Here is a 72,089-nt window from a genome sequence, read left to right on the forward strand (position 1 = left end):
CAAAGATTCCACTTGGATGCTGGTAGGGCAGGGTAGGTCTCCCCCAAGGTGTCCTACCTGGCCTGAAGAATTCACTTCCCAGCTTTCTGGTCACCCCAATTCTTCATGAGGCATGCAAGTTCATGTCAGTGATTTTATTTTTCTTAATTGAAATGTAACTGTTAGTATAGTACATTTTGCTGACATTCATGTCACATTTCCTGGATACCAGATAAAAAAAATACTTCTAATTAGTTATAAATGTGAATGTATACACAACAATTCTGAAACTGTTTCTTCATCAAAGTTTGCTTCCAAGTATGATACATGTGACTTTAGTGCCAATTCTTATTAACTGTGTGCTGCAGTGTGCCAACACCCATGACACATTTCCCCAAATCCAATCACAAAAATATTTCTAATTAGCCATAAATGGGAATGTACACAAAACATTTTCAATAGCCACTCTGTTCCTATCAAAGTTCACATCAGAGAAAACTTAAACTGTTGCCGCTGAGCAGCCTTGCTCCGATTTCAACAACTCCTGATTCTGAAATGCTTAGAAAATTGACTCTTTAGATCTTGCTAGGTAACAGATCTGAGGCAGATTCATTTCAACCCAAGTCCTTTATTTAATATACATGTGCTTCTGAACCCACCTAAAATGCATACCGTAGCCCTTCAAAGGCAGTGATAAAATTACTTGGTTAAATATTTTGGCTGGATTTCCTGTTTTCAGAGGCCTGGGCTTTGCAATCTGCAACTTCTGCATCTGCACGTGGCCACTGGGGCAGTATTAAATGGCACTACAACTGCCAACCTCCAAAAGAACCAGGCCTCACAGGCAAGGCTCCAGGCACCCATCCACCACTATGAGCCACATTGAACAATGACTCTAGACCTCAGTAACTGCCTTCAAATCCTTGGACCTTTAGCTTTCTATAGCAACGCTTGGCTTTAAGCCTCTTAAGATGATCACAAATCATAAAGTACCCTCCTCAGTTCAAAGTGTCAAGTTTATAAAATCACATTAGTTATAATTCAGATATTCTCCATCCTCAAGGCTATGAAGCATTCTGATCTGCTCTTAGATTTCTGTATAATCTTTCATTCGTTTTATAACAGGCTTTGTCTTCTGTTGCTCAGTGCAAGTAGCACCCCTTGACAAGTCATAAGGCCATGATATGTGCACGGTACATCGCAGTGAAAGAGCGGCTTTATGCGAGGGGAGGAGAAACCATTCTGTGCAACTTTGCTTACTTTCACTACCTTTAAAAACTCATTAAATAGGATTCTGCCTTTTACTTGCTGAAGTGTTTAAAATCCATTTTAATGAAAAATTCTAATCCTATATAATCACACCATAAGTACTTTCTTTCTGTTCAAAGAGGAAACAGTGTTAAATTTTAATGCATACCTCTGGCAGGCTATAATAAAAGTGTTCAGTCAGTTTTAAATCCGATTAGTGTAACTGTTACAGATTAGAAAAAAAATCCCGAGTGATTGGAGCAAGTCCCCAACTCAAGAAAACTAACTTAGGGGGCCTTCATTTCAGACTCGAAGAGAACATCAAGACCCCAGAATTTGTTCAGAAGCTAATAAAAGCAAGGACTTGTGCCAGGGATTGCAGGGATGTAAAGACAAGCTTGCAAATAGGAAGCAGATAGGACAGAATGCAACCCGGAACAAAGTGGACTTACAGCCAGAGAGAGAAAAGTGGGAAATCCTGCGGGAATTCCGAAAGGACAAAATGACATCCCAGGGAGAGAAGCATTGAGAATTTTTAGAGAATGTAACTTCTAAAAGAAGCCTTAAAGGACAGACAGAACTCCATAGATGAGGGAATAAAGGCATTTCTGCTGAGGTGGGAAAGGTAGTTTTCATAGAATCAGGGAAAGTTCCTTTTTTTTTAGAACTTCTCATGGCTCCATGAGAAGCGGAGGGGAATTCCTCTTTGTTGAGTGCTGCAATTGTACAGGCACTAGACACACACATGTGTTTTCTAATTTAATCCCCACAGCATCCCAGCACGGTGCGCATTTTATCCCCATTTTATAGATGGGAAAACTGAAGCTCAGAAAGACTGTAAGACTTGCCTAAGGTCAAACAGCTAGCCACTGGTGGCACTCAGAAAAAAAACACAGATGAGCCCCTCTCAGTATTTAGTCTCAGGAACTCCTTGAATCACACCTTCCTCTTAGCCATCATTAAGGCCTAACCTGTTCTGAAAGAGTTTCCTGACCTCCTGAGTCAGAAATGACATTTCTGGTCCCGAATTCACAGCATTCTGATTTTCTATTACCCACATGACACCAACTGTGCCCTGCCTTAGGTTGTTATTTCTCATGGAAATGTCCACCTTAGTGCTTCCGAATTGGCAGAGTCAGCCGAGGATGGCAGGAATGTTTTTAAAACCTGAGAAAATGCACATACATGCACTTAAATATTTATATTATAAGACTGTCCTGTCACTCACTTCACCTCACTTTCTCCCACGGTCTAATACATATAGAGGGGGTGATAGCTGTCTAAACCCTGAAGGCACCAGCAATGAGCACTTAAACACAGTCAAAACCACCCCCACTCAGGTGAGAACCAGTAAGCTAGCTAGACTCAAAATCAGGTGACTTGATGTCGGGTCCTAATTATAACATTTACTAGCTGTGCCATCCTAAACAATTTACCCCCTCTGAGATCCAATTTTATCATCTATAAATTAAAAAACATTGTATCTGCTTTACCTGCACTTTAGGATTATTGTGCAGATAAGATGGACAAACCTGTAAAGTCATACATAACGTTATGATATTAACGTGTGTGGATTAGAAACACATTGAAAATAGAACCTTGCATCTTGCTTTTTTCTACATATCCGCAGTGATTGCCCATAGTAGATATTTAATAGTAGGTGTTGAATCGCAGATGGAACTCTTATAACGTTGGGTAAGTAACAGCATATCCAACCATGATGTCAGGAAAGGTACTAAGACGTCCTCCACCTGTGATAACATTTGCCACCCTTGCCTCCCCAACCTAGATACGTTTTGAAGGCAATGCCTGTTTGAAAGGCATGGCTGTGTGGGGCTTTGTGCCTTGAAATGAAAAGCTTTGGGCTCTAGATTATGATCATTTACCAACTTTATTCCATCATGCTCTCCATTTTTTACCTCCAAACCAAGATGCTCGCCTATACCTCTTCAAAGTCAAGATGCAACTTCTGCCTTAGAACAATTAGTGGCTGTTCAAGAGCAGAGGACACTTTTTACTTTTCAAACAACAAAAAAAATTCTAATGGGTGACTTAAAAGCTTAATTTCCTCATTAAAAAAGGACCAGGAAGGGGAAGTGAAAGCCAAATACAAACCCCCACAGTAAGAGAAAAAACTGTAAAAAATAAAAATAAAAACAGGGATTCATGAATGCAGGAAGAAGTTAAAACAAACCTGCAGGCCCTCATAAATACAGCAATCAGGCAGCTCCACACATGCATCCCACATTTGAATTTTTATTTTATGTGGAGTATTTTTGTATCTGCTTTGCCTAAATTTGGCCTGTTACCAAAGCCTAATGACTCTACTTTATGTTAAGCTTTTCGAATGAACTAAACTTAAAACTAGGAAAAAAAAACTGTTAATTTATTTGCAGGAAAAGGTGTTATAATTTGAATGAAAAACAGCAAGCAGACAGATAAAAAGGAGCTGGCACAACACTTGGGCAATCAGTGATGGTGTTTTGTACCTGCAGGCTGAGAAATTGTCTCCAGTGTTGTATGATGTTATTACCATTGCCTATTTTCACTTGTACATTAGGTTCAAGCATAATCATGTGAAAATTTGAATGTTCTCCACAGATTTACTATTTTAATAAGCTCATAATGTTAAAACACTATCTATGTTGACAGTGGTACCTACACTGTATTAAGAAAACAAATCAAATCATTTTCTTTAAAATGATAAGTAGCCTAATTTGACCTTTCTATAGGCACTGGTCAGTAGAAATGAACCTCGATAATAGTCTTCTCTCCTATCTTCCAGTCTTTTATCCCATCTATCAATAAGGATACTATTCTCACAGACCATGTGGACTTATCATTTTGGAAACTGCCCTTGTCCTGTTGAAGGCCATGGGGCAGAGTGAGACAACAACAAGCTATATTCATGAATATTCATGGCACCAAAAATATTTTCAGATATAAGAAAGCAGATGTGGTATCTAGTTCATAAATCTGGATTATGAAGTAAAATCTATGGCTAAGTGGGTGATATTCAAACAGCAGTAGACATAGAATCCATGCATGAGCAAGGGGGAGAATCATTGGCATAGGTAAAGTCAAGTTCAGAGGAAACTGGAGGCTGACATTGAATTCAACACGGAAACAGAGAGAGAGTAGTGTATACAATCTCAGTAGGTCCTTTTGAGTCTCTATTTTGAGAAATAATTTAATAGCATTTTTAAAGATATGGGTTCATTGTAAAAAAAATTGGAAAATATAAACAAGCATGAAGAAATCTATGGTTCTATTTCTCAGAAATAATCCTTGCTACTGATTTCAGATCTTATTATTCTAGGCTTCTTCCATGCATATTTTAATAGGTTCATCTGACACATACTGATTTTTAAATTGCCTTTTCCACTTAATGTCTTGTTAACGTCTTTTCATGAGATTAAATATTCTCCAACTACAGTAATACTTTAATAGCTATATAATATTCCATTAAGGAACACTATGCTGCCTATGGTTGGATATTTATGTGCCTCCGCAACCTAAGATGGTAATGAACTTACAGCGAGTTCTTTTTGAATACCAAAGTCTGACCATCCCCCACTCCTCACAAGACATTTTGCAGCTTTCTTAAAGCCTCTGACTCTTTCAAATTTAGTGACTCAGACTGTCCATCCAATTCTATTTAATTTTAAGGATGTATTACACACACACCGCTCAAAATAAAGCTCCTCGAAATAATTGCATCTACATCAATTAACATTTTTATTCTATAATTCCATAAGGGTATTTCATATATACCTCTATTTTCTTCTGCAACAACACCCTTAGAATAAATACGATATGAGAAAGTATACACACTTAAGGCGCACTGCACAATTACTTCCACCTAATCCAAAGACAATTTTCATTTATCTATTGATTCACTCAAGAAATATTTATTGAGCACCTATTGTATGACTGACTTGCAATGTGCCACATGCTGAGACAGAAATATTTCAGAACCTACATTGGGTATGTCTTGACTTCAAAGCCAAAGCCACAAGGAAATGTTTGTTTTTCCTATATTTTCCTCAGATATTAAGTACAGAACCAGTACTTAATTTATGTTATATAAAGATGTCACTCTATTTTTGAATGGTATGTGAACCTTTTTCAGCTTGTTGACTGATTGATTGATAACAAGAAAATCTAATGAGTCTCTCTGGAAGCAAATAATTGTGCCAGTCAGGGCCAAATACCCAAGGTTTTCAGCAGTTCTGTCCTTCTGTGACCCTTAGATATCGGTTATGCAAGACGCTCATCTTGATAATTGAGATGAGCAAATGAACAGTTATGCTAATAACCTTCCTATCACTTCCCTCATGACATTTTAGGCCCTGTCCATCAAAATTCATCCAATGCTTCCCTTGTGTCTCCTCATGCTAGCCTATGTCCTTTTATCCCATCATTTCACTTATACTACATCTGCCCTTATTTCTCAGTTTTTCACTGGTTCAGCTCTAAACTGAAGGCTCCACCCATTCCAGCCTTCAAACACCCTCCAAAACTCCGATCAGACTAAACAATGGCCTTCTCCTCCTAAGTACTTCAAAGAACACTCAAAGCTGGCCTCAAAAATCTTCCCTGACTGGTTGGAAGGAAAAGCAGCTTTCCAAAGAGTTCCATCTCAACAGCATGCCATTCCCCATGGAAAGTGTATTTGGATATAGATAGTGTTGTTACATATGTATGAGAATATGTCTTACTTATTCACCTGCCTTTTTTCAGCCTGATTGTGAGCCCCTGAAGACTGAGAACATGTTTTCTCTGTATTCTATAATGATCCCACCCCCACAGAGTCATACTGCTAAATGCTGGTGCCACCTTTCTTCAAGGCAGCTATCAGTAATTACAATAATTTTTAACTGGTCAAGTCTAACTGGGAATACAGATTTTTAGAGCTGAGAGGTGACATTGCAGGTTACCTAGTCCATCGCCCGCTCTTTTTTTAAGCTACATTTCTAATTTACCGTGTGTCATACACCATGCTAAGCTCTTTAAGTGAATTATCTCATGTGATCCTCACAAAAGCTCCGAGGGTAGGAACTCTAATCATCCACATTTTTGTGTGCATACCAAAACTCTCCTCGTGCTTTTTCACAATTAAGTATACACAAATGAATGAATATTAACAGCTCAGCCAGGATCAGGACTTGAGTAAGACAGGAGAAGCACCTGGGGAACAAAATCTAAGGAGACACTCTCAGGGTTGTGAAAGTGCCTCCTTCGGTTTTGCACTCTGGGTGCCTCCTTTGCTTCACCCCAGTCCCAGCCGCAGCCTAAACCTTGTCGCATATCAGGTACTGCTCTAAATATATTTATATATTTAATACAACAACCCCATGAGATAAGTAATGTTAGTATCTTCTTTTACGAATGAGGAAACAGATTAAGCACTACACTTAAAAATCTCAGAGTTAGCAGAGACAGGGACGGGATTCAAATCCAGTCATCCTGACTGGAGGTAGACATATAATTGAATGAATATCTGAATGAAGGAATAAATAAATAGAATGCTATAAAATGTTGGGAAATGCAGAAACCTTTAATTTTATATTTGCTTTTTATATTTTTACTTTTAGTCCACTTCACTGTTTCAGTTAATAAATAAAGCCAGTATAGTGAAATGGAACAAGTATAGATTTTGGAGCTAGACAAGACTGGTTTTGAACAGTGCTTCTGTGTGGACTTGGGAGATCACTTATCTATCTGCTTTAAATTGCATTATCTCATTTTGTAAATTTTTATGAGTATTCACCAAAAAGTACATAACCAGCATACAATGCCTAGAGCTGGGTGCAGTGGCTCATGCTTGTAATCCCAGCACTTTGGGAGGTTGAGACAGGGAGATTGCTTTAGGCCAAGAGTTCTAGGCTAGCCTGAGCAACACAGTGAGACCCCATCTCTACAAAAAAAAAAAAATTAGCAGGGCATGGTGGCATGTGCCTGCAGTCCTAACTACTCAGGAGGCTGAGGCAAGAGAATCACTTGAGTGCAGGACTTCAAGGCTGTAGGGAGCTATGATCATGCCACTGCACTTCAGTCTGCAAACACTTGTCAAGTACTCAATGTAAGGTAACTTTTATTATCTTATCACGTATATTTTGGGGACAAAAGATTCATACTGTAGAAACTATGGCAAATTGATATAACATTCACAACTCTAATGTAAAATATGGCTACCATGGACAAATCACATATTGAAGACTCATGTATCAGTCAGGATAGGCTAAATTATGCTGAAGTCACAAACTAAAAGCCCACTTCTCAGTGGCTTCACACAACAAAGGTTTGTTTCTTGTTAACTGTACATATCTGAAGCCAGCCATCAGGGGCTCGGCTTTAGTTACTCAGGGACTGGAGCTGACAGAGGCACTACCTTGTAATAGCTGCTCCTTCTGGAACATGCAGTAGCCACCGTCACCAGCAGACGGGGGTGCTAGAGGGCCTCACATTGGTAAGTACATATTAGTATTGGAAATGACGTATGTCACTTCCACCCACAACCAACTGCAAAAACTAGTCAACATACTCCCATCCAACTGTAAAGTGGTAGAGAAATGTAGTCCTCCCATGTGCTTGGAAGGAAAAAGCAATCAGACATGGCGAGAGCTAGATGATTTTCCCACAGACAGGTCCCTTAGCCCACAAAGCCATCAGAAAGTCTTAGATTATGCAAACAACTGAAGGACTGTTTCCCAAGTTGGTTTATTCTCATTGTTGAAGAAATGAAGCATAGAAGTGGGTTCATAATTTAGTTTTTTTTTTTTTGTTTTGGTAAGAAATGCATTTTATCCTCGTGCTGACTTAGCACAGTCTGATCTGGTCAGTTTGGGTTTAGGGAACAGCCTATATACAATCATTGCTGGAGTTGTCCTAAGTATGCCAAAATAAAAAATGCTGTCAGCTAGAAAGAAACTTTGCACAACAAAGTGTTAAATGAAATAGTACCAGGCAAAATAAGGTAATGCTCTTTTGCTGTCTAGCACCACATAAGATGCTAACTGAAAGAGTAAATAAAAACACTCAACGTGCATTTAGCTTTCATAATTTACCTTCTGCAAGGTTGATTTCTAGTATGCAGAATATGCCACATTATTTAGGCTGTAAAAAGGAGCTGCTTTACACTACCTGCCATGTACAATTATAATAATCTGTCAGACAAATATAATTAGGGAGTGTGATGTCTGTTTGAGTGTGAAGGCTTTGATTGTGTGGTATTGTCTGCTTTCCCCTGTGGCACAGCATAAACAATTGTACTCAGTGGTAACTCTCAGCCAGGACTAATGCTCAGAGTCAGGAACGCCCCATCAAATAGCACAGATGGTTGGGTTTAGGTTTGAGGTTGCTGGCTTGTTTGCATCCACCTCCCCACACACAACCCTTTCAAGTTTTGGTCAGCAAACTTGACTAAAATAAAGCCTTCTGCAATACAATCTGGTGGGTCTCCAAGATATTGTGAACAAATCATAAAAGTGAATGGGAGACTCAGGCAGAGTATCGTCAATTAACAAGTCCCAACCACTTCAATGATGAAAAACAGGCTGAGAAAAGAATGCGTGGGTCACTTTAATGATTAAAAAAAATTAGGTGACACTTCGTGGATTTAAAAGATAAAGTTGTTATTATGTAGAGTAAGTTGTGATTATAATTTGTTATGAGATTCTCACACCAGCTGGCAAAATAGAAAAGGTAACCATCATTACAGCCTTTCATAATAGTATTTAGTAAAATAGATTGGAAGCATGTTTCATTTTAAATTAGTCAGTAGTCTTCTTGCCATTCCATCTATACTAACATGAATCAGCCTATTTTACTTAATTTTATTTTATTATTACTTTTTGAGCAAGGTCTTGCTGTGTCACCCAGGCTGGAGTGCAATGATGCAATCTCAGCTCACAGCAACCTCCGCCTCCCAGGCTAAAGCAACCTTCCCACCTCAGCCTCCTGAGTAGCTGGGACCACAGGTGCATGCCATCACACCTGGCTACTTTTTTGTATATTTGGTAGAGATAGGGTTTCGTCATGTTACCCAGGCTGGTCTCAAGCTCCTGGACTCAAATGATCCTCCCACCTCAGCCTCCCAAATTGTTGGGTTACAGGTGTGAGCCATTGCTCCCAGCTGATCAGGCTATTTTAAATTGTATTGCCTAATTGATTATCTTTTCATCACTGTAACCTTCATAACCAGAGATTTTGCTGTGGGACTTCCCTATGGGAGATGCTTTTTGCTCTTTAAGAGGAGACTTACCTAGATGGGACTTAAGAGGTATCAACTTACCAAATTCTGCTGTGTTGTAATTCATGTGGTAGAGAAGTTTGGTATTATAATCCGAAACACAGAACCTAAACTAATGGTCAACCCAAAGGAACAATGAGGATTTGACACCTTGTTTTCTTTTAAATTACAAATATATAACATTCTAATGGTATCTGGACCAACTTAGAAAGATCAACAACTTTGCATTAACAACAGAGGTTTCTTGCATCTACAAGAGAGCATTAATATTCTCTCTCTCTCTGGACAAATGAGAAAAGAACCCCAGAGATGAATTCTTATACTTCTGGTACCTTTATGCTAGCTATATATGTGAAATAATTTTCTGGTTGAATCCACCATTGAGATGGAATATTATTTTTACAATATTTTGATGTTTGAGTCTGCCAATGTAGACTGTAAGGAATATAACAAACCAATAATAAAATAATGACAGATCATAAAACCTTTGCATTGGAAAGACCTCTTCCCAAGTTGAAATGATTACTTCCTCCCTTGGATCCCACTGCACCTTGTAGAGTTTTCTTTTCTGGCTGTTATAAGGATATGTCTAACTCTATTGGTCTACAAATTTCCTGATGCCAGAGGTTATGTTTTACTTCTCTTTGCCTCTCTAAGGCTTAAAATAGTGCCTAGGTTATCATGAATAGGTTACCATGAATAGCTGAATTGATAGATGGATAGATGAAGGAGACAAATTCTATATTGGATATAGAATATAATAGTAATAAATGTAATAGTGGATATTTGTTGGCCCCTCCCCAGAATCCATTTCCTGCCTTCCTATCCCCACTTTTCAACAGTTCCAACTCACATTCGAAGATGCAGGTGGTTCAAGGGAAGCATTATCATCTCCAACTCCAAGAGTCAAATATGCAACCTGTGTTAAACCAATCAGCACATTCCATCCAGCTAATCAGTGATTGGCTCTGCCTTCAGCACGTGACTTGAGTAAAGGCTTGCATTCAGAGTGAATCTCAGGATTGTTTCTGGAAAGGAAGAAACAAAGATGCCCTTTGCTGTTGGCTGTAAATGTGGAAACGTGTAGTCCTGGAAGCTGATGGCAGTTATCTCAGGACCATGAGGAGAACTAGTCTTAGGATGGAGCCAACAATAAGAAAAATATAGCAGAGGCAGAAAGAAATTGGAAATCTCACTTGAACCCAATCTTATCTTTGGACTCTTCAGTTACAAAAACAAAAAATGAAGAAGAAGAGAAAGAGGAAATTTTCTTATTTTTTCATATCAGCATGGGTCAGATGTTCTGTTCTTTGTAAAATGATGTATCCTGATACAATTGTGAATATCATCATTGAGCAGATGTGATTTGAACAAACACAATGTACTTCAAAAATGTTGACAAATCCTAATCCAAAAATATATATATCATTTCTGCCAACTAGAAGTGTTGAATACCCCTAATTCCCATTTTCCACTAAAAGGAACCACGGCTTCTTGAAGAAATGATTGATTCTAGGTTTGGTTAGGAAATGTACAAGTTCAGCATGGAACAGGTGATTATGCCAAAAGTCAGGAAAGTTCTCAAAAGCTGCTGTGTCAGAGATCTTAGAAGCCAACTTGAAAAGGCTCCCCAAAATGGGACAACTTGAGCATCAACAACATCATAATAATTTCCACGGCTTAAAATTAATCAAATATAAACATCCACACATTCATAATTGTATGAGGGGAAACAAATCTCATTGATCTTAGAGAATATTATGAGACCATCTAAATAAAGAGAAACAATCAAGCACATAACCTGCTTTCTTGTATGAACTGCATCCCAGGAAGATCTAATCATTATTGAGGAAAAGTTTCTCCCTGTAGACATGAAGAAAGCCCCATGTCACAAACGCTTAATGCAATAATGGATTGAGGCAATAAGCACCAGTGGCTGCTAAAATCCCTCAAAATAGAAACAACTAGACATGTATGCTTCTTGATGTAAGTACACCATATCACCAATGAAGTGTTCTTGTCAGGTAATCAAACCTGAATGAGATCAAGCCTCTAAATCTAACTACTATTTCACAGGAAATTTTAAAAGAATGCAATCAACAAAATCCAAAACGTGAAACTCTGTAGAGAAAATGACTCAATTTTCGTCAATAAATAAATTGCAAGAAACAAAAAGAAATGGAGGGAGAACTTACGGATTAAAAGATTTATAAGAGACATAACGACCAAAGGTAATATGAGGACCTTACTGAAATTTGGATTTGAACAAACCAACCATTTAAAAAATGAGATAATCAGAGATATTTGGAGGCTGACTAGCTATTTGATGATATTAAGGAATTAGTATTAATTTTGATTAATACTAATGATTATTTTTATTGGATGGTGATGATTTTTCAAGGATTCTTCATATTTTATAGACTCATACAAAAATAGTTATGCGTGCAAACGTATGGTGTCTTAGGTTTGCTTCAAAATAATACTTCAGGAATGGGGAAGAGGAGTAGTGAAGATTAAACAAGATTGGCCATGAGTTAATTGTGGAAGATGAATGATGGGTATATGAGAGTTTATTAGACTATTATCTCTACTCTTGTGCAATAGTTAAAATTTGCCATAATAAAAATTATTTAAGGATATCATTCTATTATCACTCAAAATCATACATATATGCCAATCTTCCTTGTTTTTACATAAGCAGGCTGCCATTCTTCAATCACATTCTAATTTAACCATGTTCTATTTCACCTGCGTACCTAGCCACCATCACTGCAATCGGCCTGCCTTCTTCCCAGTGAGCACTGTCCCGCACGTGCACACTCATCCCCATGGAGGTGGTCATAGCATATCCATCATTCTCCCAGACCACACACAAAATCCATTTTCATACACATGGTTTTCTTCCATTCATTCTCTGACACCTCTGCTCTACACCCATGGCACTGCTCTTTCCAATTCCTGTATCTCTTTTAAAACGGACATGCTTCCTAACTCATGCAGACAGAGATATAGAGCGAGTGCTAGTTTGAAGAGTTCCAACACCCACCTTCCTGTGGGCCTCTATACATGATCTGGCTCAGTCTAAACCTCTTAAGTGAAATGCTCTCCTGGAAATAAAATCTGCTTTCTATGTTCTATTTTATTTTAAACTCAATACAAAGCAATGGTCCCCAAAGAAAAGTTATGCTGGAGTTAGGTTCACACAATTTCCCTGAAATGTAATACGAGATTTAAACACAGATGATATGACTGGTTAATAAATGTCACCACTGAGCAGCTTTGTTCACCTAATAATATCATTCAGATCATTATAAACAAATTGAAGGGGTTCTTATGTGAAACAAACACGGCAGGACTTATTCCTGCGTAACACAAGACCAAGGCAGGGCAGCCAATCCTGATGGGCTGCAAGAAGGGGCAAGGCCGGCGTGCAGCTTTGTGGTATCCCGGGAGGATTTTATTTCCAAATATAAAATTCATGCCATGCTCACAGGCAGAACCTTAGAATAGTCATAATGATCTAATGACAGCATTACCATGGAAGGCTGCCACTAATACCTCGAACTACTGCCGTTCTATACAGATCCAGGGATATGATTTCAAAGCTCATGTGGAATGAAGACTGCCCCACCTGAAAGCAATCTACCCAAGTAAAAAGGAGAAGGAAGAAAAGAAAAGGGCAGAATGCAACTGAAGCCCACAATTTGGGATATCTAGGATGGGGAGGTCAGAGTTGGTTCTTTGTGGGGTTTCTTTTATTATTGTTGTAGTTTGGGGAGGGAGTGGTATTTTATGGCAAAGAAAGAGAAAGTGTCTCTAAATTGGACAGCATTGCCTGCCTCTGACTTTTTGAATTACCTCTAACTTAAAGATTATAAAGTGTTTATTTTTCTCTTCCAAGAAGGGAAGTCATAATAATTTCCTCCATTACCCTCATGCTCTCCTCCCTCTGCTGTTGAGGGGACAGTTCATTGATGATAGCTCCCTTGTGCTCAGTCAACACTGATGGCAAAAAGAAAGAAAATAAACAGCATATTACCTGTGAAAGAATGGGGAGCCCCTGTAAGTCCAACCTAATAAACATCCAAGGACTATTGGGCCTGTCACTTGACATTTTGATGGAAATGGCTGTTGTTGTATTTCTAGAAATCAAAGGAAACATCAGAACCTTTGCAAACAGGAAAGCTGCATAACATTTCAAATACCGGTTAAGTGCCTATATTTATAGGCAGTGTTCACTGTTTCAAATATAACCCTGCAATTCTTTTGGAGAGAGGTTCTGACAGGGCTAACAGACCTGTTATATATATATATATATATATATGCATATATGTATCATTTTTAAATGATGCTGAAATTTCCTTTTATTCCTTCAATAATTTGCAGTTGGAATTCATAATTTTAGCAGTATTTCTCACATATAATGCCAAATTCGGTAACACCTACTTAAAGTGCATTGTAGCATGTGTTTAAGATACATTGAGCTCTTTGCAGAAAAGGTGCTATAGAAATCTAATAAATAATAAGTAGATGATTGACAAAGGATAATATTAGGAGCTCATTTTTGAAACTTTATAGAAATACATGCATTTGGGTTAATTCTCAGCTAGACAATCTCCTTGGCAGGTAATGTGTAAGGGATCCTACATTTTAAAATCCCCAGATTTTAAGGTTCTGGAATATGGTGGAGAGGAAAAAAAGGTCATGGCCTACAGAAGATAGTTCTGAGGTTACAATAGTTCTCAACAAGAATCCAGGCAGGAATTCTCCCAATTTTGGCCTTGAAAATGCATTCACTGATGTTATTTGGAATGTGAAAGAAATCCAAAATATATAGAAGGTAGAGTTATAAAGGGCAGCTGGATTCAACCACATGGCCAAATTTGAATCAGCAAACTGACATTCTCTAAGATAACACACATTATGTCCTTTAAAATTAAAAAAGAAAAACAAGAGCCAAGTATCATTACTCATTTGTTATTTTGTGAGTTGGTTCAACTCAAGAATGCATAATTTTCTGGTTCTAATGCAAACTAAGGAAGGACGAGAGCCAGATATAAACAATTTCCTCCTTCTGGAGTAAAATATATAGCTATCCAGGGATTTGATGTGATTATGAAAAGAGACCAGATGCCTTGAATCTTGGCTGCTACAGGACCTGGCTTGGCAGCCTATAGGCTGATCTCAGAGAGGTAAAGATGAGTCTAAGAGGACTACTTTAAAAATGGAAATAAAATGCTTTATAAGTAAACAAAAGTAGGAACAAGCTTATCATAAGCAGAGTAAGCTGATGAAGGTGCAGATAAAACTTCGTCAGAAAACCTGTGTAGTATTGTTTATGCCAAAGCATGACATTTGAATCTTCACATAGGAGTATGAGTTTCCAATGCATTTGGTTTTGGGATTACATCTTGGACAAGTTCTTTCTCTCTTTTTTTAATTTTTCTTTGGTGATTTTGTTGACTACTATGTATTAGCAATATATACATGTAGCATACATAGCAGTTAATTAATATGTGCATTTGGTAGAGAAGTTTTATATATGACAGCTAAATAAAATCCTTCATACATGTCTCCAAATGTTGGACAAATGTAGATACATTGTTTATGTTAATGTCATTTGTTATACTGAAGTTGCCCTGATCATTTAATCTCCCTGTTTATTGTGGTTGGAAGTACTTTACATACTACCGTATCGTCTACAATTTGATCTTATACTATCTTATTTTCTTCTTCTAAAAGTGTAATATGATATATTATATGCCCCTCCCTAATGAGACTAGAGAAAGAGACAGGCAACCATCTTGAGACCATGAGAAAATAGTTTGCAAACCAAACCAATATACCAAGGGTGGAGCAGTGGAGAGAAGGAAAAAGCCTGAATCATAATTGACATTGCTGTGCTATAAACCAACCCAAGAATTCTCCTCTGTCCCCACCTCCTCTCATATAATATCATTAAATCTTTTTATTATGGAGGCTACATTTTAGTTAGGCATTCTGTTTCTTGCAGAAGAAAGCATCAGAATTAATAAAGTAGGGTTTGAGGTTTCAAAACCCTAATCCCTGAAATACTCAGAGCATAATATTTATGCCAACAGATTTGGAAGCTAAGGTCAAGCCAATTTGACCTAAAAGCTAATTCCTTGGGGCAAAGAAAGAGAGAGAGAGAAGAAACTAAGAAACCTAAGACATTAGTATGTCCTAAGAGGAAGTCCTGCTCCTTGCTAAACTCCTGTCCTAATCTCAGGAAGAAGAGCAAATAAGAGAAATTCCAATTACATGTGCACAGAGAGGAGACAGAAGGAGTCAAGAGAGAACAGGCCAGCATAGCTTGTGATCTGGATCAGGAAGGTGTAGCCACTTGAATGACCAGTAAATGGAGACCATGCAGGAGTGAGGAGGCTCAGGTATGCCAGAGTGGACAATTAGGGACCAAACATATCCCACCCCCCACCCTCATTCACATCAGTACTTCATAACCTGCCTGGAACCTACATCATCCTTAGGGAAGTAGGGGCTGGGGACAGCAGTGTAGGAAATCTGAATTGATTAAATTTGAGAACTTAAAATAGAAATTTTTTAAAAATAAGAAGTGTTCAGACCAGAGCTTATGGTTTGACATTTATACTCACTATTTAATTAATTAACTGCTGGTAATGATGATAGAATGCCAGTTCCTACACTCAAGAAGCTCACAGTTTAATAGAAAAGACAGGCAAGAAAACAGTCAACCATGATACATGAAGTGTTTGACAGATAAATATGCAAGATGGCAGGGTACAAAGTGGGGGTTTGGGGTTGCAACTTGAGCTAAGTTTTGAAGGGCAAAAGCAGTTAACCACAGATGGTGTGGGGAAATGCAGAGTTCTGTTTGGGTCTTGTTGCATCTTTGGAATGATTTTTGTTGTTTATAATCAGGGCATCTTGGGTGTGTCTACCTGTTAAGGGGAATGAGGCAGTAGAGAAGTGGATGATGAAAAGAGTGGCTGGAAATTATGTTCGGAGAGCTCTGAGGAGGCAGAGAGCAAAGGGACACAGATCACAGGCTGAGGTTGGCTTTGGCTGGAATAAGGAAGTTGAGAAAAGGCATAGATGGAATACTGCAAATACATTGTACACACCTTGAGAGTTGACAGGAAGGTAACAGAGTTCGTGCTAGATGGCCTCTATTTTATGTGAGGAGTGGAAGTACGCAGGATTTTAAGGAGGGGAGTTATGTGGATAGATTTGTATTTTAAACATCACACACTGGGGCCTGTCGTGGGGTGGGGGGATGGGGGAGGGATAGCATTAGGATACACACCTAATGTAAATGACGAGTTAATGGGTGCAGCAAACCAACATGGCACATGTATACATATGTAACAAACCTGCACGTTGTGCACATGTATCCTAGAACTTAAAGTATAATAAAAAATAAATAAAATAATAAATAATAAATAAAAAAAAACACTCTGGTAGAGAGTCAAGGAATGAATTTATGAGAGAAGCTAAGAAAAGACTAAAAGCTGACAGACTTATTAAGAGATTATTGGAGTCATTTGGTGAAAAAAATCATGAAGGCCTCAATTAAGACAGTGACAGTGGAAGGGAGTAAGAGGGAATCCACAGATATTTCTAAGCCAAAATCATTCTAAGAAGTGATTATTTAGTTATCAGGAATGAGAGAGAGAGAGAAAAGGAGGAGGATACCTGAGACATATTTGGTTTATCAGAAATTTGAGCAGGAACAGTGAGAAGTTTTAGGGAGAAAATAATGACCTTAACTTTGAACACATTGAGATTTAGATAAAGATATTGACAAATTATAGATTTAGACAGAAATTGATTTAGATGTAGATATAGGCAGTTGGATTTGTGGCTCCAGAGTTCAAGAGATAAGGTTTTAGCTGGAGAAAGTGTGGAGAAATCTGTTGCCTCCAGAATGGTGGTTGAAACAATGGAGATGTAGGTGAGATCAGCCTGTAGGAGTGTGTGAAGAAAGGGGTTTTACAGCCTTTGTTTTTAATCCATTCCTGTAATTCATCAGTTTGTTAACCTCCTCTGTATTCAACGATTCCTAAATATCTACTCCATTTTCACACTTGGAGTCAATATTATTTCCTCTCATTTGGTGCTCCTATTGGTCAAGGGAGCCTCCAAAAGCCCACACAAGCCATGGGAAGTAAGATCCACTATCAACATGTCCTATTATAATGAATTTATTTGTTATAGTTGTACTGTGAAGGCTTAAGATTACCAGATGACTATCTCCTTAGAAGTATAAAGCAAGCATAGTAAGCTAAGAGTCAGAATCCCCTTTTGTCACCTCCGACACTACTTATGACATATTGGACAAATTTATGCAGTATCTGGTTACTGAGGTTGATACTCTTATTAGGAATACAGTACAAGGTATTGTTCTGCTCTTTAAGCCATCTTATATACACAGACATGAAATTATCAAAAATGCTTTTAATCCATTTCAGTGCATGTATCATAATACATAGAATAAATATATTTCTGTTTTTCATCACAGAAAGTCAAAAGATCTGTTTTTCTTGTAGTATTCATAAATGACCTTAAAACTGACCCAAATATAACCTACTAATTACCCTCCATGTACCTTCCAGACCCTGACTAGTTGTATTTAGCGTTTATGTGAGACTGTGACTCTACTCTGGAAATCTTCTGTATAGCTTGTAATTCCCAGTGGAAAAAAAAATTGCTGTGACCTATACAGTTGGAGAAAAGAAAACACAGCTACACTTTTCCAAAAGCAGAACAAAGCAATGAAATAACATACCTTTCACTAGGGACTTGGTGTTATCTGAAACCCTATAATCCACATCCCATTCTGCTTTTTCAATAGGTTGGATGATTTCAGTGGGCGAGTCAGAGAACTAATCAATTTTGAAACAGCATCTGCAAAAAATAGATAATGTTCATATAAAGGGCAACCTAGTCATAAAGCTTCATTGATGTGAGTAAATAAACATACAGGCTTTGTATAGAGGGATTCCCCTAAACAGAACAGCAGTGCAGGATTGGCAATGTGATACTGCATCAATACCATCAAAAGAATTTACCAAGCACCAACATGTAGAATGAACTATGTGATTAAACTGACATGGTCCCTGAACTTCTATAATGTAATTTAACTTCTGTGCTCCTAATGGAACACTTAAGAATTTAAAACTCATTGGGTCCCAAACTAAACTTTTCTCCCAAATTGCCTTTTCTCCTGTGCTTTCTATGCTAGTGAAGGAATCCATGGCATCCAAGATTTCTTTCTCTCCCTTACCCGAGTTACCAATCCATCTTTAAAGTTTATTGGCTCGACCTCCTAATTATCCCCTGAACCATTGCCTTTTGCTTCATTTCTATAGCCATCACCCTTTTCACTAAGACTATTGTAATATTAATTGCTCTGAACTCCCCTCTTCCAATGGATCCCTCACACTGTTGCTAGAGTGATTTAACCTTCAAGTCTCAGTATATTGCTCATCTGCTCAAATGCCTCCCAGTCAAAACTCTCTACCTTTTCTTTTTTTTTTAATTTTATTATTATTATACTTTAAGTTTTAGGGTACATGTGCACAATGTGCAGGTTTGTTACATATGTATACATGTGCCATGTTGGTGTGCTGCAGTCATTAACTCGTCATTTAGCATTAGGTATATCTCCTAACGCTATCCCTCCCCCGTCCCCCCACCCCACAACCATCCCCAGTGTGTGATGTTCCTCTTCCTGTGCTGCTATAAAGACACATGCACACGTATGTTTATAGCGGCACTATTCACAATAGCAAAGACTTGGAACCAACCTAAATGTCCAACAACGATAGACTGGATTAAGAAAATGTGGCACATATACACCATGGAATACTATGCAGCCATAAAAAATGATGAGTTCATGTCCTTTGTAAGGACATGGATGAAACTGGAAACCATCATTCTCAGCAAACTATCGCAAGGACAAAAAACCAAACACCGCATGTTCTCACTCATAGGTGAGAATTAAACAATGAGAAAACTGTCTACCTTTTCTTTTGTGTCATTCCTACTCATCTTTTAAGGCTCTCAGATCATTCAACTATTCATTCACTCAATAAATATTTATTAATCACAAACTTCATGTTACACACAGTGCTAGGCACTGGAAAGACAGTGATGATATAGTCCTGGTCTCACAAAATTTGCAGTGGCAAGAAAGTAAATGAAATAACAAAATGTGGCTGGGCGCGGTAGCTCACGCCTGTAATCCCAGCACTTTGGGAGGCCGAGGCTGGCGGATCATGAGGTCAGGAGATGCAGACCATCCTGGCTAACACAGTGAAACCCCGTCTCTACTAAATATACAAAAAAAAAAAAAAATTAGCCAGGCATGGTGGTGGGCGCCTGTAGTCCCAGCTACTCGGGAGGCTGAGGCAGGAGAATGATGTGAACCCAGGAGGCAGAGGTTGCAGTGAGCCGAGATTGCGCCACTGCACTCCAGCCTGGGTGACAGAGTAAGACTCTGTCTCAAAAAAAAAAAAAAAAAAATAGAAAAAAGAAAAGAAAAAAAGAAATAACAAAGTGTGACAAATATTGTGAGGAACTAACTATGGTAGAAACAATTAAAAAAGAGCTCTGGGGACCCCAAATATTTAAGGTGTGGGTAGAGGAATAAAGGTCTCCAGAGGAATGGAAAGTAAGGTCAGAGAGAATATGCTGCCCTGGAATGTCAAAGAAAGAGAGTATTTCTGAAAACAGAAGAATAATTAAGAGTATCAAATCCTGCCAAAAGGTAAAGGAAATAAGGACTGAAGATTATCTTGGAATTTTGCAGAGACACTTGAAAACAATTTTGGTGGAGTGGTGTCGGCCAAAGCCAGCATGAAGTGAGTTGAGGAATGAATGAGAGATAAAGGAACAGGGATAGCAAATACAGAAATTCAGCTGTGATGGAGAGCGATTTGGTAGCTGGAAGGGAATTTAGAGTTGAGGGAGACTCCCCAGAAAGACCCATGCAATTTTTAGTGCCTTCTTAATAATATGATTATTGTCTTATATTATGTAATATTTGGCTTTCTGTTCCAGCACTGAAAGACAGGAAACACATTATTTCATCTTTATATCTGCAACTCTTAGCACAAGTTCAGGTACAAATAAGTACTCCATAAAAATCAGTTTAAAGGCTGAATAAATTAGTGATCTGCTGTAATCCAAATTTGAAATTCATTCTTCAATTGCCATCATCCTTGACTTGTCTCTATTTTTCCTGTTATCTGCCCTTCCTGACTAGTAGCCCCAAGGGTTACACAAGCTTTGGGTCCTTGAACTCCTGCTCTGACCTGTGTACACTCCTTCTGTACACCAACCCCTGGAACATAACACATGTGCAATTGCTCCCATCACTGTTCTCCCCCATAAGTCATCCAGTGTACTTTTCCAACTTCTCTAAGACTTTTTATACCCAGAGGTATTTGAAGACTGTTCTGAATGTTGTGTTCCAATCCTTGCTTGTTCAGATGTGGTCATGGATATGGCTACACGCGACCATAGATCTTTCCATGTTCCAAAAAGGCAGGCTTCTACTTTTCCCAAATAATAAGGTATTGCTTTATTATATATTCCATCAACACTGTATGCCAGATGTTTGCTTGACAAATTACAACTCTGAATTCTTGATCCAGTGTTTTACCTGATGAAGAGACATACTTTAGATATGATTATCTACCACGAAATAATTTACCAAGAACCAGATTTGATTATTTGTGTATTTACTCACTTTATATTCATTACTCGTATTTTTATTTACTTTCCCAGTCTTCATTACTCCAGACTGGTTAAGGTCTTAAGGTCATAGGCTAAAGTTAAACACTCTTAACATATAGACTCCCTGCATCATAATATTTCTGCAAAAAATTAAGACAGTAGGAATTTTCTCTGGACAAAGTACTTTTAAAAATCCAAGGGGAATATTTCCTTCTTACTTGTGTGACACCACTTGTTAATGAGCAAGGCATAAGCCTTCTATATTTGATAACACAAAGACAGACAATATTTCATACATAAAAATAAGATTATATCAGAATAACCTAAGACGATCTAGATTTGGCCATTTTGTGTTAGCTAAACATGACCTGAAAGAAGAATTTTAGCTGTAATAATGTAGTGATTCTAAAATTTAAGATATTCCTTTAAAAGTTTCCTCATTCAGCTGCCTCATTGTAAGTACATTTTGCAGACAGCTCATATTTAGAGGATGCCTCAGAAAATAATCAGTGTTCAATAGGGGCTTCATTGACATTTAGCTTAATTTAGTTTCACATCTTAACAATTTTTGGCCTCCTCCAACTAATTCCATTTAGAAAGCAAACTCTCCTGTTGTGCTGGTTAGTTCCTCTGGGAAGCAGACACCATGATGGAGTCTATCATGCAAGAGATATGCCTGAGAAAGGTAAAAGGGAAATGGGCTTAGGCTGTATTTGCATGTACTATACAAGAAGGTGGAGAACATGCCAATTATCCATGTCAAAGAATTTGGAGGCAGTGAGCCAGTGAAGATTATGCAGGGGCTAAATTCTCTCCTTGGCCACCTTTGACTTAAACACAGAGTGGTTGTTCAATCAATACTAGCTCATTTGAAACTTCATCAAGCAACAGCAAAGTTAAACATTTGCAAGGTCGCATGCAGTCTCCTCTGAATTATAAAGCACTTTTTGAACATCCTCAATGTAAAGAAGGCAAACAGAGCCAGGCAGATCCTGGAGCTCTTGCCCTCCAACGGGTGATCCTAACCCAGCAGATTCATTTCCTTCCCCTCCCCCTGCTCCAAAGCTTGATGTGTGTTGAATACACTCAGTAGTTCTCAACATGTTTTTTCCTTACAGTTCTTTATTAGCAACATTCATTTAGGTTTTGGACTCTTGTCAAATGTAATGTGAATGGAGACCAGATGCCTTTTCTGAACTCAACAGAACAAGAGGAGAGTCACAGAGCCCATCTTGCCACAATCAAAACTAGTGCTTACAACAACACCCACTGTTGGTGACAGGCTGTGTGGAACAGGGCCAGTGCTGATCTAGCAGTATATGCCAGCTCAATGAGTCAGAAAAATGTTTCAGATGTGCCAGGTTGCTCAGAAATCCCCATCAATTCCTGGGCAGAATAATTGTTGTGTTCCCCAAGAGCAAGGAACCAAGATGATCAGAAGCAACATCCCTGGGATGGTGTGTGTCATTCGTGTCCCTAGCTGGCAGCAGAGGGCCATTGCTCTGAAAAGGGTACCATAGACCCACGTGAAGGGCTGCAAAGGCTAGGGGTAGGGTATCTGGCAGCCATTCGAAAACACAGGATGGGGGAGAAGCAATTGTGGAAAGGAATTCAAGGCAGACAAAAGGATTAACAGCAAAAAGATGCAGGGTGTAGGGGGATGGATGATTATCGTTTGCTGTGGGTTTAGCAACACTAACATGTTTTTATGAATATTTACAAGAACATTTGGAAGCTGTGTCTTCTGCCCACACAGCCTCCGCCCCCAAGCCTCTTAGTAGGAACTGCATCATATTTAATGAGGCTGGGGGTGGAAGGGGGAACCAGGTCTTCTTTCCCTCCAGGTTGCCATTACCGAGCCTAGTTGCCAAGACTCCCGGGGCAAATATTAAGTGAAGGAACGTTCGAACAAGAGAAGCCAGGCCTAGGTTTCTCTGCTCGTAATATGAAGCCTGATGGGTGATGAAGGCAAATGAGAAGTGAAAGCAAAGGTATCAAAAAGACATGAAAGAGATGAAGTGAGAAAGTCACAGGAGAAAGGTCCATTTTGATGCCAGTGTTCTTGACTTCTTCAGTAGAGTGAAAGAGTTTATCAGTGTCTCTAAGTTAAATGAACTGTTAACAAAATCCCACCAATTCTCATTTCTTGTGAGCAGACTAACAGGTCAGCCTCCTGTCCCTCCTGACTCCTGCTTCCTGGCTTTAGTCCACTTCATTCTACCACTACTTCCACCACAAGAGGCTTCTATCCTCATTGATTTTCTAAGTTTTCAATCCCCTAAAGCATTTGTCTAATTATGTATTGAGGCAGAAGAGTAGCAGTCAGGACCACAAGTTCTGGAACTACACTGCCTCCAGTCTAACCCAAGCCCCATCACTCTGGGAAAGTTACCTAGCCTCTTTATATCTCAATGTTGTCATCTGTAAAAAGGAGTTGATAACAGATAAGGGTCAGTGGATGTAAACCAAGGAAAGCATTTGGCATGCAGTAAGAGCTCAATAAGTGTTAGCATTATTATTATGGACCATCCTCAACTTTCATACAACAAGCATCTTGCATATGACCCATGTTTTCATACATCCCACATTGATACCCCTAAAATACTGAATTGAGACTTTCAAATGTCAGCTGACTCACAGTAGTGTCTAATTAATCAAGGCACTTGACTACCAGCTACTGAGAGAGAACAGGAGGTTTCATGTGTGGGAATCTCTGGCAGTATTAACCTTGGGACTAATGCAAAGCAAATGTTCTGGCAGATTTGTGTTATCTCTTCATTCATGATCAGTTATACTGTAGAAAATCATAATTACTTTTGTTTGTTTGTTTGTTTGAGATGGAGTATCCCTCTGTCACCCAGGTTGAAGTGCAGTGGCACAATCTAGGCTCACTGCAACCTCCGCCTCCTGGGTTCAAGCAACTCTCTTGCCTCAGCCTCCCGAGTAGATGGGACTACAGGCACGCGACACCATGGCCAGCTAATTTTTGTATTTTTATTAGAAATGAGGTTTCACCATGTTGGCCAGGCTGGTCTCAAACTCCTGACTTTGTGATCCACCTGCCTTGGCCTCCCAAAGTGCTGGGATTACAGGTGTGAGCCACCATGCCTGGCCTAATTACATTTCTTTTCTAATAAAGTTGCAGTTTGTTTGTCCTGGAGTTAATGTTCACATCTTTTTATTGTTGTTTATCTGTTTGTTTCTTTGTTTGCTTGATTTTCTATGTTCCTTTTTCTAAACCTTTCCAAACTCTTTAAAAGAAACATAAAATCCCTTTTATCAAAATTTTCACATAATCAAGTGATCAAATTCATTTCATTTAACTGAAGACAGACTTGCTGGAACTTTCCATCCTCCTGCTCTGATCTGTACTAGTGGCTGTCAGCATTCATGCTGAAATTTGTTCCTAACTATCATCTAAGGGACTTCTTATCTCTCTCCCACATTGGATTCTTTATTTGTTCTATCACCTATATTTCTCTCTGGTTCATTTCTCTCCTTTACTTAAGCACAGTCACAAATAGCTTCTTAGGAAAGAATGCATTGAATGTAAGCTTTTTGAAAATTTGTATACCAAAAAAAATTCTTTATTCCCCTTTGGCACTACAATGATAGTATGGCTGCTGGGTGAATAATTTTAGGTTGAAATAGTAATTCCTCACAACTTTGAATTCATGTTTCCACAGTATTCCAGTCTACTGGAAGGTAGACTTCTAGTGTTGCTGTTCAAATCTCAGATGTCATTCTCACTCAATGCTTTGATATGATCTGGTTTTGTTCTTCTTGGAAGCATTTAGTGTTTATTCTTTATTCCCAGTGTTCTGAAATTTCAGGTTGATGTTCTATCATGTGAGTCTTTTTTTTCTTTTTTTCATTTTGCTGGATACTTAAAGACAATTTCCAATCTTTAGACTCATGATGTTCAATTTGAAAAAAAACTTTTTCTTTCGTAATTTCTGCCTTATTATTTTCAATGTTCTTTTTTTTTTTCAAACTTAGATGCTGACCTCTTGTATTGAACCTCCAGGGTGTTTTTTATTTATCTCCTACTTTACCTTTTTTTGTCTCGTTCTATTTTCCTGGGGATTTCTTAAATTTTGTCTTCTTAGCCTTTAATTAATTTAAAAAATATTTCTATCACATTTGTTTTGGTTTCTTTTCTTTTTTTTTTTTTTTTTTTTGAGATGGAGTCTTGCTCTGTCACTCAGGCTGGAGTGCAGTGGCACTATCTTGGCTCACTGCAACCTCTGCCTCCCAGATTCAAGCAATTCTTTTGCCTCAGCCTCCTGAGTAGATGGGATTACAGGTGCCTGCAAAAATGCCCAACTAGTTTTCTGTATTTTTAGTAGAGACGGAGTTTCGCCATGTTGGCCTGGCTTATCTCGAACTCCTGAACTCAAGTGATCCACCCACCTCAGCCTTCCAAAGTGCTGGGATTACAGGCATGAGCTACCACATGAAGCCATACTTTTTTTGTTGTTGTTGTTTGTTTGTTTGTTTTTAGTTTCTAAGATTTCTTACTTCTTTTCTGATTTTTTTAAAGTATCCTCTTCTGGTTCCATCAAAAGATATTACAAAGTGTTTTATTTTGTTGTTTACATTGTCTTAATCCTTGATTCTTTTTTATTCTGAATTCCTTAGTGAGTTAGCTAGTTAGTTCTGTTATTTTGGTCTCTGTTGGAGGCTTTCCTTAAATGTCTGGCAATCTGTCTGTCTGCAGACATTTAAGAGTGAGACAATAAAAAGCTGACTGGAAGCCCTTGTTGACCAATATACTTTTCTTATCGGCAATTAAGCAGAAATCCAGACTTTTCTTTAGGAAACTCCCCAGATGTCAATATCCATAGGTCTTTCCTAGGAGCTGGTCTCTAATCTTCTGTCAGCTAGCGTTAATGGAGCTTAGTAGCAGAAGGAGGCTGAGAGGAGCTACCCATTTTCCACTGTAAGAACTTTCATTCAACCTCTCTGTTTCTAGTGAGGCCCTTACTCCTGTCTTCCACTGTGCCTGGTGCACCAAAATCCAAAGGCTCTCTTATTCAACATATCTAATAAATAAATAAGATAGTCACATTACATATACATATAAACACACAAATGGGATTATACCATCCACATTACTCTTTATCTTGCTTCTTTCTTTTAACAACTTGTCAGAGATGCTTTTCTGTGTCAGTACACACAGCTCTACTTTTCACTAAGCATAACTGTTCCCCAGAGGCATCATCCTTAAAATGACAATTTGATCTGAAAATCATGTTACCTCTTTAAGAAAAAATGTCCAATCAGAAGAAAACTCATTTGCATAAAAATTAATACATGCTGTTTAACAGACCTATCACATCAAACATGATCTGAAACAGCAATGAAAATGTGTCAAAGTTTGTCATCATTTATGTTCATTTATTTTATTTATGTAATCATTAATATTATTTGTACTTCTATTCATATATCTCTACCACCTTCTCACCACTCCCCAAATCACTACACAGTAAGAACCCAAAATTCCAAAATCTTTTCATGGAAAATCCAGTGAGTGTTCTATCCATAGGCCTCCACTTTAATCCCAGTAAAGATTTTCATGTGAAGCAATAATGAAAAACTGGGGGCAAAGAGTGGGAAGATGCAGAATATATAAATGCATTTTAGGCCGCTGATCAATTGTTTAGCTAAGTAAGTTAAGAATCTCTCCACACTCCCTCCAAAAAAACTAAAAACAGAAAAGAAATTTAAATTTTTCTTTAAAATATGTTAATTTTTGTATTTTTCCCCTTAGGGATTATATTGGTCAAGTCATTTGGTTGCAATCGACAGAATCCACTCCCATATGTTAAGCAAGAAATGGATATATTAAAGTATGTTAAATAACTTAGAGAATTGTTGGGAAGGCTGAACAAACAGACCAGAGGCTAGTGGTCTAAAGTGAAATCGTGCCAGAAAAGTGGTCTGAGAAGAAAACTGCCACCACGCCATCAATAGCCCTTGTGCCACTTCCTTGTCAAGAGTTCATCCTTGCAACTACTCATGTCCCCCAAAAGCTGGATACCTCTAACACAGGCTAACAGACTGGAAGCTATTTTGTTTTGTTGCTCATTTCTGAATTGACGTCTTGCTCAGATGGCCTGTGTCCTAGATTAAAAGTGGCTGTTTTTTTAATAATTAAAATAATAACTATGTTTATTGAATGCTTTCTAAGTTAGACTATTGTAAGTACTTCCCAGGTATGAAATTATGAATGCAAACATCATCCTAGCTCTCATGTCTACCATAAAAGTTGAAATATTCTTCCAGTCCTTTTAAGATGTTTTTCCTTTTGGTCTTTGTAATTTTTCTTCAGCTTTATTAAAATTGATAATTCAATAAACTACACATATTTGAGGTGTACTGTTTGATAAGTTTTATTGTATAACTTACTGTTGATAAGAGTAGTCTCCTGTTATCTGCAAAGAACATGTTCCAAATCTCTCGGTGGATGGTTGAAATTGTGGAACGGTACCAAATCCTATAGGTATATTGTTTTTTCCTATATTAAACATATATGTATATATAATAAAGTTTAATATACAAATTAGGTACAATAAGAGATCAACAATAATGAATAATAAAATAGAGCAATTATAACACTATACTGTAATAAAAGTTATATAAATGTGGTTTCTCTCTCTCTCAAAATACTCTAACATTTTCAAACCGCAACTGAAACCATGGAAAGCAAAACCACAGATAAGGGGGGACTATTGTATACACCTATGACATCATTACCATAAAAAATCCATTTCATGGTAATGATTTATCCATTTACCTCCAAAATTTTCTTCACAACCTTTGTAATCCATTCCACCCGCTTCATACTCCCCTATCTATAGTCAATCACAGATCTGTTTATTGCTCCTATAGATTAATATGCATTTTCCAGAAATTTTAACAAATGGAATCATTTAGCATGTATTTTTTTGTCTGGCTTCTTTTATTCAGCATAATAATTTTGAGACTAACCCATGTTGCTGCATGTATCAATAGTTCCTTCATTTTTATATCTTGATAGCATTTCATTGTATAGATGTAGCATATTGCAGTTATCTATTTAATCTGTTGATGGATATTTGGATTGTTTCTAGTTTGGAGCTAAATTCAAATAAAGTTCCTATGGACATCCATGGGCAGGCATATGTTTTCATTTCTTTTGGGTAGATACCCAGAAGTAGAATGGCTAGGTCAAATGGTAGGTATATATTTTACTTTCTAAGTAATTGTCAAATTGTTTTCCTAAATGGCCATACCATTTCCAAATGGCCATAACATGAGCAGTCTATGAGAGTTCCGGTAACTCTAAATTCTCAGCACTGAATATGGTCAGTCTTATTAATTTTAGCCATTTTATTGGGTGCTTATTATAGTTTTAATTTGCATTTCCCTAAAGACTGTGATGTTGAGCATCTTTTGTGTGTTTAATTACCATTCATATCTCTTCTTTGATGAAGCATCTGTTAGAATCATGTGCCCACTTTTAATTGGATTGTTTGTCTTCCTATAATTAAGTTGTGAGATTTCTTTATACATCCTAGATACAAGTCCTTTGTCAGATGAGTGTTTTCAAATATTTTCTCCCATTGTCTCACTTGCCTTTTCAATTTCCTAAACATTGTATTTCAAAAGCAAAAGTTCTTGATTTTGATGAGGTCCCACTACTGATTTTGCAGTTTGTGCTTTTTGTTAGTACTTATAAAATCTTTGCCAAACCCAAAGACACTAATATTTTTTCCTATGTTTTAGTTTAGGATTTTAAAAATTTTAGCCATTATTTTTAAGACCGTGATTCATTTTGAGTCAAATTTTTATGTGGTGTGAGATCAGGGTGGCAGTTCATTCTTTTGCATAGGGTTATCCAATTGTTCTAGCACCATATGTTACAAAGATTATATTTTCTTCATTGAATTTCCTTAGCATATTTGTCAAAAATCACTTGACCAAACCTGTTCAGATCTATTTGTGGACTCCTGATTCATTGAGCTGTATTTCTAACTTTGTACCAATACCACACTGCCTTGATTATTATAGCTTTATAATAATTCTTGAATCCTACAGTTAGTACTTCTACTTTGTTCTTCTTTTTCAGTGTTATTCTGGGGTGTGTGTGTGTGTGTGTGTGTGTGTGTGTGTGTGTGTTATTCTAAATGCTTTGCATTTCCAAGTAAATTTTAGAATTGTGTATTCTAAGCTGGACAATTTGTACAAAAGCCAACTGGAATTATGACTATATTACATCTATGCATTAATTTAGGGATAAATGACATCATAATAATAAGATGTCTGATCCATGAAAACAATGCATCTCTCCATTGACTTTGGCTTTTTTTAGTTGCTTTCAATGTTTTGTAGTTTTCAGTGTATATGTCTTATGTAAATTTTGTCCAATTTATCCCTAAGTATTTCATATTTTCAGTTATAAATGGCATTGTTTTTATGTTAATTTCAATTTCTGCAAGGGAAAATGGCAGTGATTTTATATATATATATATATATATATAATTAATTCTCTTCATTCTTCATCTAGTTCATCCTTAGCTCAAGTTATTGTTATGTTTCATCAGCTGAATTCTCACTATAGGTCTCTATTTTCACTTACTTATTTAAAAAATTGATGTTAAGTTGTTACTTTCTAAATATGTTGATAACTAAGCCATCGGATGAGTCATTTAGTCTATTCTGATTTTGTTTGAATGTTCATTAATACATAAGTTATGATTAATTACACATTTTATGTATAAATGTATTTTATCAATTGATTGAGTTAATTGATAAACATACCATGCCAGTCCATTTACTTAAGTTAATCATTAGAGTTAGATGGATAGTAGTGTCAGAACTAATATATGTGATAACATGAAAAAAATGAAATGGGGAGAAATAAGTACTTATAAAATCTAATTTACTTCAAAATAATATTTTTAAAACTGTACCTGAGTAAATGGAACTACAACCTGAAACTGTGACTTCAAATAGAGTTCAGGGTCCAATCTCTTGACACTCAAACATGTTAAAGCATTGGAGAAAATTAGTGCTTCTCCAAGGAGATAAGCCATGACAGGTTGATCGTGACTGAGCTTCTCAATGAACCAAATGCACATACAACAACTAAATGGATTTCAACATTCTGAATTGAAATCTGTGTTGTTAATGGTTTTACTGCGTAATATCCACAGAGATGCCTTGATAGTGAGCAAGTGATCAAAATCAATGTCAATATGCAAAATAATTTAAGTCAAAATACACATGACCCAAGCCTTTTAGTAGGTAACAAGTTGTCTTAATCATTTCAAATTACACTTAAAGAAGTTATTCAAAATTCAGAGTGAATAAAACAACTTTTTTCTTTCAAAATCTTTTTTTTCAAATTAGCTTGTCAAGGCCAAAATGATATATCATTACAGACCTTCAATATGACTGCTTTTCAAACAAAAAATGTCTGTTACAAATTTCAGATTTGCCTGATTAAATTAATATGAGGCTTTTTGTAGAGAAAAATTCTTTAATAAAAGATATATTTTAAAATACAGTCACTTGCTTCATTCCAGATACCTTCTATAAAATCAACACATTTCAAACAAAAGTATTCAATTATTATGTTTCTAAGCTCAGCCAAAATGAATTTGGATTTTGATATTATAGCTGTGCTTCCAAATTATAGATATATGAACATTTGGCCAGTTTGAAAGGTGATCCTAGACAAAACATTCATCATAGTCACAGTGGTCCTAAAAATAGGAAAGCAATGTTCTTATCTACATTGAACCTTTCTCCAACTCAACAATCACCAGGGGAATTCTGAGAACTGCATTTCCTCAGGTGTGGGGAAGATAGGAAGTAGCCTGCCCTTGTCCTAATTGGCTTTGACCAAATCAAAGCCGTTACTTCTGTTGTTTCTACAACAGTGAAGTGCTTTAGGCAGTCACAGCCATTCATAAAGCAGACATTCCTATGGGATTTTTGTTGTCATTGTCAGAAGCTTCCTTACAAAATATACAAATAGTATAAGGAAAAGACACACAATACAGGAAATCAAGAAAGAGGTGTTATGAGGGGAAAGTTAAGTGGTGAAGAACATCATAACAAATAGGTTAGAAAAATATAAGCATGTCTTTCTTAATACAAATTTTACATTTAAAATTGTTTGTAATGATAGCTTGAGAGAGAGAAAATAATATGTAACCTATATGCCTTTTGTTATGCAACTTCTCATAGGCAAAGCGTGTTCACGCCAGGGCCAGGAGTTTTACAGGTTAGTAGATAAAAAGAAAATACTAAGCATTCACAATATTCCAGCCAGAGATAGTACTTGTGCTGGTTAATTTCTGTTTGGATTGCTAGATCCATTCACCATTCTTCTCTGCCCTGCTCTGTACACCAGAAGTCTGATCCCTAAGGACTGCATTACCCAGGCTTTTCATATCATGTCCTCAACCAGGAGCTCACGACATCAGAGTGTAGGAAAAGAGCTGGTTTAGAATCTTTCACAGCTTCAGCTTTTTCCAGTCTCTGGTAATCATCCCTGCTCTTGGCCCCTTCAAGACTGGGCGGGAGTGGTGAAGTCCCTGGATGTATCATCTTTGCCTTCTGATTCCCATAACTCTGCGCACATCTCTACAAATCATCCCTTCTTTAAACTTTCTTCAGCTAAACCTTACTGAGGATGTCAACTGTTACCTGCTAGGACCCTTACCTTCAGATCACTGCTAATATTCTGTTTTAATCCCATTTAGTCCTTTAAGAGTATACTTTCATTTTGAATAATGTATTATCCAGTAAGCCCCTGTATTAGTCAGGGTTCTCTAGAGGGATAGGACTAACAGGATAGATGTATATTCGAAAGGGAGTTTAAGGAGCGTTGACTCTCACAATCACAAGGTTAAGTCCCTTAATAGGCCGTCTGCAAGCTGAGGAGCAAGGAAGCCAGTCTGAGTCCCAAAAACTCAAAAGCAGGGAAGCCAACAGTGCAGCCGTCAGTCTGTGGCCAAAGACCCTAGCGCCCCTGGCAAACCACTGATGTAAGTCCAAGAGTCCAAAAAAGGAAGAACTTGGAGTACGATGTTTGAGGGCAGGAAGTATCAAGCATGGGAGACAGATGAAAGCCAGAGGACTCAGCAAGTCTGCTCTTTCCACCTTCTGCCTGCTTTATTCTAGTCAGGCTGGCAGCTGATTAGATGGTGCCCACCCAGATTGAGGGTGGGTCTGCCACTCCCAGTCCACTGACTCAAATGTTTATCTCTTTTGGTAACACCCTCACAGACATACCCAGGAACAATACTTTGCATCCTTCAATCCAATGAAGTTGACACTCAATATTAACCATCACAGCCCCCATGTTATTGAAAACTTTTTACTAACATCATGTGAAACTAATTTACTTAACTTCCTCCTGGACTATGAAAATTTGAAATAACATAAACAATGCTACAAAGAATGTTTTTATGTATAAACTGTTGTTTGGATTTTTGATTCTTTCCATAAGATGAATTTCTAGAATTTAATACTGGATCAAGAGTAAAAACACATTTAAAATTCTTTATATGTACTGCCAAATTGCTTTCCAGATTGTACAGATTCACAGTTACCACTATAAGTGCTCACCATGCTACATCATTGACAGCATTGAGTATTATCATTTTCCATCTTTGCTAATTCCATGAGTGAAAAGGCATGTATCTTTTTCATTCGCATTTTTGTGTTACTTGTAAGAATAAATTTTCTAACACTGGTTAGTATTTTTTCTTTGATTTTTTTGAATATCTTTCTTTGTTTACCTACTACAATTTTTATGAGCTCTTCATATTTACAACTTTAATTATATTCTTGTGTTATTTTTATTGCAAACATTTTCCTAGCCTACATTTTGTCTTTTAATTTTGTTAATGATTTTACTGCTTTTTAATGTGATCAAATCTATCAATAATTTGTTTCTTCCTTTTGCTAAGCTTGCAAAGTTCATCTTTACTTGAAGATCAAAAATATATCCACCTATATACTTTCTGTAGCATTTTGTTTCAACACATTTTCAAACTCACAGAAAAGTTGCAAGAATAGCTTGAATAACTCATCTATTCTTTAGCAAGATGCATTAACTTTTAACATTTTGCCACATTTGCTTTATCATCTCTTACTCCGTCTCATGTATGTGCATGTAATTTATTTTTCTAAACTATTTGAGAGTAGATTGCTACAACATGACCCTTTGCTCCTTGATAAATGAATGTTCATTTTCTAAGACCAAGAATATTTGGTTTACATACTACAGAACAGTTTTCAAATTCAGAGAATTTAATGTTGATACCATATTTTTACCTTATCTGCAGTCTATATTTCAATCTTTTCAAATATTCTCATAACATCCCTTATGCCATTTTTCCCCCTCAGGTACAGGATCCACTTAAGATCATGTATTGTATTTACTTGCCATGTCTCTTTGGTCTCCCTTCATCTGGAGGAATTTCTCAGCTTTTCTATATCTTTCATGATATTTTAATTTTCGAATAATGCAAGTGAGTTATATCATAGAATATCCTCAATTTGAGTTTATCTGTTTCCTCAAGAGTAGATTCAGGTTACACATCCCCAGTAATGTTTTTATCCTTCTCATGGTATCACATCTAGAAGCACACGATATTCATCTACCCTCACTGGTGATTTTAATTTTGATTACCCGGTCACGGTATTGTAAGGTCTTTCTTCTGTGTAATTAGGGATTTTTCTTTTGTAATTAGTAACAATCCATAGGAAGATACATTGAGAGCAAGCAAATATCATCTTCATCATACTTTCCCCATAGATTTAGCATCCGTGGGTGACTTGCTCCAACCAATCTCTACCATACAGTTACAAAATGCTGATTTTCCAACTCCACTTCTTCCTCTACACTTAGTGGACAGAAGAGTCCTCTAATCTTCCATTCATTCACTCATTTATCTATTTTTATCACTATGTATTCATAGATTTCTTTTTTATTCAATGTTTATTCTATTCTTAAAATTGATTTTAAATCTTTGGTCTGCTTTGTTAATTTTTAGCACAGTTGATTTTATTATTATGAAAAAGCTTTATTCTTTGAGAATTTGTGCTACTGTAATTTCAAAATATTTTCATAATTATTATTCATTTTATCTTCATTTGAACTGTCTACTGCTACATAACAAACCCTTCCACAAGTCTAGTGGCTTAACACAACAACAATTTATTATTTCTCACAATCTCACTCATGCAGCCTCAGTTAACTATAGGAAGATCCTGGAGGGTCTCACTCACATGCCAGGGTGGTTAGCTGGGTCTCTGTCACCACAAGCTCTTGCCTAGGCCTCTCTGCATGGTGATTTCAGGGTTCTACGAGGGCAAGAGTGGAAGCTGCCAGGCTACTTGAGGTCTTGCTTGGAAGTCAAATGTCACTTCAATTCATTAGAACAATTCACCAGGCCAGCCCAGATTCAAGAGGCAAGGAGATGTATTATTCCTCCTGATGGGAGGAGATGCAGAGTACTTGTAGCCATCTTTAATTCACCGCAGTCCCAATAGTAATCCCAAAAATGAAGACAGCTGGTTATTATCATTTGTCTTTAACAGATGAGGAAACTGAGGTACAGAGAGGTACATCAATATAGTATAAAGCAGTGTCACTTTGAAAATGGACTGCACTCCAACAACATTAATATGAAAATTCTCAGATCCCACCCCAGGCCTACTAAGCTAGTATAGAGATACTATCTCCATACTATGTTATTACTGTAATAATAGAGATACTATAGAAATAGATACTATAGTATCATTCCACAATAATACAGATGCTATGCCTAGGAATAGATACCAGGAATCTGAACGTTAATAAACTCTTTAGGTGACTCTTATGCACCCTAGGGTTAGCGAAGCAGTGATACCAGAACAAATGAATTGGAAGTGAGTGAAATCACACTCATGGTCCAGCCTTGCCACCTCCTAGCAGGGTGACCCTAAGTAGATCATGTACCCTTTCAGAAGTTCAGTTTTTCTTATTGGAAAAAAAACTGCTAATAATATCTGCTTTGCCTTCTCCAGCAGCCTAATATGAATATCAAGAGATGTTGCATGGAAAAGCAGGCAGTGCAATAATGATGAATACAGTAATATTGTCCAAGATTAAATAATGTATTAGTAAGAGAATTAAGACTAAAACAGCTGCTTTTCTGGTCTTAAATCTCTTTAGGAGCAAACACTAATTGGGCCAGAAGCTTTTTAGCCTTTCCTAGATCTTCAGAGCTACAGCAAACTGCAATACTAATTACAAAGAGCAGGCAAGGAGTCAAGTATGATGTGCTTTCAATGAAATAAAAAATCCCTTTTCTCTCCTCTCTTCTTCCTCAGTGGCACAGTCCACTTCATTCCCTAAACAAGCTCACAGACCATCACAGCAGGGCATGGCCATCTTCCTTTTCATGGGAAAGGATTATTGAGTGGGAAGTGCTCAAGATGAGTGAGTGTTACTGGGGAGTAGGAGGTGGAGTGACAATCCTGGCCTAGATTGTGTTTTTCAAGTTTGATGCATGTCAGTGAAATGGCATCTACAGCCTGCTGAAGCTTTTGGAGAGTCAGAATTTGAGAGCTTGTGGGTGAGAAATTGCAATCTCTCCCTGATTATTCACCTCCTCCAATCTATATGTTTAATGCACCCACTCTCAATCTAATCTTCCCTGCAAGCAATTTTCTAAATTTCAAAAAGCTGGTTGCTGTCTTCTCAACTGTCTCCATCTTCCTCAAACTCATCCTAATGTAGAAAGGAGGTAGGAAAGTTTAGATAATTCCCTCATCCTACTTAACCATAAACCTAATTTTCCAAGCGAGAAAAAAGGTGATGTATCCAGGCATTAAAAAGAAGTACCACCTATTAAAAAAAAAGGCAGCATGTATTTCCTGGGTTCAAAGCCCAGCTCCATCCATCCTTTAATGACCTTTGGCACTTACTCTGTTCCTTTCCTCTTCTGTAAATTGAGAATGATGATTATAACACAGAAATATTATGAGTTAAAACATGTGAAGCCCTTAGAGCAATGTCTGCCATATGAAATGACATGGAGCATTATAGATTTTTCTACACCGTACTAGATTACCACAGCAACTGCCTATCTGGTCTCCCACTTTTAATCTTTCTTTGCATCTCATCCATCCTCCTATGATGAACCTTTCTCAATCGCTGTTAAGTCCTCCTTCCCCCAATTTAAAGAATGTATTACCCATTGCATGCACTACAAACTCCCTGGCTTACCATTTAAGATACTCTTCTCATCAGGCCCTTTAACTCTATTCAACCACGTTACCCAATATCTCTACAACACAGTTTCTTACCCTCAATGCTATTGAAATTTGGGGCTAGATAATTCTTTGTAGTGGAGGGGCTGTTCTGTACATCTCATCAGCGATGTTTAGCAGCATCCCTACCTCTACCCACTAGATGCCAGGAGCAACCTTCAACTGTGACAACCAAATAAGTTTCCAGATATTGCACAATGTCCTCTAGGAAATAAAAATCTCCCCCTAGCTGAGAATCACTGCTCTAAAGACCCCTCTCTATTGCTATGCTTTCCTTATCATTTCTGAAATGTGCCTGAACTGATCTCATTTAGGTTCCTTTTCTCAAAGAATGTTACTTTTTTAAATTTGGCATAATATACATAACATAAAGTTTACCATTTTAAGTGTACAGCTCAGCGGCATTAAGTACATTCACATTGCTATGAAATCATCACCACCATCTATCTCCAGAACTTTTTGATCTTCCTAAACTAAACTCCTTACTCATTAAACAGTAACTCTCATTCCCCCTTCTTCCAGCCCCTGGCAACCACCATGCTACTTTTTGTCTCTGTGAATTTGACTACTTTAGGTATCTCTCAGAGATAAGCATCATAGAATAGTTGTCTTTTCATGTCTGCTTTATTTCACCTAGAATAATATCTGCAAGGCTTATCTGTATTACAGAAGGTGTCAAAGTTTCATTCTTTTTTGTTATTTATTTATATTGTATTATATTTTAAGTTCTGGGATACATGGGCAGAACGTGCAGGTTTGTTACATAGGTATACACGTTCCATGGTGGTTTGCTGCAGCCATCAACCTGTCATCCACATTAAGTATTTCTCCGAATGCTATCCCTCCCTTATCCCCCCACACCCCAACAGGCCCTGGTATGTGATGTTCCCTCCCTGTGTCCATGTGTTCTCACTGTTCAACTCCCATTTATGAGTGAGAACACACAGTGTTTGGTTTTCTGTTCCTGTGTTAGTTTGCTGAGAATGATGGTTTCCAGCTTCATCCATGTCCCTGCAAAGGACATGAGCTCATCCTTTTTTATGGCTGCATAATATTCCATGGTGTATATGTGCCACATTTTCTTAATCCAGTCTATCATTGATGGGCATTTGGGTTGGTTCCAAGTCTTTGTTATTGTGAACAGCGCTGCAATAAACATACATGTGCATGTGGCTTTATAGTAGAATGATTTATAATCCTTTGGGTATATACCTAGTAATGGGATGGCTGGGTCAAATGGTATTTCTGGTTCTAGATCCTTGAGGAATCACCACACTGTCTTCCCCAATGGTTGAACTAATTTATACTCCCACCAACAGTGTAAAAGCGTTTCGATTGCTTCACATCCTCTCCAGCATCTGTTGTTTCCTGACTTTTTAATGATGGCCATTCTAACTGGTGTGAGATGGTATCTCATTGTGGTTTTGATTTGCATTTCTCTAATGACCAGTGATGATGTGCTTTTTTTCATATGTTTTTTGGCTGCATAAATGTCTTCTTTTGAGAAGTGTCTGTTCATATCCTTTGCCCACTTTTTTCTTGTAAATTTCTTTAAGTTCTTTGTAGATTCTGGATAGTAGCCCTTTGTCAGATGGATAGATTGCAAAAATTTTCCCCCATTCTGTAGGTTGCTGTTTCACTCTGATGATAGTTACTTTTGCTGTGCAGAAGCTCTTTAGTTTAATTAGATCTCATTTGTCAATTTTGGCTTTTGTTACCATTGCTTTTGGTGTTTTAGTCATGAAGTTTTTGCCCATGCCTATGTCCTGAATGGTATTGCCTAGGTTTTCTTCTAGGGTTTTTATGGTTTTAGGACTTACGTTTAGTATTTAACCCATCTTGAGTTAATTTTTGTATAAGGTGTAAGGAAGGGACCCAATTTCAGTTTTCTGCATATGGCTAGCCAGTTTTCCCAACACCATTTATTAAATAGGGAATCTTTTCCTCATTGCTTGTTTTTGTCAGGTTTGTCAAAGATCAGATGGCTGTAGATGTGTGGCATTATTTTTGAGGCGTCTGTTCTCTTCCATTGGTTTATATGTCTGTTTTGGTACCAGTACCATGCTGTTTTGGTTACTGTAGACTTGTAGTATAGTTTGAAGTCAGGTAGCGTGATGCCTCCAGCTTTGTTCTTTTGCTTAGGATTGTCTTGGCTATATGGGCTCTTTTTTGGTTCCATATGAAATTTAAAGTAGTTTTTTCTAATTCTGTGAAAAAAGTCAATGGTAGCTTGATGGGAATAGCATTGAATCTATAAATTACTTTGGGCAGTATGGCCATTTTCACAATATTGATTCATCCTATCCATGAGCATGGAATGTTTTTCCATTTGTTTGTGTCCTCTCTTATTTCCTTGAGCAGTGGTTTTGTAGTTCTCATTGAAGAGGTCCTTCAGGTCCCTTGTAAGTTGTATTCCTAGGTATTTTATTCTCTTTGTAGGAATTGTGAATGGGAGTTCACTCAGGATTTGGCTCTCTGTTTGTCTATTATTGATGTATAGGAATGTTTGTGATTTTTGCACATCAATTTTGTAACCTGAGATTTTGCTGAAGTTGCTTATCAGCTTAAGGAGATTTGGGGCTGAGATGATGGGATTTTCGAAATATACAATTATGTCATCTGCAAACAGAGGCAATTTGACTTCCTCTCTTCCTATTTGGATACCCTTCATTTCTTTCTCTTGCCTGATTGCTCTGGCCAGAAGTTCTAATACTATGTTGAATAGGAGTGGTGAGAGAGGGCATCCTTGCCTTGTGCTAGTTTTCAAAGGGAATGCTTCCAGCTTTTGCCCATTCAGTATGATATAGGCTGTGGGTTTGTCATAAATAGTCTTATTATTTTGAGATATGTTCCATCAATACATAGTTTATTGAGAGTTTTTAGCATGAATAGGTGTTGAATTTTATCAAAGGCCTTTTCTGCATCTACTGAGATAATCATGTGGTTATTGTCTTTGGTTCTGTTTATGTGATTGATTGTGTTTATTTATTTGCATATGTTGAACCAGCCTTGTATCCCAGGGTTGAAGCCAACTTGATCGTGGTGGGTAAGCTTTTTGATGTGCTGCTGGATTCAGTTTGCCAGTATTTTTTTGAGGATTTTCACATAGAAGTTCATCAGAGATATTGGCCTGAAATTTTCTTTTTTTGTTGTGTCTCTGCCAGGTTTTGGTATCAGAATGATGCTGGCCTCAGGCCCTCTTTTTGTATTGTCTGGAATAGTTTCAGAAGGAATGGTACCAGATCCTCTTTGTATCTCTGGTAGAATTCGACTGTGAATCTGGTCCTGGGCTTTTTTGGTTGGTAGGCCATTAATTACTGCCTCAATTTCAGAACTTGTTATTGGTCTATTCAGAGATTCGACTTCTTCCTGGCTTAGTCTTGGGAGCATGTATGTGTCCAGGAATTTATCCATTTCTTCTAGATTTTCTAATTTATTTGTGTGGAGGTGTTTATAGTATTCTCTGATGGTAGTTTGTATTTCTGTGATCAGTGGTAATATCCCCTTTGTCATTTGTTATTGTGTCTATTTGATTCTTCTCTATTTTCTTCTTTATTAGTCTGGCTAGTGGTCTATTTATTTTGTTAATCTTTTCAAAAAACCAGCTCCTGGATTCATTGATTTTTTGAAGGGATTTTGTGTCTATCTCCTTCATTTCTGCTCTGATCCTAGTTATTTCTTGTCTTCTGCTAGCTTTTGCATTTGTTTGATCTTGCTTCTCTAGTTCTTTTAATTGTGATGTTAGGGTGTCGATTTTAGATCTTTCCTGCTTTCTCCTGTGGGCATTTAGTGCTATAAATTTCCCTCTAGCTGTGTCCCAGAGATTCTGGTATGTTGTGTCTTTGCTCTCATCGGTTGCAAAGAACTTATTTATTTCTGTCTTAATTTCGTTATTTATCCAGTAGTCATTCAGGAGCAGGTTGTTCAGTTTCCATGTAGTTGTGTGGTTTTGAGTGAGTTTCTTAATCCTGAGTTCTAATTTGATTGCACTGTGGTCTGAGAAACTGTTTGTTATTATTTCCATTCTTTTGCATTTGCTGAGGAGTGTTTTACTTCCAATTATGTGGTCAATTTTAGAATAAGTGCAATGTAGTGCTGAGAAGAATGTATATTCTCTTGATTTGGGGTGAAGAGTTCTGTAGATGTCTATTAGGTTTGCTTGGTCTCGAGCTGAGTTCAAGTCCTGAATATCCTTGTTAATTTTCTGTCTCATTGATCTAATATTGATAGTAGGGTGTTAAAGTCTCCCACTATTATTGTGTGGGAGTCTAAGTCTCTATGTAGGTCTCTAAGAACTTGCTTTATGAATCTGGGTGCTCCTATATTAGGTGCATATATATTTATGATAGTTAGCTGTTTTTGTTGCATTATTCCCTTTACCATTATGTAACACCCTTCTTTGTCTTTTTTATCTTTGTTGGTTTAAAGTCTGTTTTATCAAAGACTAGGATTGCAACTCCTCCTTTTTTAAATTTTTTGATTTCCATTTGCTTGGTAAATATTCCTCCATCCCTTTATTTCAAGCTTATGTGCGTCTTTGCACATGAGATGGGTCTCCTGAATACAGCACACTGATGGGTCTTGACTCTTTATCCAATTTGCCAGTCTGTGTCTTTTAATTGGGCATTTAGCCCATTTACATTTAAGGTTATTATTGCTATGTGTGAATTTGATCTTGTCATTATGATGCTAGCTGGTTATTTTGCCTGTTAGTTGATGCAGTTTCTTTATAGTGTTGGTGGTCTTTATTTGGTATGTTTTTGCAGTGGCTGGTACCAGTTTTTCCTTTCCATATTTAGTGCTTCCTTCGGGAGCTCTTGTAAGGCAGGCCTGGTGGTGAGACAAAAATCTCTCAGCATTTACTTGTCTGTAAAGGATTTTATTTCTCCTTCACTTACAAAGCTTAGTTTGGCTGGATGTGAAATTCTGGGTTGAAAATTCTTTTTTTTTTTTAAGAATGCTGAATATTGGCCCCTACTCTCTTCTGGCTTTTAGGGTTTCTGCAGAGAGATCTGCTGTTAGTCTGATGGGCTTCGCTTTGTTGGTAACCCAACCTTTCTCTCTGGGTGCCCTTAACATTTTTTCCTTCATTTCAGCCTTGGTGAATCTGATGATTATGTGTCTTGGGGTTGGGGTTGCTCTTCTCGAGAAGTATCTTTTTTTTTTATTATTATTATACTTTAGGTTTTAGGGTACTTGTGCACAATGTGCAGGTTTGTTACATATGAATCCATGTGCCATGTTGGTTTGCTGCACCCATTAACTCGTCATTTAGCATTAGGTATATCTCCTAATGCTGTCCCTCCCCCCTCCCCCCACCCCACAACAGTACCCAGAGTGTGATGTTCCCCTTCCTGTGTCCATGAGTTCTCATTGTTCAATTCCCACCTATGAGTGAGAACATGCGGTGTTTGGTTTTTGTCCTTGTGATAGTTTACTGAGAATGATGTTTCCCAGTTTCATCCATGTCCCTACAAAGGACATGAACTCATCATTTTTTATGGCTGCATAGTATTTCATGGTGTATACGTGCCACATTTTCTTAATCCAGTCTATCGTTGTTGGACATTTGGGTTGGTTCCAAGTCTTTGCTATTGTGAATAGTGCCGCAATAAACATACGTGTGCATGTGTCTTTATAGCAGCATGATTTATAGTCCTTTGGGTCTATACCCAGTAATGGGATGGCTGGGTCAAATGGTATTTCTAGTTCGAGATCCCTGAGGAATCGCCACACTGACTTCCACAATGGTTGAACTAGTTTACAGTCCCACCAACAGTGTAAAAGTGTTCCTATTTCTCCACATCCTCTCCAGCACCTGTTGTTTTTGTGGTGTTCCCTGTATTTCCTGAATTTGAATGTTGGCCTGTCTTGCTAGGTTGGGGAAGTTCTCCTGGATAATATCCTGAAGAGTGTTTTCCAAGTTGGTTACATTCTCCCCGTCACTTTCAGGTAACTAATCAAACATAGGTTTGGTCTTTTCACATAGTCCCATATTTCCTGGAGGCTCTGTCTTTTCCTTTTCATTCTTTTTTCTCTAATATTGTCTTCATGCTTTATGTCATTAAGTTGATCTTCAATCTCTGACATCCTTTCAAATTCTGCTTGATCGATTTGGCTACTGATACTTGTGTGTGCTTCACAAAGTTCTCATGCTGTGATTCGCAGCTCCATCAGGCCATTTATGTTCTTCTCTAAACTGGTTATTCTAGTTAGCAATTCTTCTAACCTTTTATCAAGGTTCTTAGCTTCCTTGCATTGGGTTAGAACATGCTCCTTTAGCTCAGAGGAATTTGTTATTACCCACCTTCTGAAGCCTACTTCTGTCAATTCATCAAGCTCATTTTCCATCCCTTGCTGGTGAGGAGTTGTGATCCTTTGGAGGAGAAGAGGCCTTCTGGTTTTTGGAGTTTTCAGCTTTTTTGCACTGGTTTTTCCTCATCTTTGTGGATTTATCTACCTTTGGTCTTTGATGTTGGTGACTTTTGGACGGGGTTTGTGTGGACATCCTGTTTGTTGATGTTGATGCTATTCCTTTCTGTTTGTTAGTTTTCCTTCTAACAGTCAGGTCCCTCTGCTGCAGGTCTGCTGGAGGTCCACTCCAGAACCTGTTTGCCTGGGGTATCACCAGTGGAGACTGCAGAATAGCAGACTGCTGCCTGTTCCTTCCTCTGGAAGTTTTGTCCCAGAGGGGCATTCACCAAATGCCAGCTGGAACTCTCCTGTGTGAGGTGTCTGTCGACCCTGGCTGGGAAGTGTCTCCCAGTCAGTAGGCACAGGGGTCAGGGACCCACTTGAGGATGCAGTCTGTCCCTTAGCAGAACTCGAGCTCTGTGCTGGGAGATCTGCTGCTCACTTCAGAGTCACCAGGGAGGAACTTTTAAGTCTGCTGAAGCTGCGTCCACAGCCACCCCTTCCCCCAGGTGCTCTATCCCAGGCAGATGAAAGTTTTATCTATAAGCCCCTGACTGGGGCTGCTGCCTTTCTTTCAGAGATGCCCTGCCCAGAGAGGAAGAATCTAGAGAGGCAGTCTGGCTACAGTGGCTTTGCCAAGCTGCAGTGGGCTCCGCCCAGTTCAAACTTTCAGGCAGCTTTGTCTACATGGTGAAGGGAAAACCACCTACTCAAGTCTCAGTAATGGCAGACACCCCTCCCCCAACCAAGCTCGAGTGTCCCAGGTCGACTTCAGACTACTGTGCTGGCAGTGAGAATTTCAAGCCAGCAGATCTTAGCTTGCTGGGCTCCATGGGCTTCAGCCCCCTTTCCAGTGGAGTGAACGGATCTGCCTCACTGGCATTCCAGGCGCCACTAGGGTATGAAAAAAAAAAAACTCCTGCAGCTAGCTCAGCGTCTGCCCAAACGGCCACCCAGTTTTGTGCTTGAAACCCAGAGCCCTGGTGGGGTAGGCACCCAAGGGAATCTCCTGGTCTGTGGGTTGCAAAGACAATGGGAAAAGCGTGGTATCTGTGCGACAGCTACGTCCCTCATGGCACAGTCCCTTACAGCTTCCCTTGGCTAGGGGAGGGAGTTCCCTGACCCCTTGCACTTCCTGGGTGAGATGATGCCCCACCCTGCTTTGGCTAGCCCTCCGTGAGCTGCACCCACTGTCTAACCAGTGCCAATGAGATGAGCTGTGTACCTCAGTTGGAAATGCAGAAACCACCCACCTTCTGCATTGATCTTGCTAGGAGCTGCAGACTGGAGCTGTTCCTACTTGGCCATCTTCAGTCTGAGATCCTCAGTTTCGTTCCTTTTTCTTTTTTTTTTTTTTTTTTTGTCACCCAGGCTGGAGTGTAGTGGTACGATCTCAGCTCATTGCAACCTCCACCTCCCAGGTTCAGGCAATTCTCTGCCTCAGCCTCCCAAGCAGCTGGGATTACAGGTGCCTGTCACCATGCCCAGCTAATTTTTTTATTTTTAGTAGAGACGAGGCTTCACCATTTTGGCCAGACTGGTCTTGAACTCCTGACCTTGTGATCCACCTGCCTTGGCCTCCCAAAGTGTGGGGATTACAGGCGTGAGCCACCATGCCTGGCCAATTTCATTCCTTTTTAAGGCCGAATAATATTCCATTGTATGTATAGAGCATGTATTGTTTACCATTCATCTGTCAAGGGATATTTGGTTCATCTCCAACTTTGGCTATTGTGATATGCTGCTATAAACATGAGTGTACAAATATCTGTTTGTGCCTCTGCTTTCAGTTCTCTTAGGTATATACCCAGAAGTGAAACTGCTAGATCATAAAGTAATTCTGTTTAATTTTTTGCTGAATCATCATACTGTTTTCCACAGCAGCTGCACGATTTTACATTCCCACTAACAATGCATTGGAATAACTTCAAGTAACTTCATACCCATTCTCACTGACAGTTTTAGCTTCTGTTTTTTTAATAATAGCCATCCTAATGCATATGAAGTGATTTTGATTTGCATTGAGATTTTGATTTGCCTTTCCCTAATGATTAGTGACTTTGAGCATTTTTTTATGTGTATATTGGCCATCTGTATATCTTCTTTAGAGAAATCTCTATTCAATTCTTTGCCTATTTTTTAATCAAGTTGCTTGGTTTTTTGTTGTTTATTTGTAGGAGTTCTTTATTTATTCGGGATATTAATCCCTTATAAGATATATAATCCACAAATATTTTCTCCCATGCCATCGATTACCTCTTCACACTGTTGGTAGGGTCTTTTGATGCACAGATGTTCAAAGTATATTGTTTTAATTTTAAAAAGCTAAATTAAAATTAAAATTAGATTTTAAATTAAAAACAGAAAGTCCTTGAAAGAGCTGTCCAGCCAGGTGTGGTGGCTTATACCTATAATCCTAGAACTTTGGCAGGGCCAATGCAGGAGGATTGCTTGAGCACAGGAGTTTGAGATCAGCTTGAGAAAAATAGTGAGAACCCATCTCTACAGGAAAAAAAAAAAAAAAGCCAAAAAAATTAGCCAGGTATGCTGGCACATGCATCTCGTCCTAGCTACGTGAGAGACATAGGTGGGAAGATGGATTAAGCCCAGGAATTCGAGGCTCCAGTGAGCCATCATCACACTGCTGCACTCCAGCCAGGTGACAGAGCAAGGTGCTATCTCTAAAAATAAAGAAAGAGCTGTCCTCAAACAAACATAAACCTGCAATATGTAATTTAGTACTACCTGCGTAAAGCATGTATTGATTTTTTGTTACTGCTCTAATAAATTACCACAAATGTAGTGGCTTAAAACACTATAAACTTACCATCTTACAGTTCTGTAGGTCAGAGTTCTGAAATGGGTCTTTCAGGGCTAAAATTAAGGTGTCAGTGAGGCTGCATTTCTTCTGGAGGGTCTAGAGGAGAATATGTCTTCTTGCCTCTTCCAGCTCCTAGAAACCAACCATATTTCTTGGCTCATGGCCCCTTCTTCCATCTTCAAAGCCAGCAACTTTGCTTTGCTCTCTGACCATTCTTCCATAGCCACGTCTCCCTCTGACTCTCATCTCAGAGGAAAGGTTCTTCTAAGAACTCATTTGATGAAGTTGGGCTTACTCAAACAATCCAGGATGATCTCCCCATCTCAAGGTCCTCAACCGTTCTCACACCTGCAAAGTTCCTTTTGCCATATAAAGTAACATATTCACAGGTTCCAGAGATTCAAATGTGGATGTCTTGGAGACTCCCTTTTTCTTCCTGCCACAAAGAGTAAAAAAAAATATGAAGCATAGGTAAACCTGGAATTGGTGTTGTTATATGACTTTCTGAACACATTTTCTCTCTCTCATCTCAACTGAGCAGCATGGTAACTGCATCCTCTGGACTTGTGGATGCTAAGTGAATTTCTATAGACTCTCATGACCATCTGCTTTACTGACCAAGATATTTTATGAATTCACACTCTCTTTTCTGATTTAGAATAATCAATATCAGAAACAGATGGGGTGAAATCTTCTGAAGTTTCTTCACAACTAAAGTTATCATAACTAAAGTTTGTCATACATGAAACAAAGGAAGTTAGAAAAATCTAGAAAACTTGAAATGCTACCTCCAGATTAAGTTTAGTATATACACTATAAATATATCCAGTACTCATAGAAAGTATGCTAATTACCTATATAAGTATATAATAGATGTTCAACCAAAAGTAGACAGTGGGATTCTCCCTTAAGTATTCATACCCCAGAGATGCCTGGCACTAGACAATGGAGACAGAACCATCATATGTAATTTTATAGGTTGTTTTCAGCACAAAGTTCCTAAAATCCCTCTTCTGCTCCATCCCTAATCCATGCCCCCAGAACCATAGAGAAGACAGCGTATTAGTCCGTTTTCATGCTGCTGATAGACATACCTGAGACTGGGCAATTAAAAAAAAAGGTTTAATTGGACTTGTATTTCCACATGGCTGGGGAATCCTCACAATCATGGCAGAAAGCAAGGAGCAGCAAGTCATGTCTTACATGGATGGCAGTAGGCAAAGAGAGAGCTTGTATAGGGAAACTCCACCTTATAATACTGTCAGATCTTGTGAGACTTATCTGCTATCATGAGAACAGCATGGGAAAGACCTGCCCCCATGATTCAGTTACCTCCCACTGGGTCCCTCCCACAACACATGAGAATTCTGGGAGCTACAAGAGGAGATTTGGGTGGGGACATGGAGCCAAACCGTATCAGATGGATAACCTTTTTCCCGGTTTTCACAAAGCTTTTGTATAAGCTTGGTGGCCTGACTTGGAGGACATTGGGTAAGAAAGGAGAAACACCCTTAGCAGCTCCTTACTGGGACACACAGTTAGATATCTTCAGGACCCTAAGAGAGGCTCAACATACACTTTCCAAAGTATTCTGCTTCATGGCCAGAAGAGTATGGAGTAGCCAACAGTGATATATAACTCCTATCCCTAGACATATAGCTGAAATATTCTGTGCAGAGTCAAGCTCACAGTCTCCATATGTAGACATCAGTCTTTCATGGCCTCCACCTTAGCTTCCATCATCCCATTCTATATCCATTTTGGCCAGGTCTACCATGAACTGTTCGTTTTAATTCAATGGTCCCTTTACCAACCAATACAGATAGAGCACCAAATATAGCTGCTTTCTGAGAGAAAACATCAGCTTATCTAAAATAGGCCCCAAAAGTGACAAGGGGATCCACCAAAGTAAACCCCACTTACATAAAGCCAATCCTTTTTAAGCTTCTCATTTTATCAAAACATATTTGACTAATCTCAACATCAGTCAGTTTAGAACTACAGGCTAGCCACTAAGTCAGGAGACATAGGTTAAGAAATGACTGGTTAATAGTAAAATACATATAAAATAACGTTATTATGTTTCCAGACTTTATTGTTACCCTGTACACAAGCAGAGAGGTAGTGAGGTGGGGTGGGGGAGGAAACAATGAGTCAGAGAGAGAGAAAGATGCATTAGAAACCACCCAGCATAACCTCATATACAAAGATAAAATTCATCATCATCAAAAGAATTCTCTGAGATGCTTTTTGTTAAGAGCCCACAATTTGCTTTTTCCCATGCAAAAATCCACTATTCAAACACTGACAAACAATATCTAAGAATCCCTAGTGGAGATAATGCTGTACCATTGGCCTGTCATTCATTTTAAGGACTTTTTATTGTAGAATAGGGAAGAGCTGATAGAAATGATATGGTTCTGTAGAAATAAATATTTTAGTAAAATCACACACATTTCTGCAGATCCATACACTGAATGTCTGTTTCTTTTAGAAAATCAAATACAAATGAATGTTGTTGGAAAGAAATGTATTGGAATTCCTTTTCAAAATCTTTCTTTTCCTTTTGTATACATCTTAGAAGAAATGAAATGCTATCCCTTACAGAGGCAGTGAAGTGAGAGCCTGTCTAATGAGTCTAGGATTTTGAGTAAAAGTACACTGTAGCACAATATTCACAATGAACAAATAAAGATGCAGTTTGCAATCTGCCTGGTTAAGATTACCAGGCTCGTGTGCAGCCTCTCCCCAGTGCATGTGGTCATATCTCTAAGCACAGCAGATTTCCTACCATGTCCTGAGTTTTCTGAACTTCAGTCCTTTGGACAGACTTCCCACTATCTGTAATCCCCTTTTCCCCTTATCAACCTGACAAACTCCCATTTATCAATTAAGGCCCAGCTGACATGCCATTTCTTATTAGTTTCCCTGACCTTTTTTCTGCCTTTTCCCCTACTGTGACTAAAGAATTATTAACGGCGTTTGTGTTTCCAAGCACTTATATTATGTGTGCTTCTATTACAGCAACTATCACAACACGTTCTTACTTGTGAACGTGTACATATGCCATCCACCTCTAGGCCTAGCTTCTTCAGGAAACTTTATTCCTCATTTTTCCAGTACCCAGAGGCTAGCACGTTACATGACATAGTTTGGTGAATAGAATTGAATAGAGGAAACGTACAATAAATGAACTTTCTTTTCCCTGAGATGATATCTGTCCCAGAGAATATAGAAATATCTTTACAAGACCAATAATGAGCTTAATGGTACTTAATATCAATTATGTTCAATCTTCAATTTCAGAAATAGCTTCAGTTAGGGTTTTTTTAAACCAATGGCAGTTAAACGAAGATATTAAAGGAAATCTTATTGCAGCAATTGCTCAAGTCGAAACAGGTTTGAGAACAAATCCAATTTAAATACATGCCATTTACTTCTATTTACCTATAGGATGTTTAAAATGGAATACTTTGGGGCAGAATTATAAAAGTCTCCATCTTCAATTGTGAATTGTGATGAAGTCTTTTTTACAGCTTTTCAAACATTATACTGTGGTTGGTTATTCAAAAGTTCAAATTATCACAGATTGTTCCACAGTCATAGATTGCTAACTATAACACTTATTTAAATGAACCTATCCTCTATGGAAAGCCCTGATTCCGAAGGATTAGCTGTTGACTTCCACAAAATGACACAAATTAGGACAATTTTCCTAGGCCTTCTCTGTACAATTTCATGCTCTTGTAATGATGGCCAGCAACTCAGGGCACCAGTTGATGAAAAGAGGTGTACCTTCTCCAACTGGGGTTTTTTAAACACCTGTGGCTGCAAAGATTTTTAAAATCTTAATACTCAGCTAGTGATGTTATGGAGAAATTAGCATTTTCATAACATTTTGATGAGTTTTGGTAGACCAAAAAAATAACTAGTTTGGAGAACCACGCCAAGAATATATATCAAGGCCGTTTTTTTTTTTGTTTGTTTTTTTTTTTTGAGATGGAGTCTCACTCTGTCGCCCAGGCTGGAGTGCAGTGGCGCGATCTCGACTCACTGCAAGTTCCGCCTCCCAGGTTCACGTCATTCTCCTGCCTCAGCCTCCCGAGTAGCTGGGACTACAGGTGCCCGCCACCACACCTGGCTAATTTTTTGTATTTTTAGTGGAGACAGGTTTCACCGTGTTAGCCAGGATGGTCTCGATCTCCTGACCTCGTGAGTCGGCCGCCTCGGCCTCCCAAAGTGCTGGGATTACAGGCATGAGCCACCACGCCCGGCCTATATCAAGGACTTTTTAAATGTTCAGATGCTTTCTACTGAATTTTATCCCTAAAACTCTCCCATAAAGATCTCAATGATGCCAGACGCAGTGGCTCATGCCTGTAATCCCAGCATTTTGGAAGGCTGAGGCAAGAGGATTGCTTGAGGCTGGAAGTTTTAGACCAGCCTGGTCAACATAATGAGACCTTTTCTCTACCAAAAAAAAAAAAATTAATTAGCCAAGCATGATGTCACGTACCTGTAGTTCCAGCTACTCAGTAGGCTGGGGTGAGAGGATTACTTGAGATCAGGAATTTGAGACTACAGTGAGCTATGATCACAGCACTGCACTCCAGCCTGGGTAAACAGGTTGAGACCCTATCTATAACAAGAGAAAAATAAAAAATGAAAGGATCTCAATGGTGATGTTTCCAGGTGCTCTCTGAGTCCTTGCTGCATGTAATACTTATTTCTTTGTGCCATTTGTTTTCTGAGAGCAAGTTCATCTTCCATTTACCCAAAAGATCTCAAAACAGTGCCTATTATTTATGCGGTTGTCATGGCTGCTTTTCTGCTGGAGTCAGTTTTTCTCTCACTTGAATGGTTATGCAAGAATATTAGTCATTATTTGAATATCTTGGTCATATTTTCTTGCATTTATAGAATAACATATTCTGCTTTGTATCATTTGTAGCAGCAAACATAAAACCAGGTTTGATTTCAGAACAAATCCAATTGAGTTGTTCAGCTGATGGCATTTGAGGGAAAAGAAAAAAACTAGACTTGGAAACTGTCCCTCTGTTTTTAAATTGTATAACCCTTTATCAAAGGAAATCTTACACATATGTGAAAACAAATACTTGTCTTAAAAAGCAGAGCATCTGTGATGGGAGAAGAAGTCAAGAGCACCAGATACCAGGATGGTCCCACCTCATTCCCTCCCCTGCTGCCTGGCCTCCTCTGAACACACTATGAAAAACACTGTCCCGTGTCTTTAATTCCTTTTTTTGTGTGTGTGTGTGTGTGTGTGTGACAGAGTCTCACTCTGTTGCCCAGGCTGGAGTGCAGTGGCGCAATCTTGGCTCACTGCAACGTCCACCTCCCGGGTTCAAGCGATTCTCCTGTCTCATGTCTGTAAGTTCTTGATTGAGAGTTGAAACATTCTGGTTTTGGTTCTCTATATTTGAGTACAGAGAACTTTCATCTCAAACAGCACTTTTTGTATAGAGACCAAGAGGAATGCATAAATGGACACATTCAAGTATGTATTGCTGTTATTTTCCATTATTTGAGTTCTTAAACAAAAATGCTATTTTCCCTGATGCAGAGTTTCACTCTCTCCAGCAGTTTGGGTCTTCTGAAATGCTTGCTCCCCTTTCCATGTTATGAGAAAAAAAGAACAGAGCAGGGCAAAGATTTTGTGGTCAGAAGACCGGTATGGCAGTCCTGGTTTTGCTTTTATCACCATGTGACCTTTACTGAACATTCACCTCCTAGTGTGTTAAATGAAAGTAGCAATATTTGCCTCACAGAGTTGACATTTGTATTTGATTAAATGAAATAACATAGAAAGTGCTACATAAAAGTCCATTTCTGCTGTCCACAGTGATCTCAGGGTTGGAGAATTTTGCTGCAGGTATAAAAGATGCAAGACAATCCCTAACAGCCATTGTTTTTACCACCATGGACTGATTCTCTTTCTTTTAAAAGACAAAATATCTAGCATTATCCATTCCTAATTTTCTGGAGGAGGGAGGGGGTTGGCCTTCCTAAGAGCCCAGGGTTTGTTCAGGACCCCTAAAACTGTTTACCAAATGCACTCCCCCAATGTGCCTGAAGTCAAATTGTGAAGTGGCATTGGTCACTCAAGTGTCCCATCATCCTTAGGACATTTACCCAACCTCAAATCGCCACCTCCTTTTCCCAACATATACACACAGGAAAGCTTACCTATGTTTGATCTCATCTCCTCAAGGGCCCTCTTAGTGCAGCTGGCAGGGCGTGAGTCTCGTAATCTGAAGGTCCTGATCTCATCTCCTCAGGGTACCCTTAAGTTGTCTAAATTAATGAAGAACCTGTGGGTTAAAAAGTGGTTCACGTATACATTTCACTATTGCCCTCTTGTCATTCCTCTCTTCAGATCAACCTTCCTCATCACCAGGTCACTTACCTACTCAAAAGCCTTCCATTTCCTCCTGTTTTAATTCTAATTCTGATGCCCTTGAGATCTTGGCACAATCCTAACCATACAAGGTTATTTTCCACCGCTTCTGTTGGGTTCCTGCCATTCAAGTCTTCAACTACCAATGTGACAAGGTCCTGGGATGATCTCTCTGCTTCTATCCACTCCCTAAAATCATTCCCTACCTCAAGGCCTAATCCTCAGATGCTGAAACCTTCCTCCTACTCCAGGCCTGCAAGACCTCTCCTCCCCAAACTTTCTACAACTCTTGGAAATGAGAACACATAGTTTAGTTATTAATTAACTACTGCCTTATCTTTATTGTTTTGTTTTAGTGTCTCTTATCTGCCTTCTTTCTCCATCTACATTACAAACTCTTTAAGACAGGAGTAATCTATGTTTGTGTCTCTCATTTTTCCTAGCACATGGTAGAAAATGTTGGTGGCCTGTGTGGCTTACCTTGCGTGGTATTTCATTGTAAAAGTCATAGTAACCACACCAATGGAGGAAATTGCTAGCCAGGAGGAATGCCTGGGGGAAAGACAAGTTGGCCCTCAGCATTCTCCATGCATGCTATGTTCTCTTCTTTCCACATAGAGATCAGACCTGGACACAAGCTCACATTTTTTGGCTCTAAGAATCACTATGAATTAACTCACTGCTACGTCTCACTAGAAGTTCCCTGGAAGAGGTAAGATTTGCTTGATTGATATACAATAGAGACTCAGCTATCTAGATTACATGGGTAACAAATGAGACTCCATAGCTACATTTCCAGGTAAACAACAATTTACTCCTAAATTTAAAGCATTATCATCATTTATATTTTAACCATTTGAGGAAATGTGTGCTACATTCTAAAATGTGTAATATATTTCCCTGTTTTCTCAAACAGGCTAACATCAGCTTGATTTAATAACAGAACAAAAGCTCTCAAATTTTTCTAGACAACCTCTCCTACCAGCAGAAAAGGGTAAACATCTGTCTCCAAGAGAAGAGTCATGAAATGCCCCACTTTTATCTTAAAATATTATCTAAATTTTGTATTTAATACTAGATCTTATCTTTGCTTGTGGAAAAGAGAAGTCAATAATTTAAATCAATGGTTCCCTAATATTGGTTCAAAGTGAAACTTTGCCAAATGACCTCTTTTAGGAGGTTTACATCCCTCTTATTTAGTTAATATTTTAAAAAGCCTTCCATTACCAAATGATGTTGACAGATGCCCTTAATTGACAAAAAAAAAAAAGGAGTTCCTCCCTTTTTAGTTTACTAGTACTTAAAAGAAAGAAAAAAACAGGACCTGCTATTCTAGTTATAATAAAGCTGGAAAAAATAGACACATTTTCTATACCCCTAGCATGCTGCCTTATGCCCCAAGAGTATGCATCTTTATGAACCTCAGCTTTGGGATTTGCTCTCAGGACCTCCAGAAGTAGGCGGGTTCCTGGCTCCACACAGAAAATCCCAGACCGTTACACTTGGCAGGTTTTCCCACTTGCCATCAAGTCATAGGCTGTCTGTATTTCCTTTCATGTGCCTACTGGAACAGACTTTATCTCACTTTTACATTTTTATGATGAGGAAATCAGCTAGCAAAGATTTTATATTGAATGTAAGGATTAGAATAAGTATACCTGAGTGTCTGAAGAATTCTCCTAGGAATAAATATAAGAGCATTAGTGTGTGAACATCATATCTATTTGGGCCACTCGTTACAGCTATAGTCCTCTCTTCTGTATTCTTGGCTACACTACAGATTAGTAAGGTTCCTGGCAGCTAAATTTTGACTCAATGAATTATTTCTGAACATAAGCAATAGTATAAACAACAAATTTCCCACTTGAATTAAGAAATAGTACTTAATAGGAAAAGGCTGTGTAAAAAAAAATCAGCCCCAAAACTCAGTGGCATGCAACAATAAACATCTATTCCAATGCTCATAGAACTGCAAGTCAGCTGGGACTCAACTCATCTAAGCTAGGCTCTGTAGGCAACTTCGCTTCAGATTGAGGGTCTGACTGGGCATGACTCTGCTGCAGATTGGGCTCAGGTCTGTTCCATGTGTGTTCATTCTGAGATCTAGGCTGAAAGGGTAGCAGGTACCTGGGGAAGCTCTTATGGTGATGTCCAACAGGGCAAGCCCATCTACTTAAGCACATTTCAGTCCTCTGCTAAGGCATGTCTGCTAACATCTCATTGGCCAAAGCAAGTCTCATGCCAAAACCCCAAAGTCAAAGGATAGGAAAGTATTCTTCACCCACCATGAGGCCATGGCAAAGGTATGGATGTATAATCTCCCTACAGGAGAGTGAAGAATAGTGAGAAATTCAATCTGTCACAGGCTGGATAACTTCTGACCACAGCCACTAATCATAATGGAATTTCTAGAAAAAAGAAAAAACAAGTTTTAAGGCAATTTCTGAAAGTGGAAGGGAGATACCTTGTTGGATATAAAGTGAAAGCTTTCAATTATGATATGCTGAATAAAGGACATTATGAAAGAAATGGAAAATCATGCTTCCTAATGTGGCAGTTGCATTAGGATGCATGTAAAACTGAGTTTGCTATAGGCTGGTTTTATAAGTGATAATTGATTGCAAATTATATTGACAGTTATTGAACATAATTATTCACCACAGGAACCATCCTTAATCAATTAATCAGGGCACAATTCAACTTCACTTCTTGCATGTGGTAACAACCAATTTTTTTTCTTTTTTGCTTTTTTTTCTTTACCTACTTTGTTTGCTGTTGAAACATTTTAACAAATTAATTAGATGCTAATTCTCGGCAATAAATGAAACCCTTAAGGTGCTCAAATTGTAAACTCCACAATAAAACCTGTTTATTCTCAAAGATGTGCCTCAGATTCTGAATAAACACAGATCTCTTCCAGGGGTTGCATTCAAGGAATGGGTCCAAGGTTCTCATTGTCATCAGCCAGGAGAGATATCTCCAAGGACATACATACTACAGGTCTATCTCTGTTTTATTCAAATTTTAATCAAATACTTAAAAAAATATACTGAAACCAGGCTTTCTGAGTTTTCAACTGACTCAAAGATGGAAAGGATAGGTAGCATATTAGACACAGACTTAAACTTCTGAATAGGCAGAATGATACATAGAAGCTTACAAGATAAAACTCAATAGGGAGAAAACTAATGCCGTGTTTTCAGTAGTGTTGCAAAGTCAAAGCCTCCAAACAGGATGGAGGAGATAAAAAGAGAGCCACTTACATTAAAAAAAAATCTAGCTGTTTCAGTTAACATCAAATAATAGAAATCAGCAGGGAAATGTAACTTCAAAAGCACTGTTGAATATGTGGGCTGCATGCATATCAATAGCACCCAAAATAAGAAATGCAATAGTCTCATTGTCTTCTGACCTGGTCAGACTCCAGGGAGAGTATCAGAATTAGTTACCAGTGTTATTGTTTACAAAGGAAATTAAAATACAGGACTGTATATACAGGGGTCTGAGATTAGGGTAGAGAAGAGTTTCAACACCAGATTATATGAAGAATGATGGAAGAAAAAGAAGATACATTGCATGAGCAAGGGAGAAGTCAGGAGAGACACGAGAGTTGTCTCTAAATAGTTATAGCATTGGTCTGACGGAGAGGGATGAAAATAGATTCTGAGCAACAATCTCAAAAATCTGAGAAAGTCTTCATTGACAAAACCTTCAGGAAGGCAGCTTTCAGCTCAGTATGAATCTTAGACGTCTCCTACCCAATCTCTTTGTCTCATGGAAGTGGCCCTCCTTTATAAGCACTCTGTGACCTAAGGCCCATGTCAGCCCCACAAGTCTCAAGATTCTGTACAGGAAGAACAGATGTGTCAAATTTGTTATTACACTGAATTTTTAAAGTTCTTTCCTCTATTGAAAAATCAAGTACATCTTTGCAAAATAAAAATAGAATTTTATTATAGCAGTACAAACATTTTATGCTATTCTTTATAGTTTCAAAACTATGAATATCCAATCAAACTTCATAATTGCTTTCATAAATGCCTAATTAAACTATAAATATTATTAAATATATCCATGTACAATAAGAAATGGAAACATCTGGATGAAAAATGGAAAATTTAGACAAGCAGCTGGATATTTTACCTACACAATGCTAGACACCAAGATATTCAGAAACATCAAATGGCTGATAGAATTTTGGCATTTCGTCTGGATATTCAACTCTATCTTCAGCTTTATTTCAAATTACTTCTTAGAGTCTCAGCTTCTCTATTTTTAATGGGAATATTTTATACACTCCTCCTACTGAATAGCATTATCCAGTCACAGATAAAACACTGTTTCTCTTCCTCTGCCAGCTCCCCCTACTCTGATCCCACCCTCCTTCACTTTACTATTCTACAGGGATACCAGAAATGCAGGAAGAATAAAGACAGGGGCTTTGGGGATCCCCCCCTTCCTGCAGCCTCCTCTTACAGGCCATGTTGACTGTCAGAAAGTTCAACATGACTCTCCAATCTGGCTTTGGATGTTCTTCAACCCCTCACCACCCTGGCCCCCACTCTGTGTTTCCATCTTAAATACCAGTGATTCATTTCCAATTCCATATCCTCTCTGACCTCAGTTTCCAAGGCACCATCTCCTTTGATATGCCTGATGGCCCATGCCTTCACGGTGCCTACAGTCAAAACAATATGATGAAAATACTAATTCCAACTTAATCAGCACTACATTACATTCAAACATTGCTGTAAGTGGTCGACATGAATTAACTCATTTAATCTTCACAACAATCCTACAAGCAGGTACTGTTAATATGCCCATTTTGCATACATGGAAATTGAGGCAAGGTATTTAATAACTTGCCCAAATTCCCATAGACGTAGCACCCCAGACCTCCAATACAAATTCTGGTTTTCTCACTTTGGAGCTTCTCTCTTAGCCACTACAATATACTGCCTGTCCAGTCAGTCTACTCTAATTTGTAAACTTTTTGCCAAAATTAAAGTGTTCTCAAACTCAAAGAAGATGGTTATAATGGATTATTCCTATGTTTCAAGCAGTAACTGAAACTCTATCTCTTCCTAAAAGCCTACAGATATTTGGTACATGGAAGAGGACATTTTTTTCCTAAGAAATTCCAACAACTGCCTTCCAAGGACAAAAATACTCGTCCCTTATTTGTTCTCCTTGCTCTCAGAACAATATAAATGCAGCAGGTAATCTTGTACCATTTAAATATTTTACTTGTTTTATAAAGGTTAATCCACATGAATAAAATATCTCAGTTAGTCATTCATTTAACAAGTATTTACCAAACTGTTCTAGGCACTGATAAGACAAAAATCTCTACCTCACGGAGCTGGCATCCTTGTAGAGAAGACATAATAAGCAAGATAAATATATAAATGATACAGTATGTTAAGTGATGACACATGCGAATGAGAATATAAAGCAAAGAAGAAAGAGATGCAATGCCAGAGAGGGAGTGAAACTTTAGATGCCAAATCCAGGGAGAGCATCGCAGAGAACATGACTTTTGAGTGAGACCTGTAGGAGGGAGGGCCTGGCCATGAAGCTGTAGAGGAGAGGAGCATTCAAGGCAGAAGGGACAGCCTGCATTTGGAATGGGCCTGGCATGTTCCACAAACACCAGGAAGTCAGTGTGGGCAGAGAAAAGAAAATGAGGCAGGGGTGGAGAGGGAGATGAAGGCGAGAAGGATGGAAACAGAAGATAAAGGCATAAAGGCAAGGGAGAAAATAGGGAGGGGGATCTAGAACATGAAGAATCTTTTAGGCCATTATAAAGCGTTTGGCTTTCAAGAGTGGGCTGGGAAGCTACTGGAGGGTTTTGAGTCTAGGAGTGGCAAGGTCTGACTTATGCTTGAGCAGGATCCTCTGACCGATGTTGAGAACGACAGCAGCAGGGCAGGAGGAGAAAAAGGGGCAGGGAGGAGGTTAGCACAATGATTCAGGTGAAAGATGGGGGTAGCTTGGACTAGGTGGTAGCAATAGGAGAGATAAGAATTGATAGAATTCTATTTTGAAAATAAAACTGATAGAATTTGCTGACAGATGTGGGGTATGAAAGAAAAAGTGGAGTCAAGAAAGACAATGAGATTTTTGGTCTGAACATATAGAAGAAGATTGATTAAAAACCCCTTGGAGAGAGAATCAGCCACATGTATTCACTTAATACATGATGAATATAAATTTTAAAATAGTAAAATGAATTGAAATTCCTCCAGAAACCGTTAAGTATGTGTAAAGAAAAGTAGAATAATATGAAGCTGTGTTATTAAAATATAGGATTCTTCTCCATTTAAATATGACATTGATGGTCCTACGTAACCAGTAAATAAAAAGAAAGGCTTAATTTTTTCCATGGTGATGTTCAGATAGCAGATACTAAACACAGCATTAAATATTTGCCAGAAAATCTGATAGTTAGATTTTGATATTTATTAAAGACTTTCCATATTGAGTTTAATTAAGGATTTGATTATGAATTCTACCTTGAAGGCATGATTACTACTTATCTCTTCACTCTTGGGCCAAAGAGAATTACAGATGCTGAATATCTCTCCATTGCATCCATGAAATAGTCATTAGTTTGAAAAGACATCTCTTTTCTCAGTGCTGAAAATTGCCTAGAGAAATTTAATTCATTCAGCTTTTATGGTACTCTTGTAAGGAATACTGGATGTATTTTTAATATCAGAGCCAAGAAAATAAATGAATCATCCTAACTAATTTCCTGATAAATATACAATTGTCTTTTATTACCCTTTTATTATCACATATTAGTCTTTTACTCCTGTTAATACTGTGAAATATGGCAGGGAAATAATGCTGCTTTTTAGAGAATGTGTATAAAATTCACCACTCACTTTCATTACATAACTTGGCATCTTCTGTTCCTAGCTTTCCCATTTCCAGTCTGTCAGTGGAAAAACCTCACCATGGATGGAGAGACTCACTCTTTAAGGAACCTTATTGTTAGCTAAATATCTTGCTATCATAAAAAGCTGAAGGGTTATGGCAGCCCATTTTAGCTCTTGGAAACTTTTGAAACACACTATTAAATGCATGAAGAGTCACATGGCTATTCAGCAAAGAAGGAACTTCTGGGACATAGCTGGTGTCTCTTCCCTAATGGGATCCAGTCAAAAGGCTAGAATATTATAAACTGGCAACCAATGGCAGGCCCACAATCCCTCAAAAAGTAATGGTTCACTGCCAGAAGATAAAGTATGCAACCCCATCACTCAGATTGCCAACTATTTCTTGGGGTTTGATTCCCCAGCCTGGGACTCTGCCTTTGATTCCCCCGTCTGGGACTCTGCCTGAGGAGGTGGCATGGTGTGGGGTCCCTTCTCAGTGACCCAGGGCTCTGGTGTTCTTTCTAGCTCCCCACTCCCTCTTCCCCAGCCGAAAGAAAGCCTTTATTTTCCCCCTTTATCATGGGAGTATGGGTGAATGGGGAAGCACAGAGTCTGGCTTCATAAATATTTTTCATATCCATCTTTTATACAGTGGTTTGGGCTTGAGTTAATTTGGCTTCGATGTGGCCTCCCCAGCTGTAATTTATCTCTATTCCTTCTCCAGCAAATCTAGCAACTGTACAACTTCTCACTTGATTCATCCATCACCAGTGTCAAAATATAACATAAAAGTTTTTCTTTCTAGTTAAAATATAAAAATATGAAAGGAAGGCTATTTTCTCTGATCTTTCTCTGACGTGATTCTTGATCCTGTCAGAATCTTCAGGTTCTCTCTTCTCTTCTCTATACTTGTCCATGGGTTAAGTGCCATTTCTTAGTGATATATCCCCTTTGTTTTAGACAATGTCAGTCATGACTGTAACAATAGGTAACCTGTTTCTCCAGAACTATAGCCTAGTTTTAATCTTCACTCCTTTCTCAGTAATCCTGCTGGGAGCTATCACATATTCAGATAGATTTTGCAATCTCTACATTGCAGTTGGTTTCTATAACATTCCTTTCAAAAAGACAGTCTCATCATAATACTGAAAATAACTATGTTTTCAGATGGTTCTCTAATTATCTTACATATAATAATAAATATAATTATAAAAAAGAAGAAACTGCAGTGTATCCATTTTGGGTATTAAAATTAGTTGAATCAGTTTTCCTGCTAATATTCTTCTATGAGAATCACATTCAGAACTTACAAACTGCAAATGTTTATTTTTATTGAAGAAAGGTAGCTTGCTAAACATATCTAATATCAGGAATAAATATGAATTTGTGAGAGAGAGAACTGATTTAGTGCCAATCATATATCATTGTTTTAAAGGTAAACTAGAGAGCTTTATCCAAAACAAATTTAAATAAAGTAAAAACCTACCTCTCCCTCTTTCTTTGTAGCTCATAGACAAATATTTAAACATAAATATGCAAACCAAAGGATCCACCTTCATCTGGGTTAAAAATGTATGCTGAAAGAGTATTGAGAATAAGAGATATCCTATGTTAGTTGCCAAATGTTTGGGAGCAACAATTAAAAAGTGTAGATTACAAGAGTCTTAAAGAAGAAGAGATCATTCTGGGCTAAGATTATCCACAAATTTTTCAAGAAGGAGGCAGAATTTGAGGTGGGTCGTTAGGACAGGTAGGATTTAGAAAACTATAGAGGAACTGGGAGGCATTTTTCAATGGGAAGAGTGACGTCATAGTGAGCATACTGAGATGGTTGTAAAAAATAAAAGGCAAATGCATCTAGTTAGAATTGATAGCATAAGCAATCATGAAAGATCATTCTAGAAGACAGATTGAGAGCAGACCTGGAGGACCTTAAAAGGCCAAGAAATGTGAACTTCCAAGGATACTACCCAGAAAGTGAAAAGAAAACCCACAGAATAGAAGAAAATATTTGCAAATCATATATCTGATAAGAGTCTAATATCAAGAATATATAGAGAACACTAAAAAATCAGTAATAAGGGAAATAGCCTAATTAAATTGGGAGGAAGAAGTATTTGAATAGACATTTCCCCAAATAATAAATACAAAGGACCAATAAGCACATGAAAAGATGTGCAGTATCATTAGTCATCAGGGAAATGCAAAACAAAGCCACATTGAAACTTTACACCTACTAGGAGGGCTATGATGAAAAAGGCAGATAATAACAAGAGTTGACAAAGATGTGGAGAAATCAGAACCATCAAACATTGCTGTAAAATGTAAAATGATATTCCAGTCTGGAAAACATTTTGGCAGTCCTCAAAAACTCAAAATAAAAAGGCCTCATAAACTTACATTTATGTTACAGATGACTCAATAATTCCATACCTAGGTATGTGCCCAAGAAAAATAAAAACAAATGTTCACACAAAACAACTTGTATACAAATGTTCATAGAAGCATTATTCTTAATAGTCAAAAGGCAGAAACAACCCAAATGTCCACCAAGTGAACAGTAAATAAAGAAAATGTGGTGTATCTACACCATGGAATATTATTTGTCCATAAAAAGGAATGAGGCTGGGCTCGGTGGCTCACGTCTGTAATCCCAGCACTTGGGAGGCCGAGGCGGGTGAATCACCTCATGTCAGGAGTTTGAGACCACCCTGGCCAACGTGGTGAAACCCCATCTCTACCAAAAATACAAAAATTAGCTGGACGTGGTGGCTCATGCCTGTAATCCCAGCTACTCAGGAGGCTGAGGCAGGAGAATTGCTTCAATCAGGGAGGCAAACGTTGCAGTGAGCCAAGATCATGCCACTACACTCCAGCCAGGGCGACAGGGCAAGACTCCATCTCAAAAAAAAAAGGAATGAAGTATGGATACATGCTACGACACATGTAAACCTTGCAAACATTACGCTAAGTGAAAGAAGCCAGGCACAAAGGCATTTATTGTAAGATTCCATTTATATATGAAATGTCTAGAATAGGCAAATGCATGGAGACATAAGGTAGACTAGTGGTTCCTAGTGGCTGGGAGGAGGGAGAAATGGGGAGTAACTGTTAGCAGATAATGGATTATTATTTTTTTTTTGGTAGGGGGTGATAAAAATGTTCTGGAATTAGGCTGAACATGGTAGCTTATGCCTGGAATCCCAACACTTTGGGAAGTCAAGGTGGGAGGATCACTTGAGCCTAGGAGTCAAGACCTGTTGTACAACATAGACAGACCCTGTCTCTACCAATCACATATTTTTTTTTAAATTAGCCAGGTCTGGTGGTGCGTGCCTGTAGTCCCAGCTACTCGGGAGGCTGAAGTGGGAGGATCACTTGAGCCCAGAAATTTAAGGTAACAGTGAGCTATGATTGTACCACCGTATTCCAGCTTGGGTGACAGACTGAGACCCTGTCTCAAAAAAAAAAAGAGAAAAAGAAATGTTCTGGAATTAGATAGTAATAATGGTTGCACAACTCTGTGAATATACTAAAAACCATGGAATCATACACTTTAAAATAACGAATTTTATGCTATATAAATTACATCTCAGTAAGAAAACATATACAATAAAAGAAAGAAATATGAACTATTAATATATCTTTTAGGCCCTACATAGCTACTGAAGATTTCTGGGTAGCAGAATGGAGTGTTCACCTTTGCATTTTGATGCATCTCTTTTTTTTTTCAAATGGGGTCTTGCTCTGTTGCCCAAGCAGAAGTGCAGTGGCATGATCTCAGCTCACTGCAACCTGTCTCCCAGGTTCAAGCAATTCTCCTGCCTCAGCCACCCAAGTAGCTGGAATTACAGGCGTGTGCCACCACGCCCAGCTAATTTTTGTATTCTTAGTAGAGATGGGGTTTCACCACGTTGGCCAGGCTGGTCTCAAACTCCCGACCTCAGGCGATCCACCCACCTCTTCCTCCCAAAGTGCTGGGATTACAAGTGTGAGCCACTGCGCCCCGCCTTAATGGATTTCTTTACCTTAACTTATCCCTTGGCCTGTAATAGCATGTCTCACAATGTGTGCCTAGAATAGTTTAATGCCATGAAATGCTCTAGCAAAAAAGCTCTCCCTAGTCGAAAAGCTGGTAAACCATCTCTCTCTTAAATATTTCTTATTCATACTAATGCAATAATGGCCCTAAGCAGTCCTGCAATAAAGAAATCTATTTAACTCTGTTCAAGGAGTATTTTCTCAGACTCACTTGACCATGGAGCATCCGCTTATCTCTCAAGAACACAGTGTCCCACAGAAATCACACATTGGGAAATGCTGGCCTCTCATCCTGCTTAAGTTCCTCTTATCTAAGATCCCATCACTCCCTCAACGACCTTTGTCTCCTCTCCAAGCCCCCTTTTTGACCAGCCACATGCTCCTTGCCATCTGGCACCCAGATTTATTACCCTAAAATGCTTCTCCCAAAAGTTACCCAAAATTTCCTTGATACTGATCTAGTGGGCAGATGTTTGTTTGTTTGTGCCCAAGTAAATAAAACATTTTATGTGGTGATCATGATGACTATCCTTTTCGTGTAATTTTCTGCTCCTCACCTCTTTGAACACCTTTTTCCCTCCTCCTGATGCCTAAGTGATAGATATCCCCACAAAGATGTATTCTTGACCTTTTTTCAATTTTTTGAGACAGGGTCTCACTCTGTGGCCCAAGATGGAGTGCAGTGGCACAATCTTGGCTCACTGCAGCCTCGACCTCCAAGGCTCCAGCAATGCTCCCACCTCCGCCTCCAGAATAGCTGGGACTACAGGCATGCACCACCAAGCCTGGCTCTTTTGTATTTTTTGTAGAAACGGGGTTTCACCGTGTTGCCCAGGCTGGTCTCAAACTCCTGGCCGCAAGTGATCTGCCCACCTGGGCCTCCTAAAGTGCTGGGATTACAGGCATGAGCCCCCGCACCCAGACCTCTGTACCTTTTTTATCTGCTGGAACCCTGGGTGATTTTATCTAACTCATGATTTCTGGAGGTCTTGAAACTCTTTGCCCCAGCATCTCACCATTGCTCCAGTTGCTCATTTTCTACTGCTGGCTACACCTGCCCACCAGAACATACCAAAAGGCCTTCTCAGCGTCATTGTTCCTACAAAATAAGGCAGTGAAAACTATCTTCCCTACTACTGGAAACCCTGGAGTCAAGAAACATAATCACTAGAATATATTTTCCAATTTAAAATTTCTACTGCATCACTTTTTACTCAACTAGTTCCTAAAGGAATTTAAACTAGCTAACACCTTACATACAAGAAGGCCTCAATAGCTATCTGTTGAATGTGAAATATTAATGTGATCTTAATTCGTTTTATAAGAATTTCTCTTTAAGCATTGCTGCTAGAATTTCAAATATTCAAAAAAAGAAAATAATCATCACAGGCCCCCAACTTACTTATATCTCGTGCAACTAGCTCCTTATCTAGACTAAGATAGAAAGTCTCCTTCCCTCTCAGCTATTACCATTACCATTACCATTATCACAAAGTTCTTTTCCCTCTAGAGGGAAAAGTTCCTCTCCCTTTACAGCAATAGACAGGACATTGGTCAGGATAAGGTCAGAACTTTAGACCCCTGGTGATCCTTATCTCTCCCTAACCATCCCCTTCCTTCCCTTCACCCTGCACATCTCACTTATCTGGTTCCCTTTTTAATCCTTCAGGCCATCCTCCTTCAACCTCTCTCTGCCAAAAATTCGTCTCCATCACAAGAGCCACCACCAGCGCCTTTGATCCACAGCACTCCACGTCCTATTGCCCACAGATGGGAGAGGGAGTTCTCCCATTCCACTTGGGGATGGGGAAAATGACCTACCCTGATATTCAATGGCATTCAGAATACATGTTCCTATAATATTTAAATACTATTATTTAATAATTATTATTTAATTATAGTATATTAATATTGTTTAATAATATTTAAAATAATAATTGCCTTCTGCATTTCAAATACATTTCACCTACTGCCCAAGAAACTCAATAACCATTTATCACAGTGTTTTCATGGAAAAAAAATGGCTTCTGAGTTTTAAATGTAAATTTACAAATGAAATTAATCACATAAAAAATTTTCATACATTGGGAACTGTGTTTACCCTGGCATAGAATTATTATTATCTATATTATTATTATTATACTTGATTCTAAATTTCTGTCTATGTTTCGTTGCTATTGGTAGCTCAAGAGATTAAATCAATGCAATCCAAGAAAGACCTCCCTGATTAAGTTAACTTTTGGAGTTGAAATTCAGGAGACTGTGTCTCAGACTCTTTCAGGTAAAGTGAACAAATATTTTGGATGAAACACAAATGAATATTTGATTTTCCAACTAACTCGATTTTGTGAACCTTTGTAGGTAAAGTCAGTCACGGTTTTAATATTAAAATGATGAGAACTTTTTAGCCACTCTTCAATCCGCTTCGGATTTCTCCCACCACCTTAGGAAGATGTTATATTGCTGACGACGAGGTGTGATTTTGTCACATCAAAACACATATACACCTATGCTTAAGATGGAAAGGTGATTGTAAGACTCACAGTTCGAAGGTACAGCAGGATGGGACAGAGCAGAAGGTTTAATAATGAGAAATTACAGTTTTCTGCAATTCTTGAGGATCGGAGGGAGGGAATTATTTGCTTTGTGCTGGCAGCAATTTCCCTAAACCCTGTGAGATGACATAACTCAAGCTGTTGTAAATGCAGACATGGTAGCTACCAGCCACAGCTCTTGGTTGGAGCAAGATTCCCTGGGGCATGAAATATATTGAAAAACCTTTCTAAATAGGATTGATCACTTAATTTGACTGTTTTAGAGAACATCCTATGTAGTCTTCCATTTCTGGCACTGGTGCACAGCCCCTTGGAAGCTTAATCATTTCCACCATAGATGTGTGTACATCTGCACATATATTTTAATTAGATCATCTAATCACAGAGATGACCATAAATATAATGTATTAAAAGTGTTAGACACTAGTTATAGAATATTCCTTACCTTGGCTTTCACAATATAGTACCATAGCCAGTAAGTTCTTCCTCTGAGAAAAAAGTTAAATCTATAGTTGCATGCTTGTGTCTTTTTTCCAAAATACATATAGTGACATCAGCAATTGCGACCAGGCCTCAAAACAAAACAACCTGCAGTACAAAGAGGACCGTTGTGTTTAAACACAGAGGAGCTGGTAGATGTTTAGTTAGCCACACACTTTATTTTGAGGGGTTAACTTTTGCCTACTTATACTTTTTCTTTCATGAATGAGCAATTAATTACTTCACTGCTGTCGCTGTTTCAGCACTTCAATTTACAATAGCCCTTTGTTTTCTTGCAAATGAAAAAAGCTTTGAAGGATTTCAATCTTCAAAAACACAGAACACTTTCTTTCTCTTTATTTCTGAACACATAAAAAAAGTCTATTCTTATGTATATTTAATAACAGGCTTCAAAAAGAGCCTTATTGTGCACCTTAACATGATCTGATTGATTCTTACAGCTAAGTCAAAGGAACACATACAAATCCTAGTTCTGGGAAACGTTTTCTATTTTAAAATTCTAAAGTGTAAACTTTATAATAAACTAGAGGAGAAATGTAAATATGTTGTATTTCATTTTAGATACAGTTAAGTACAGTTTAAACACAGATGATAATGTGACTTGGATAATGAAGTGCTTCATCTTAAGTCACAGAAAGTTCAGTGCTGTTACAGTTACAATTAGAAAGAATACCCTCTATGTCTTTATTTATGTTTGTATCTTGAAAACAAGGAGATACATGTTTGTATTTACACACACACACACATTCTTCACAGGCAAAGGAAAATAAAACACTGAGGCATTGTCTGGTAGAATTAGTGGGCATTGATCATACCTGAGACATAAATCCCTAATATTCATCTTTTATTTCTCAAAAACAGATTGTTGATAGGGCAATAAATTTGGCTAGGATAAGTTCGATTTAGAATGTTTACAGAATTGAAATCTTCTAGCTGACTCACTAGTCTGATCAATTCAGCATTAACCAATATATACTTCCTGTTTTAGGCCATGAAATTAAAAATATGAGCAATTCAATTAAATGTATAGAATAACTTCCATCCTCAGTGAAGAGGAATTGAACTTAGTATATGTTAATATCTTAGTCTTGCTATTAAAAGGAAAATTATAGTCCTGAAACAAGTTTGCTGATTGTAAATCACTTCCTTCTCATAATATTGGTGAGAATGCCCATGGGCATAATGTCCAAATCAGTTAATAGAGGACTCTAAGTAGTTAAACTCCAGCAAATTGAGAATATACTATAAGTACGCAGCTGTTCACTTAATCTTACATTTTACAAGTGCAGCATTTTGTGTTTTTTAATGTGAATGTCTTCTTCCTGGTCCACTGAGAACTCAAGGTGTTTTACCATTTATGTCAAAATCAGATACGAATTAAAACAGCAAGGCAAGATGTATGCTGACCTGACAACCCATCACCCCATCAGCTCATGTCTGCAGAAACAGCTTGCACTCTGGTGGTCAAAGTCACCTCCAACAAGGTCCTGAGTTTTGGAGCTGCACTCCATCATTTTTTTGTTTTGTTTTGTTTTGTTTTTGAGACGGAGTCTCGTTCTGTCGCCCAGGCTGGAGTGCAGCGGCGCGATCTCGGCTCACTGCAAGCTCCGCTTCCTGGGTTCACGCCATTCTCCTGCCTCAGCCTCCCGAGTAGCTGGGACTACAGGCGCCCGCCAGCACGGCCGGCTAATTTTGTTTTTGTATTTTTAGTAAAGACGGGGTTTCATCGTGCTAGCCAGGATATCTCGATCTCCTGACCTCGTGATCCGCCGGCCTCGGCCTCCCAAAATGCTGGGATTACAGGCGTGAGCCACCATGCCGGGCCCATCATTCTTTATTCAGTTAAATAGTGGTTCAAAGTCAGAGCCATCCTGCTGAGCTCCTTGGTGGATACTGGGCATCCACAGTTAGGTTAGATTGATGGGAACACAACTCTTTATTTATGGTTACCTCTGTGCCACCAGAGATAACCATGGGATTTCAGGGCCTTCAACGAACACAGCTGGAATCCAGTGATCTAGAAGTCCTATGTTTCAGAGAACTAGAAGGATCTGGTGCAACCCTGAAACAAATACTCAGCTTTCCAACCTTGTAGTTCTATCTTAATACAACCACACAGAAACAGCCTCACATAAAATACAATGGACCACTTGAAAAGATATTCTATCTTGGCTTAAATTCCTGGCTGGGACACACTACTCATCTCTAGCATAATTTTTGATATTTGAATATATTACCCCATACATGGCTATGGCATAATGTGTTTAATCAATCTCCCAGGGCTGGCCATTTCTAGTGTTTCCCATTTTTACATTAAAATGGTAGCTCTGCAGCAACTATCCACACAGCTGTATTCTTTAGAGGATAAAGCTCAGGAGTTAAGAGTATAATCATGGGTGCGCAGTAGACTGAAGTCCAAACATTAACTCTGTCACTTTCTAATGGTGTTTTCATGGGCAAACCACTTGTCATCTCAAAGCTTTAGCTCTTTCATCTGTAAAAGGAATATAATTGCTCCTAATTCTTTGGGGTCTTGTGAGACTCCAGTGAGAAAGTACATGTAAAATTATAGTAAATAATTTTTCGTTTTCTCTTAAACATCTAGTCGACTATATTTATTTCCTTAGGATAAATTCATAGAAGTGAAATTACTTTACCCATGTACATTTTTAAGACTCCTGATGCTTATTGTCTAATTGTCCTCAATATACACAATTCCCAAGAGTAATATCCCATTGTATAGTAATTATTTGTGAATTGGCTTGTACATAGAACTAATCTGCGAAGTACTTAAAAGAAGTTCTAGATCTTACTTCATCTCTGTCCTCTGCCTACCACAGGGACAGATATACAAAAGATGCTCAATCAGTGTTGTTTAGCAAATATCTATATTTTCCCTTTTTTTTTGGATATGGAGTTTTGCTCTCGTTGCCCACGCTGGGGTGCAATGGTGTAGTCTCAGCTCGCTGCAAACTCTGGCTCCCAGGTTCAAGCAATTCTCCTACCTCAGCCTCCCAAGTAGCTGGGATTACAGGTGCCCACCACCACGCCTGGCTAATTTTTGTATTTTTAGTAGAGACGGGGTTTCACCATGTTGGCCAAGCTGGTCTCAAACTCCTGACCTCAGGTGATCTGCCTGCCTTGGCCTCCTAAAGTGCTGGGATTACAGGCATGAGCCACCGTGCCCAGCCAGCACATCCATTTTTCAAATAGCACCACCTTTTCAGCACCACCTTTTCAGAAGAGGGCAAACGCCCTGCTTCTCATTCATTCTGGAGGCCACTGTTGGTAAACAGAATCAGGTGGGTGACATAGTCAATGGCAGCAGTTCTCACCTAAGGTGCTTATTTTAAAATGCAAATTCCCATGTTCTACTTGCAGAGATTCTGACTGAGAAGGTCTCAATAGGGTCCCAAGTATCTGAATATTTAATTATTAACTTCCAACCACCACCACTCCTGATATAGGTAGTGTATGTATTCAATTTTTATAGGCACTGTCTCTGGAATCTTTGCCTCAAAATACGAGAATTCTGAGTTCTTTCCAGCCCTGTGAATCTATAATGCATTTTCTAAAAACATGACTAATCAGAATAAACTCAGAATGCTTGTAATTTATACATAATATTTACCGATTAGTAGAAGGTGCATTGTTGCTAAACTAGATAAGCTTTCTGTTGATATGGGGGGAAAACAGATAAAATAAGGATGAAGAGTTCGTCCTGATACCTGTCCACACACAGCCAAATTTCATCCTGGTACTTCTTCATGGTATGGTAAGAACTGAGTTGATCTGCTTGATTTTCACAAAAAATAGAAACTATGCTACCATGAGTCTCATTTTGTTTGATCCAGATTTTCCAAAGACGAGAGCTGGGAGTGGCCTTCATAGAGGCCACCAGCATCAAAGCCCATGAAGGCAGAAATAATCAGCTTCCCTGTCACCTGCTGTCCTTTAAGGGGCACTCCAAAACTAAAAGACTCAGGTGAAGGTTTGAAGAAAGCAGCCCTCAGAAAGTCCTTCAAGGTCAGCAGGGAAAATTCAAGAACCATCTGTTCATTTTGCAACTGAGACCCAGAAGCCAAGCCCAAGAAAGGAGTATGCAGAGCTAAAAGACAAATGATGCTAGTAAAGAGAAGCTCTTAAGCTTGACTGCCAGTTCATGTAGTTTTGGTTTGTATAGTTCTGGATATAGTTCTATATCTAGCTTTTCTCAGAATGGTTTCCAATTACCCAACTATCCTGAGCCTCAGATGAGAAAACAGGGATGCTATCGCATCACTTTTGTCTTATATAAAATAGGGTATAGTTGTTGGGAGTAATATATTAGATGACTTAGCAGAATGCCTGTTACAAAATACAGGTGGTAAATCATTTTCCTTCTCTTTCCCTCTCTACCCTCACCGCATCTTTACCCTCAATCTCTATCTCTGTGCATCTGAATTGGCCTGCTAGCTCACATATTCCTATGACATATTCCTATGGCACATTCCTATGTCTTTTTAAATAGCCAACAATAATTTGTTGAAAACATGATTATATACCAGCATATTTGTTACAGAGCATATAGTGAAAATATAAATCATGATTCACCTGGGTGTGGTGGCTCACGCCTGTAATCCCAGCACTTTGGGAGCCTGAGGTGGGAGGATTCGTTGAGCCTGAGAGTTTGAGACCAGCCTGGGCAACATAGGGAGACTCTATCTCTACCAAAAGTTTAAAAAATTAGCCAGGTATGATTGCACACACCTGTAGTCCCAGCTACTCTGGAGACTGAGGCAGGAAAATGGCTTGAGCCTGGGAGGTCAAAGCTGCAGTGAGTCATGATCACGCCACTGTGCTCCAGCCTGGGTGATAGAGCAAGACTCTGTTTCCAAAAAATAAATAAATAATGATTCATAATCTCAATGAATTTATAGTGTAATCAGGGAAAGAAAACTAACACACATGTATAATCAGGGAAAAAAAACTAACACATATGTAACAACTCAGGAGAACACTGAAAATTTTATTAAATATTATTATTAAGTAATTTGATGTATTAAAATTTAATTCATTAAAAATTATCTGCTGAATCTTCCATAAGTACTTTAGAATTCAGAGAAAGGACTCTATGAGCCCGAATCTCCAGGGAAGGCCTCGAGGAGTAGTCATGGTTTAACCTTAGTTCTGAAATAAAAACATTCACTGATTATTTACTATGTGTTAATTATACTAAATACTTTACAAGAATTATTTTATTCAATCTTCAAAACAACCCAATAGTTACGTATTATTATTCTCATTTACTGACGTAGAGGGTATTTTTCCCAAGGTCATAGTTGGTAAGCAAAATAAGTGGGACTCCAACCGAGGTCTCATTGACAGCAAAACCTGTTCTCTAAAAGATGGGAAGGATTTGCATAAAGAGAAAATGCAGTGAGTGTTACAAGAGAGCAGAACAGTATCACCAAGTGATGAGAACTGGTGATCAGATCAGGAATGACTGACATAGTCAGGAAACCGTGGAGTGGTGAAGGTGGCTAAAGGTGAGATTTCACAGTGAGAAGGAGGCCCAAGGAGCCCAACTGTTAACCTAGTGCCACAGATGAAGAGATCAGGTTTTACAGACTGTCAGCCACAAGAAGAGATTCAATGAGTTCCCTGATCTGGTTAGAGAAATGCAGATGTGAGAGAGACTAGGCTTTGGTGTCTGTCACCAGACAGGTCTCCTGGCTCTGTCCAGGTGATTCGGCTGTGAGACAGGTCCCCATCCTCCCTCTCTGCTCCCCAAGAGAGGAGTAAATGTTGCTCTGTATCAAGACTCCCCAACAAGTTTAGAAGAATCTCTTTAAAATGACCCTTTTTATTTCAGACACTCAACTTGTTTTTGACTATAAAGGCAATTGCTTGAGAGGCTAAACTCCTCCAA

The 72,089-nt window shown here is 38.4% G+C and overlaps 2 long non-coding RNA genes across 3 annotated transcripts; one reads left to right on the forward strand and one right to left on the reverse strand.

The window, feature by feature from the left end:
- Positions 1-10,340: 10,340 nt before the first annotated feature.
- LOC131381528 (uncharacterized) lies at positions 10,341-46,190 on the reverse strand. 2 transcript variants are annotated; one of them, XR_009210341.1, is made up of 3 exons: positions 45,786-46,190; positions 18,270-18,388; positions 10,341-10,509 (listed from the first exon to the last, which is right to left on the reverse strand). It is a non-coding gene; the product is annotated as an uncharacterized LOC131381528 (long non-coding RNA). The 2 variants fall into 2 exon arrangements; XR_009210340.1 differs by lacking the exon at positions 45,786-46,190 and adding an exon at positions 27,635-27,744.
- On the forward strand, positions 13,098-18,467 carry LOC131381529 (uncharacterized). The gene is made up of 3 exons (XR_009210342.1): positions 13,098-13,207; positions 15,732-15,891; positions 18,336-18,467. It is a non-coding gene; the product is annotated as an uncharacterized LOC131381529 (long non-coding RNA).
- Positions 46,191-72,089: the final 25,899 nt, after the last annotated feature.

The sequence above is a fragment of the Hylobates moloch genome, unplaced genomic scaffold (assembly GCF_009828535.3).
Source record: "Hylobates moloch isolate HMO894 unplaced genomic scaffold, HMol_V3 SCAFFOLD_16, whole genome shotgun sequence".
Classification (NCBI taxonomy): domain Eukaryota; kingdom Metazoa; phylum Chordata; class Mammalia; order Primates; family Hylobatidae; genus Hylobates; species Hylobates moloch.